Here is a 72,089-nt window from a genome sequence, read left to right on the forward strand (position 1 = left end):
CACATCTTTAATGTTTTTTTTAATTTCATTTAACACAAGCAGATTTTCTCATGCATAATTAAGAATATTGCCATTTCTACAACGCTGTATTCTAAATTATTTCACTATATTTTCCCATTAAATATCACAAATGAAATAAAATACAATATTTGTACTATTTCTATTTAATTTCCCCAAGCACAACTGGTCACAGCCATCTTGGATGTGAAATCTTTTCTACCTGGTCGATTTTCTATACCGGAAGCTGCGCGGTCAGAGGTCAACGTCCAGGAGTAACCTGCTCGCGTATCGTCACATCACCCCACTCTCTGCTGTTTAAGCGTCTGATGGGCTGTGTGACCTCACCATGATGTGATTTTTCTCATCATCACTGGAAACAGAGATGTTTGGGTTACAACATTAATTTATCAATCTCTTGGCCCTGTACTTTTTTTCCAGGATTACGCTTCGGTTCATCTCCACCGGTGAGTTGCTAGCCTAACCTAGATGTTTATCTGAGATTATGTTTCACAAGTAAGTGCCCTCCCTGTCCACAGTCGCCTTCAGCTGATTCCCACCACGCTGCAGTACCAGTACACCTCCAGTGCTGTCAGCAGTACTGTATTAGCTCAAATGCTCGGGCGTTATAATTGTATTAGCTACTGCCGGTAAGCTAGCTAACACCTACGTTATTAGCATCTGCACCTCAGCTTATCTGTGGCTGCTGCTGAGGTAGGAAGTTAGCTTTGCTGTGACAGGTAACGTAAATTAACGCTAGCCGACTTAAAACATTAACATTAGCGTACATGAACCCTACCTAGACAGCAGTTCACCGGCTGTGCCGTTAAATAAAATATGTCCGAGTCAGGCGTTTCGGTTAGCAAGCTAAATGCAGCTACCGTTTTGTGATGCTGCCCTGGCTCACGTTAGCAGTGTGTCTGGCTGCAGTGCTCGGCTTGTTTTTCTGGTCCCGCAAGCAGCTACAGATAGCAGGTAAGGCGTGCCCAGACGTTACCTGTCAGTCTGCTCGGGCCACTTGCACGAGCAGGTGGCAAAACATTTTTCGTTATAAAGGAGCAGGAGTGGTGTTGATTAACAGTGTGTAGGACACTGCAGAAGGAGAAGAGGGTAGGTAATGCTAGTGTGCTCTGTAAAATGCTCTGCAGCTCGATCAGTACATTGGCTAATTGGTGTTGATTGCGTTGGCTTTTAATTGGAAGGCCATTCCTGACAAGACTCACTGCATCTCACATGCAGGCAGGACTTCTGATTGCTGTTCAGCTAATTGCTGATTGATTTATACAAGTTTTTATAGCGTGCATCTGCTCTTTTCACACAGGTAGTGCTGTGTCATGGGATTGCACAAGGGCTGAAACAATGCTTCAAATGTTTCTGGCTGTGCGGATACTAGCAACAGTACAACTAGGATTGCATGCAAATGGCATTATTTAATTCTTCCTAAAATCTGATATATGTAGTGTAACTGTTTCGGTATGTTCAGTGATGGTTACCTCTTCTGAACTAATGAACTGATGCTGAGTCCAAATGTTGCAATATCAGCAGCTTTGTCAAGATACATGTGTTTATGCAACCCACTTTTGCAATAAGACAAACAGCGTCGCATACCAGCCAAGGCAATCTTGTGTCACACTGTTCCCTGATATGTGGACTGTCTGTATCTCCTTTATAACCGTCGTTGCCACTGCTGTGTGTCTTGCCAGTATTTGCAGCCTGCTCGTGTCGCCCGGCCATGGCACAGCAGGACGGTGCTGCCAAGAAGAACCCAGCTGTTGCGGCGTTGCACTCTCACTTCATCGTGGGATCAGTATCGGAGGAGAACTCTGAGGATGAAATCCAAGGGAAGCCTGACATGCAGCTGGAGGAAAAGGAGACGCGATCCTTGTCGCCATCCTCCGGTAGCTCAGACAGCACCTATGAAATGGGATTTGACAGCATCGATGGCCCTATGCAAAATCTAAGGTTAGAATTCAAACCTGGTCTCTATCACCTCTAGTCTCTCGAGTTTTTACCGACTATTGTGATTGTGATACCAGCTATGGAATCGGATCAGGTCTTTCTGTGATTATTTATTACGGTATTCTAACGCATGCAAATAGGGAACCTACAACGTGCTGTGTTTATGAGACTAGTCTATTTCAGCTGGCCTGTGGTCTAAAAATGAATATGCTCTTTTCAGTCCTTTTTTAACACGTGGAAAAAAAAAAAAAGGGGGATTTCTCTAGCTGCACACTGGTGAAGGGCTTCTCTGTGTCCTGAGTGTGTGAGGTGGGCCTGCAAAGTGCAAAGACTTCAAAATGCTGGTTTGGAAAAGTTGGAGAACACATGGAAATTCCCAAGAGAAAAGAGCTATTCAGTACCAACTTTGTTTAAAGCTTTGTTTAAAGTCTTTCACTGGACCTCTCATTTCGCCGTTACGTTCACTGTCACGTTAATTTACATTTACCTCCGAAGCTTTTCAGGAGACTTGTGTTTGACATTCAAATGAGATTCTGATGTAGGCAATTAGCCTCAGGATATCTTCCCTATAACTGCGCACTTCTTTCTTTCCAGTTGTCCTAAGGGGGCTAGAAACTACTTTGAAACATGTTTCTTATGTTTATCTATGCATATCCCTGGACCAATGATGTAGATGGTGCTCTGACTAACTTTTTGCGCTAGTCAGGAAAGTGACATTTAGTTCTGCGACTTTAGAACCTCATTATCTACTGTACATAAGACACTGGGCTTTCCTGAATCCTGCTAATTGCGTTGTCCAGCCTAGCATTGTGTGATCAGTTTCACAAGGACAAAGACATGATGAGAGAAGCGGGGGTTTAACTGAAAGAAACTGAGACTGTGGTTTTAAAACTGGACGCTCTGGATGGGGGTGTCTGGTCTGCCTCCTCCACCCACAAAACCGCCTCTCTCATAGGACAGAGCAAAGTCTTGCAGCTCCACAGCTGGCTTGAAAACTAATTTGCCTTGGGCTGGTACCCCTACAGTGATGCAATAATGCAGTATCAGGCCACAGAAAGCCAGCCAGCCGAAGGAGTTCAGGCACTGCCACACCTTCCAGCTGTATTACCCACCCCCCCAGTATGGTACCTCTTGGGGTGGAGCTTGATTCAGAAAGCTGTTGTCCTGTTGGAGTCACTTGCTCAAACATGTTTAAATGTTTGAGGACTGTAAAGTGTCCTGTACTGGTATGCACAATACGTTCTGCTGTCAGAGTTTAAACTGTAAGTAGACAGTTTTCTATTTAAAGATGTCAGCACTGACTCTTTTACTGTTGCTGTTCTTAGACCTAATCTCAAATCATTAACATCATTTGTCTTTCTAAGTTTTCAGGTTTTCATTTTTATTTGTCAAAGATAACAGTCGCCACCAAGCCATAAAGTTTAAGATAAGAGACAGTAGTCAAATCCTCTGCTCCTTACACCGGTTGGCGTCCGGTGCTGAATAACCACCTATTACCCAAATCTTTCCAAAATTAGAGGTGTTACAAAAGACCATTACATTTGTTATGTATGTATGTGTTAAAACAGGCCAAGCATGTCAGGGCTGCACCTGGTGAAGCAAGGCCGAGATCGCCGGCGGATTGATCTCCAGAGGGACTTCACTGTGGCATCTCCTGCTGAATTTGTCACCCGCTTTGGTGGCAACAAAGTTATCGAGAAGGTGATGACTTTTATTAAGCCCGTTCTTGAAAAGATACAAAAAGTGCTACCAGCAGATTAAATCATTCCATATTTAGGAATGAATCTCCATGCGATCTCTTTATTAATGACAACAAGCCAATGCTGTGATTAAAAAAAGTTCTAAAACAAAACAAATAGTTTGTTTTGTGCATCACGCAGCCCTGAAATGCAGTCACTATTGCAGTATGACGTCATCATGCATATAGACGCAGTACTGTCTGTGACACAATCACATAATTTTGACTTATGTGAGCAAATCATCATTGAAAACTCAACTATTCTGCTTCCTCAGGTGCTTATTGCCAACAATGGCATCGCAGCGGTCAAATGCATGCGCTCCATCCGCCGTTGGGCCTATGAGATGTTTCGGAATGAAAGGGCAATCCGCTTTGTGGTAATGGTGACCCCAGAGGACCTGAAGGCCAATGCAGGTGAGCTTTTAGCGAATATCTGAACATGTAAAATGCCCAAGTAAGTGTCCCAACTGTAGTTATGGTGAAACGACTTAGCTAAAGCCCCCAAAGCTGACATGGAATTACTGGACAGTTTGTAGTGATGGATATTGTAGATGTGGCTGCAGTAAGATAGCTTGGATGGAACAAATAGTTTTTTTTCTGTGGTTCTGTCTTTCACAGAGTACATCAAAATGGCAGATCATTACGTGCCTGTGCCAGGAGGGACTAATAACAACAACTACGCTAATGTTGAGCTCATTCTGGACATTGCTAAACGCATACCTGTTCAGGTACCAGCGCACACTCCACAGATTTATAGTTTTACCACATTAAGGAATACTTTTCTGATTGTCTGACTACCTGTTGTCTCTCTCCATTGTCCCTTACAGGCTGTGTGGGCCGGGTGGGGGCATGCCTCAGAGAACCCCAAACTCCCAGAGCTTCTTCATAAGAATAGCATTGCTTTCATGGGTAAGAGAAGCTCCTTACTTTATCTACCATTTTGTTGACTTTAAATGACCTTCACATTATCAGTTTACTCAACTTTTTTTTTTTTTTTGCTCCTCACTTCTTCCTTAGGTCCCCCAAGTCAGGCTATGTGGGCTCTAGGAGACAAGATTGCTTCATCTATCGTGGCTCAGACAGCTGGCATTCCCACCCTGCCCTGGAGTGGCGCAGGTAGGTCACAGTTTATATCAGGTCCAATGCTGGTCTTCCGTTTAGGCTGTTTATGATTAAAAAAATAAAACGTTTTCTTTATTATCAAAAAACAGTGAATGATTCTTTTATTTCCCCCAAATTGAAACCTCATGCAATAGGTGTTTGTTTTGTTTGATATTTCTCCAAATGTCTGGTATTTCAAGTCAAATTCCTGAGATTTCAGAAGAGGAAATTACTAACATCACACAATGCTTTCATAGAAATGAGATATGCTGAATGTGTGATGCTTTTCTTTCTCAGGCCTGACAGTCGAATGGACAGAGAACAACCAAAAGAAGAGAATCATCAACGTTCCGACCGACACGTATGAGCTTGGCTGCATCCAGGATGTAGAGGATGGCCTGAACGTAAGCATGCCATCTAACTGACGGCTCATAATGCCAAATGAGTGCAGCGTATTCTATTGTACAGTGTGCGTACGTGCTGGAAAGCTCTCTGTCCCTCTTGCCAGGCTGCAGAAAAGATCGGCTACCCTGTAATGGTTAAGGCCTCAGAGGGAGGTGGAGGAAAAGGCATCCGTAAAGTCAACTGTGCTGATGATTTCTCTAACCTATTCAGACAGGTAAGCGGAAACTCAGACTAAATGCAGTATTGAATTTGAAAAGTCATGCAGGACTGAATACATTGTAGAATGTGGTATCGTTATGTATTATTAGAGATCCCGATGGCAGGGAGAGTGGATTCAACGTTGGGTGTGGTTATGAACATTTAGAATATTCTTTTTTGTGCATTTGTTGATTGCAAGGATTTACTTTCTCTGTGGTTCTTCAGGTCCAGGCAGAAGTTCCAGGATCGCCCATTTTCGTCATGCAGCTAGCCAAGCATGCCCGCCATTTGGAGGTCCAGATCTTGGCTGATCAATACGGCAACGCCATTTCCCTGTTTGGCAGAGACTGCTCTGTGCAGAGACGCCACCAGAAAATTATAGAGGAGGCTCCTGCCACCATCGCCACCTCGGATGTGTTTGAGGATATGGAAAGGGTATAACCCATTTAGCGTTGTTTGTATCAGCACATAGCTGATAAATAGAGAATAAAATCAACTACGTGAATTGAAAATGAATTGAACACATTTGAACTTTGATATGAATAGGATTGTTTTCTCTCCTCAGTGTGCAGTGAAGCTGGCTAAGATGGTGGGCTACGTAAGTGCAGGGACAGTGGAGTACCTCTACAGCCAGGATGGCAGCTTCTACTTCCTGGAGCTCAACCCTCGCCTGCAGGTGGAACACCCCTGCACTGAGATGGTGGCTGATGTCAACTTGCCTGCCGCCCAACTGCAGGTCAGTCTGGCCCTGACACGGCTGCAGCGTTCGAAAGAGCACACTCCGTTACATTACAATACAATGCGTTTGAGTCCGTGGCTGTCCTGTGGCAGACAGTTAGCACGCTTCACCGCTTAGCACTAGTCGGGCCCCCTATCTCCATGGCAACCGACTGCAAAAGAAGGAGGCAACATGCTGAAACGGTGTTGTATAACCAGTGGTTGTAGCAGCACTCGGTCACGTGGTCCGTTCTGCAGTGTTTAGGATTGTGTGTAAATAGGTCAGTGGCAGACAAGCTGAAGGGCAGGGCTGCAGGGGAAAAGCTTTGTAGTCAAGCTGATTGGGTGTTGCAGTGGGAGTGACACACTGTCTGGCACAGAGATGAGACGCATCTCCTTCTGTGGCAACAACAGGATCCACTGTCTCTCTGCAAGATTGGTTGTTTAGAAAACTGGAAACATCACGTTAATAACTGTCAGATAAGCAAGCTGAAGAAAACTTGCAAGGTTATTCACTGATGCATTCATTCAGTCCTGAATGGTTAAATGAGGCGTTAACAGTGTTTGATCTGGTGTGAGCCTGTTTCTTATAGTGACATTTTTATCATGTTTTATGTGGATGTCCAAATAGACAACAAAGGAAAACTGAGGCATAGGCTTCTAGACAGATAATACCTAGCTTACAGAGCTAAAGGCTAGTAAAAACTGTGTAATAAGTTAGCAATTAGCATATACTCAAGGTGCGCAACATATGAGTGACAGTCCCTGTAACAGACACCCCTCAACAAGCATTTGTTGGAAGAAGGGATAAAAGAAAATGGCTGTTGAACTGCACAGACTATTACTATACAAAACAAGCTGATGACTGATGTTAGCTCTGAATCACATCATATGAAAAAATACACTTGTGGCTGAATACAAACACTAACAGTGTGTAACATGAACATGAGAGTGTTTGACTCACATTTTTATGGGTGCACATGCTAAAAGAAATGTACATTGGATGTCACTGCGATCGAGGTAGCGTTAGGTATTATCTGCATGACTCACTCACTGCTGTGTTTACAGGTATACACAGCGTTTGTGACAATAATTCAGTTTCTGTTGACGTTGGAGGGCAGTTTGAGCAAAGGCACCACCAGCAGCTATTTGCTCTCAGCAGCTTAGCTTCTGGATGGTTCGCCCCCCCCCCCCGGCCAAAACCTTTTGCATGGCTAATGGAGCCGCAGCCTAGGCCTTTCTCTGCTGGATTTTTTTTTTTGCCACATATTCTGGCTTGAATAGATGTGACTGAATATCCACAGCAGCCAAAACACTGTTAAATGAATCCTCGTCCATTACATCCTCTGCACTCATGTTTTGGGATGCCACTTTCGCTGTTGGAAACGTAGCTCGTAAGCAACACAGCCATAGAGAACAAGGAAGTTTTGCTCTAAGAGTGGCATCTACCGCACCCCCTTGCTACCCAGACTAGAAATCCAAGATGACATAGCTCGTAGTTCTTCCGGGACATCAAATATGCCAAATGATGGCACTGGTGACCTGGAAGAACGAGAGATTTGAAGTTTTCTCAGCCAGTGTAGCAAGCACTGAGGTATGTCTGTCTTCAGTTGACTGCATTTACCAACTACACTGATTGGACATCCACATGTTATTTGTACGTCAGCTCTAGAGCACAAATTTGTGTTGTACTAACAGCGCTGTGTCCTGTCAGATTGCCATGGGTATTCCTCTACAAAGGATCAAAGACATCAGGATGCTTTACGGGGTCCAGCCGTGGGGAGACTCTCCCATTGACTTTGAGGGTCTTTCGACTGCCCCCTCCCCACGGGGCCACGTCATTGCAGCACGAATCACCAGTGAAAACCCTGATGAGGTAAGCCACACTCTCATAGCTAAAGATTACATCAAGTCTGTGGGTTCTGTTGTGGTTCTGTTCCTGTTAAAATGTTCACTCTTTAATTCTGTTGTACCATAAATAAATTGTTGGCCATCGTTGTTACTAAATGTTAACCTCTAATAGTCAAATTAGCTGTTTTTGGTTTTGGTTCAGTTTGTGAAGAAGAAATGTGGTGTGAATGCAGGGTTTCAAGCCAAGCTCCGGAACAGTGCAAGAGCTAAATTTCCGCAGCAATAAGAATGTGTGGGGATACTTCAGCGTGGCAGCGGCTGGAGGGCTGCATGAGTTTGCTGACTCCCAGTTTGGACACTGTTTCTCTTGGGGAGAGAATCGGGAAGAAGCCATCTCGTGAGTACACACACACCCTTTCTAAAAACCTCCCGTGTTAGACAGCTCACTCAGGAGACATTTATTTATTGATAATGTTAATATATATTTACAGTATTTTTGTCAGTCATTGACATATTTTATTTTGTCTTAATCTTCTTTTCTAGCAACATGGTTGTTGCTCTGAAGGAGTTGTCTATCAGGGGAGACTTCAGGACCACAGTGGAATACCTCATTAAGCTGCTGGAGACTGAAAGCTTTCAGCACAACAGCATCGACACCGGCTGGCTGGACAGGCTTATCTCGGAGAAGATGCAGGTATGCAGAGATGCTGCAGCTGTGGCCGCTGGATGCTCTTTGAGAAAATAAGAAAAGATATGTTTGACATAGTGACCCATATTATAATGCCAGTGCTGAAACCACACTCCAAGGCAGTGAGGGTTATCCTCCTCCTAGTTTCAATTTAAGCTTGCATGTTCGATATTTTCACGGATGAGACGTACTGTAAAGTGTATGTTGTGTGCAGGCGGAGCGTCCCGATACAATGCTGGGAATTGTGAGCGGGGCCCTTCACGTGGCAGATGTCAATCTGAGGAACAGTGTGTCCAACTTTCTACATTCTCTGGAAAGGTAAAAAAATATGGCATGTTGCAGTAATCAATTTTAAGCAGTAAAACACTCAGGGGAATAAAACAAATTGATATTCTCTGTGCTGGCGACCAGGGGCCAGGTGCTGCCTGCACACACACTGCTCAACACTGTGGATGTGGAGCTGATCTATGAAGGAACTAAGTATGTCCTGACAGTGACACGCCAGTCTCCCAACTCCTACGTGGTCATCATGACCAACTCCTCTGCTGAGGTGGACGTCCATCGGCTCAGTGATGGAGGTCTTCTGCTGTCTTACGATGGAAGCAGCTACACTACCTACATGAAGGAAGAGGTGGACAGGTAAAAGGAAACACAGCCTCAGAATGAATCAGTAGAATGAAAGTGAATTAAAAGATAATGAAATGGCACATTTTTGTTTTGTTATTTCATTGCCAAGGAATATCTTCACTCTGGTTCTGTTAAAACGAATTATATATTTGTTTTTGTCCCCCACAGGTATCGCATCACGATTGGGAACAAGACTTGTGTTTTCGAAAAGGAGAATGATCCTTCGCTGCTGCGGTCGCCTTCAGCAGGAAAACTGATCCAGTACACAGTCGAGGATGGCGGGCATGTGTTCTCTGGCCAGTGCTACGCTGAAATAGAGGTACAGTGTGTTAGGGCTTGTGTGTATGCTGTCCACAAGAAAGATGGAATTGCTTCAACTTCACTTCATTGTTGTCTGATGAGTTGTATAAATGTGGACCCTGTACTTGTTGATTCTAGGTGATGAAGATGGTAATGACTCTCACGGCTGCAGAGTCTGGTTGTATTCACTACGTGAAGAGGGCCGGAGCGGCACTGGAGCCTGGCTGCGTCATTGCCAAGCTGCAGCTGGACGACCCGAGCAGAGTGCAGCAGGTACTGCGGGCGCTGTATGCCAAGATTTTTATGCCTGCTACAAAATTGCCCATCATATGTTATATCTCGTTGTTTGTTTGTTCAAAATATCAGTTTAGCCATCTAATTGATAGGCTCAGTAACTGGCTTACAAAATTTCAGGGCTGCATTTTCAAATACAAGAGATGCACTCTGCTTTCTCACTCTATAAGCGTATTTCTAAGTTATTTGAATGTGTGGATATTTGTTTATGACACTTTATAAAGTCAAAACATTAATGAGGCAGGGAAGTGGGGCCGCCAGCAAAGATGATTTCTGAACAAAGCTATGTCAGGAGGTGGGGAGGCAGACTTAATAGTGGAGGAAGGAGCCCACTTCTAGGAAATGTGTCACTACTGGTTAGGTAACAATGCCCGAAGGGGAACAAAGAGTAAACTACATATTTTAGACTGCTTTGTTAGACAAACATTCAGGGTAAGTGCAGAAGTCTTCAGGCTATCATCTGTCATTCATTTATCAACAGGCCTAACCCTAGCCTGCTAGACCACACTATGCTAATGTGACACATCAGCACACGCACAGCAGTGTTGTAAAATGTGTATGATAAGTATTTGTTTTTGTCTCATAGGCAGAGCTCTACACGGGAGACCTGCCTTCTATCCAGGCAGTAGCTTTGAGAGGGGAGAAGCTACACAGAGTCTTCCACAACACGCTTGATCATCTTGTGCACATAATGAATGGCTACTGTCTTCCCGAGCCCTTCTTTAGTACTAAAGTAAGAATTCATGCTCCCCTTGGTGCGAACCAACAGCGGCTCCTCCAGCTGTGAACAGTGCTTAAATACATGCCTCCTTGTGTCTGCCTTAGCTGAAAGAGTGGGTGGAAAGGTTGATGAAAACAATGCGTGATCCCTCTTTGCCACTGCTGGAGCTTCAAGACATCATGACCAGTGTGTCCGGTCGCATCCCCCCTGCCGTGGAGAAGGCCATCAAGAAGGAGATGGCTCAGTATGCCAGCAACATCACCTCTGTGCTCTGCCAGTTTCCCAGCCAGCAGGTGTCCCACTCACACATGCACGTGCCATGCTAACCACGCACACAAAATTCCTCCTTAATGTACCTCATCACTAACAGTATAACTCCTGTTAAGCGCCTTGCTGTTACTCTTTCTTTGCCAGCAACAATAAGGTTACATTTCTACGGTAACCCTACTTCTCTGAGAATGGAGTGATTAGTTATGTATAGATGTATAGCATGTCTTAATGCCACAGTGGATGATCTGTAGAACAGTAAAAGCCTGTTAAAATAAATAGATGGTAGTGTTTTCATAAGATCAAAGTTTTTCTCGTTACATTTTGCAGTGGGATTTTTCATTTTAGTGTCCAGTTGCACTCCAATTTTCAGGTCGGCTAGAGAATTACTGTGTCCACCTCCTCTTGACTTTTTATGCACTGTTTTGTGCAAACAAATGATTTCAAAATATATATCTGAGTAATCACATATCTGTCTAAGTAAAATGGTAAGCAGACGCAGGACAGTATCTATTTGTTATGAATCAGTCCCTCAGGAGACAGACTTTTTTTTTGTTATTACAATTTGCTGGATTATTTAAACAACACACTGAATTCAGAGTGTTCTATTTACTACACTAGACTTGCATATAAAAAGGTCAGTGCGCTCATGAGAGGAAGTGAAAGGTCGTTATAACATGCTTCTTCATGATATTTGCCATAACATTGCCACAAATGTCACACTCACTCTGGATATAACGGGAGCAAGCTAACTGAGGGGTCATCGGTATCAGTGGGATTAAATGCTCTTGAGTATCGACTACTGTTGGGATTAAATGCTTATATCGTTTATCTCTCTTGTTTCCAGATTGCAAACATCTTGGACAGCCATGCTGCCACTCTTAACAAGAAGTCAGAGAGAGAAGTCTTCTTTATGAACACACAAAGCATCGTTCAGCTGGTGCAGAAGTGAGTCCGAAGCTGTGCAGTCTGTACTGTAATGTGCTGCATGACGCCATCTTATTCTTAACACTGAGACTGACTGGCTGATTTTCCAAGTCACTCCATCTCCTGTTCCACAAATTGTTTGTGTCAGACCAGAATGTTTTTGTCTCCCAACAGGTATCGCAGTGCCATCCGAGGTCACATGAAGGCAGTGGTGATGGACTTGCTCAGACAGTACCTGAAAGTAGAGATCCAGTTTCAGAATGGTGAGAAACAGCAGCAGGGTTTCAAGGGTTTATATGCAAAAGTAGTGTGAAACTGTTTTTCAGAAGAATCGCAGTTACTCATTCTGTTCACTTGGTGGAGCTCTTTCCTAGTGAACACCTCAGCGTCAGTGACTCTGCAGTCCCCTGTGCAGTATTAACCAAAGCTCTCCTGTGCTTGATTTGTTAACAGGACACTATGACAAGTGTGTGTTTGCGCTGCGCGAGGAAAACAAAGGCGACATGGCCAATGTGCTCAACTACATCTTCTCCCATGCTCAAGTCACCAAGAAGAACCTGCTGGTCACTATGCTGATTGTAAGTGTCCGTGTTTGAAAGCCTTGCTTCATGCCTGATAGAAATAAACTTCCCTTAGAAGACATCTCCTGTTTATGGGATATTGACTCCTTTATTATAACCATATTAATATACCAGTTCAGTAACACAAAGGTCTAATTTATTAGATTTCATTGAGGCACTTCTGCTTATTATTATTGTCTACTCATGTAAATATATGTATGAACTGTTAATGTGTGATATGACCATAAGCAATTCATTACTAATTCCTCTTCTAAGATTGTGTTGAGATTAATTTACTCATGGCTCAGTGAGGTAATGAAATCACTGATCAATATAATTGCTGAAAATCAAAATGTAAATGTGTTAAACTTAAGCATTAGTGGGAAAAGTGCATTATTTTTTCAACCAAAGTGTTATATGATATCTAGCTGGGGATCTTATGTATGCATGTATGTGTCTGTGTTTAGGACCAGCTGTGTGGCCGTGATCCCACACTGACAGATGAACTGATGGCCATCTTGACTGAACTCACCCAGCTCAGCAAGACGACCAATGCCAAGGTGGCGCTGCGTGCGCGACAGGTCAGACGTGGACTCTTTTTGCTGATCTATTTGTTTTAGGTTCCACTGAAAATACTTTATTCAATATTCATTGCGTTTAAGGGGCAAAGTCATCTATTGCTAATAGTTTAAAAAAAAAAAAAAGCAAGCAATCCATTTCAAAATAAGGGGAGAGCACACTGACGGAGAAGAAGTACCCTGCATGGCAAAAATGTATTGTTAGAAGTGAGGATGTATAATAAATGTGCCTGTTTAAAGTCAAAACCTGAAAAATAGGAATTCCTCTGAAGTGGTTCAAGCTGCTTTATGTAGGTTTTTCATGTAACTGTAGTGTTTTCATAACAAAGTGGAGTTATTTAAGATTAGAATGTCTCATCCCCACATGTTCACAAGCAGTTTTGCCCCATTTACTGACATCAAATTTTGGGGTTGACTATGGGGTTATAGATAAGTCCAGGTAATGTCAAATCTATAAAAAATGTAGAAAGGCTGCCTGAGAGCACAGAGATGCATCGGTTAGATTTTTCACACTGGACCAAAGTTTTTATCATAGACTGTATCTTGCTATTATCAATGAACTAAGGTGAGAATTCCACCACCAGGTGTCGCAATTTACTCATTTTGCATTGGTAAAAACACATGAAACAATAGACATGGACACTGTCACAAACTGTAAAGAGAGAAATGTGCTTTCACTCATCATTTAATGGTAAATAAATGAGTCATAAGTAAAGGACTTTGATTCATCCTCTTTACGCAGGTGCTGATAGCCTCCCACCTCCCCTCTTACGAGCTGCGACACAACCAGGTGGAGTCCATCTTCCTCTCTGCCATCGATATGTACGGACACCAATTCTGCATTGAGAACCTGCAGGTAGGCAGTTGCAGTTGTGGCTTTATCTAATCCTCTAAGAAAAGGAGAAAGCGCTCAAGATGATGCTAATTATCTGTTGTTGTTTTTTTTTTTTCTAGAAACTGATCCTTTCAGAAACGTCCATCTTTGATGTCCTGCCGAACTTCTTCTACCACAGTAATCAGGTAGTCAGGATGGCTGCCCTCGAGGTGAGAGGAGTAACGAGCTCAATCCACAAATCTGGTTGACTTGACTTGATTTCACCGAATGTTAAAATGCGAGAGATTCACTCATCAAACACATTTTTTCCGTGGCTTTATCTCCAATAACCGCAGGTGTACGTTCGCAGAGCATACATTGCATATGAGCTCAACAGCGTTCAGCATCGACAACTGAAGGACAACACGTGTATAGTAGAGTTCCAGTTCATGCTTCCCACCTCGCACCCAAACAGGTACTATGAACGCCCCAAAATGCCCGCAACACTCACGTGCTGTGCATCATCTTTCCTGCTCTCCCCTTAAATGGCACCGTGGACAAGAATCAGTATTTGTGATAAGGATGGATATTTAATTTTCCGTTTGGTGGCAGTGATGCTGGCGAGTTGGCAGCACCAGTATATATTTGGTCACATTTTAATTTTAATTTTGTGCACATCTTAGCGGCAGCACCTGCAACTATCTTTTTGTTGTTCCTACTCACTGCCTTCTCACTCAGAATTACCAGCATCATATGATGGCTCTATTTTTGTATCGTCCTTTGCCTCACAGACCACTGCAGCATTCATTTTCATTTATTCATTTATTCAATTCAACCGGAGTTTACTTTGCATTCTTACGTCATCCACGGTGCCACAGTTCCCCCCCACCCCCCCACCTTCCCAGCTGTGTGTCATTGTTCATATCTGTTCTCCATGTAAATGCTCCTCATGTGCAAAAGAAGGTATTTGACAAGACTGAAAATACTTTTCTTGGTTTGTCAGAAGTGTGTGAGTAGTGCCAAGAGCAAATACGCGGCCTCGCAGCCTCAAGAGTCTCATTGTCAAGTCGCCCCTCCTTGTAAGTCCTGGAGAAATGCTGGGGCGCTCTCATGCCATCCAAAACCTTAAAACCGGAGAGAAACCACAGACAAACACGGGAGTCGTCTTGTACATGCTCAGCATTTGAAAAAGCTTGAAACAGACAGAGGACTGTGGCATTCCTGTTGCACTTGTGTTCTGCATCCTACCTATGTGATTGTGTCCTGTTTGTCTGTCTGTATGTGTGTGTATGTTTTGGTGTATTTGCTTGCCGCTTCGCAACAGTAGTGTTTTCTTTTGCTGTGTTGGGTTCGGCTTGTTTATGTCATTAGTCGTTCGTTGGATGCCATCAAACACACATTTTAGTGCATGCTTGTGATTTGATGTGTCTGAATTAACCTGAATGTTTAGCTCACCACTGTGAACTAAAGACAGCATGGGAGTGTGAAATGATTCTGAGTACGCCTCAGGACAAGGAGGCCTTAACGTGATGATGCATGTTGTAAAGGGAGCAGTCGGGAAGTAAAATGTGTGTTTATGGCTAGAATGTTACTTTCAACTTACTTTATCCTGCATTTTCACATTTCTAGCATCCATTTAGATATCGATCAATGCAAAATAAATTATGTTAGAGTGCACACACATACACACACATTGCTACACCATGACTGTCTTCCTCTCCTGATGCCTGCCACTAACTACTTGGTAATCGATGTTGTTTGATTGCAGAGGGAACATCCCCACTCTAAACAGGTATTGTAAACATTCTCTTTATTGCATAGACTACCAGACACTAGCTAGCTGCATGGTCAAATCATTAATCCATGTTATAAATACGATTAATCTAACGATAATGTCAACAGACTGTTAATTTGGTCGTGTAACTATTTGAAATTTCTCAAAATGGATGCAACTGGAGTTTAGTCTGATTAAGAAACCCAATGTTTCTTCAGTTTTACTGACAACAGCATGGCTCTTAGCATTCAGCCTCTGTGTCAAACATTTTTCTAGTCTGTGCGTGTGTGAGTTTGTGTCTTTGTGAAAGAGCGTTATATTCCCGACTATTGTGTGTCCATGCATCCGTGTTTTTGAGATATGGAATAACATGGGGGATGTAATGCGGTGTCAAATAATTACATGTTGGGGAAATGTTGTACACCAGTGCAAATCTCCTGAACGGAAACCTGTGACTGTCCTGCCAGGAAAATGTCGACTCCAATACTGGACACGGACACTAAATTACAAGACCTTAAAGCACAAGATAATAAATCTAAGGATGATAATGCAGAGGAGACAAAAGCCTCAGTTTTGGAATCTGTGGACAGGTTTGACACACAAAACCTCTCGCGTGCTTTCAGTGGGTGTAACCTCTGGGACAGCATCTTACAATCAACGGACTAACACCCAACAGCATCAACCACGGAAATTTAAAGGGTCTTTCTGGTGGTTTCCTCGTTCCTGTGAAAGGAAAATCTTCTTTGGTTTTAATTTGACTAACGTGCTCTGTCAAAAATCCCTCACATACTGTATAGCTCCTTTCACTGTGTTACTAGTTGCTTTTATAATTGGAACCTCATTCAGTTTATACTTTGGAGTCCCGTACAAGTAACACCTAAGATTTGCAGTTCTCTTCATACGTTTTATTATATCGCAGTAACCCAAACTACAGAAAAAACTGAGGGCTCAAAACTGTACTGAGGTTCTTAAAGGTGGATTGGGGTCAGCTTCGGAGTCATTCTAGTGATCTGTGAGATTCCCATCTTAACTGCGGTCTGTCGTTATGCCAGGATGTCGTTCTCATCCAACCTGAACCACTACGGCATGGTGCATGTTGCTAGCGTCAGTGACGTTCTGCTCGACACATCTTTTACACCACCTTGTCAGCGCATGGGAGCCATGGTCGCTTTCCGCTCCTTCCAGGAGTTCACCAGGTCAGTCAGTGCATAAAGTAGTTCTCAACTTCACTCTGTTTCATTAGTAAGTGAAGGTGATATTGCCAGCATGAGAAATTGGAATTTCCGATTATTTTTTTCCCCCTCCTCTACAGGAACATAACAGACGTGTTGAGCTGCTTCTCTGACTCTCCTCCCCCGAGTCCAACCTTCCCAGAGGGAGGTAATCCTGTCCTGTATGGCGAAGAGGACAATAAGGTGACCAGAACAGATTTCTGGTAGTCAGAGGCTGGTGGTGGAACCTGCATGGCTATGTGCCATAGAATGAAGTGTTAATAATATTTGCTTTGTCGTCCAGAGTGTGCAGGATGAGCCTATCCACATCCTGAATGTGGCTATAAAGACAGACAGCGACATCGATGACGATGGCCTGGCAGCCATGTTCCGAGAGTTCACCCACTCAAAGGTGGGGAGCGGTCTACAACGAGGCCTTTGCTTCTCTTGATTTCAGTGGAGAGAGTCAAACATTTGAAATGGCTCTTTTGACATGACATTTTTTTTGTATTTTTCCCATTCCAGAAATCTTTGCTGTTTGAACATGGCATCCGTAGGCTGACTTTCCTTGTGGCTCAGAAGGTGAGGACCTTTTGGTAATATTTACAAATTCAACTACCAGTCTCCACAATCTGCTGCCCTGCTTGTCACCAATTTAGCACTTGTAAATAGCATGTATCAAAATTTTACAAATGAACTGTACTGCGTCTTTCTCTTCATGACTACTAATACTTAATCAGTGGTTTAATAGGGAATTGTTGTTTATAGGGACATTATTGTAATTGTAATAATTTGCATTTGAAATTTAGCTTCTCATCCTGTTTGTGTTTGTATCTCTTTCTGCATGCCCCGCTTTTTCTGCATTTATGATGACAGGATTTCAGGAAGCAAGTCAACTGTGAGGTAGACCAAAGGTTTCATGTAAGTAGAGGAAGACAAAGGAAATGAGGACAGATGTCCCTTTGATTTATTGGACGAGTATTGATGCATTCGGTTAAGAACAGTACAAACACACCCTACCAAGGAGGTGCACATTAGATGTCCAGTCAGTCAGTTCCAACATCTGTTTTAAAATACTGTAGACAATCCACAGGAGGTTCATTAATGAGATCAAAAGACAGCGTGCTAATAGTCCCACATGAAATTCATCCAGCAGTGACTGCTTGATCTCTGCATTACAAACCTTGGGGTCCTGCAATTCCTTGATTTCAAGAGGAAGCATATTCAACTCTGTTGCATCTGTGTAAATAAAGGCAACCCAACCCGCCATTGTTCTGAATCAATAAAGGTTGTGGTTAGCCGCAGTTTGTTTTTTTTTTGAGCTACAGTTTAAAGACATAGTCAAAGCCCCAGAACCTCATTGCTTTGATTTTGTCACTTTTGAACACGTAAGTAGGAATTGAACCCCCAATCATGGCTGTTTTGTCCACACAGGGCCGCATTTATCTTGCCAGGTTTTGACCCATTATCAACAGACCACCTTCTAGTATTCAGATGATGACCATAATGACAGAGCATTTCTCAAAATCTAGTCCGGCTCTTAATCCCTGTTATTTTGCCTCTGCTGTCATTTTGACAATAGGCATTGATTTTGCTTTTGATGGCACCACAGTCTGAGAGCTAATCACACTAACTGGTGTCACCGCCACCGTGCCGCCGCTACACAGAGGGGTTTTCTAGTAGTCCACACCAAAATGTGTGCTCACACTAAAATGTATTTTTCTCAGTACACTTTATTGCGGAGGATGAATATGATGTGTAGTTAGTGTTAAATCACTGCTGTGGAGGTGTGCACACTGTTGCAGCTCTCTCGTTATTGCGTCGGCTGTGAGCCGATGAGAGCACCTCCAGTCGATCTGGCATTGTTTTGGCAAGTGGGACACTTCATCTGATAATGTCAAACAGGGCTACCAGGCATTATTCAGACGATCAAATGCGTCTGAAAAAAAAGAAAATGTTTTATTCATTAGCATAGTGAGTGGTGCTACAGCCTATTACCATTATTATGTGAGCTTGCTGTCTCAGTGAATACACGGTGATTCCCTGATGTATAAATCACAGCAGCAAAGGAGCAAAATACATGTAGAACAAGGTCCTGATCATCACTGCATAATACTCCATACTTAGGGGTAGCAATTTAAGCAAAACCCAGAATAGCTTATTGTGAGCTGCTGTGATTAGGTTTATGTATGGTGTGTGTCTTGCTGATTTGCAATACTTAACATTGCTGTGCTTACAACCATATTTTTTATTACGGTGGAATTGTTGATTTCTTTTTGTTCTTTTTATCTGTCTCTCTCACTATCCTCCACACAGAGAGAATTCCCCAAATTTTTCACATTCCGTGCCAGAGACAAGGTTTGTATCTACATATTACAAACTATATGTCAAATGATCACTTTTACTCTAAACTCTTCTTTCCTGGTGGTCAAATTGGTGTTTGCTCATGTACAAATGGCCACGTCCTTTGAAGGGATGAAGGGATATATGCATACGCCCGATGTACATGCATCAGATTGTCGTGACATTGAAAATGAAACCACCAAAATAAAACGTACGCAAAACATTCTTTGGCTGAGAGACCATTGAAAACCATGTCGTGGTTGTCAGAATCTTCTTTTAACTCCTTTGGTAGTGCTGAATTCCACTCTATCACAATCAGTGATGTCTCTTCCTCTCCGTCACCCCTCATAGTTTCACTACAATAACGCCACCAAAACTCATTAAAGTAATGAACTCTTTAATTATGTCTCCCATTTAAGAGAAATGACACCCATTAGCAGCTTTGTGAGATCAAGATTGCCCATGATTTAATTTATTTAATACAGTGTGTGGCTCACAGGCATCTTTCTACTCTTATATCAACTCATTGCTCCTGAAATTGCCAATTTGAACTACTTCTGTTAATGGACGAGATGATGGCAGGGAAGCCAAACTTGTAAAGAGAAAGTTCTTGAAGAAGGACACGCTCATATTAAAAAAATTCTGCAGAGCAGGGATTCTGTTTGTGATAGTTACCTGCTTGTTTCTTAACAGTTTGAGGAAGACAGGATCTATCGACATTTGGAGCCGGCATTAGCTTTTCAGTTGGAGCTCAACCGCATGCGCAATTTTGCCCTGACTGCCATCCCATGCGCAAACCACAAGATGCACCTGTACCTGGGTGCCGCCCGTGTGGAGGTGGGCACAGAGGTCACGGACTACCGCTTCTTTGTGCGCGCCATTATCCGCCACTCTGATCTGGTCACAAAGGTGAGACAACAGAGGAACCTTTGCACTCCTTTTTATTTTAAAGTTGTTTTTAGAGGTTTTGGATTCTCCAACAAATGTGATCATACCTACCTACCTTTTCTGTTCTTTCATTAGGAGGCCTCTTTTGAATACCTACACAATGAGGCCGAGCGTCTGCTGCTTGAAGCCATGGATGAGCTGGAGGTGGCTTTCAACAACACTACTGTACGAACTGACTGCAACCATATCTTCCTCAATTTTGTCCCCACAGTCATCATGGACCCATCAAAGGTTTGTGAAATCACAAACACACACACACACTCACATACAATAACCATCAGACCACAGCTGATATTGTCATAAATAAGTTTGCTTCTTACTAATCATTCTCAATCATTCAACATCAGATTGAGGAGTCTGTGCGCTCCATGGTGATGCGTTACGGCAGCCGTCTGTGGAAGCTGCGTGTCCTGCAGGCTGAACTGAAAATCAACATCCGCCTGACTCCGACAGGGAAGCAAATCCCCATCCGGCTCTTCCTCACCAATGAATCAGGCTACTACCTGGACATCAGCCTGTACAAGGAGGTCACTGATTCCCGAACGGGACAGGTGGGGCCCAAAGACCGACAGGTGGGGCACTCACACATCTTCCATTTCATCTGCTTATTTATTGTCCGCTCATTGTCAAAGGGCCTCAGCTCCATCCTGGAAACATCCGCTCCCAGAATGCAATTTACCAGGTTCTTTTGTAAAGTAGCAAATAGAGTTTGTCATTTTTATACAATAAAAAGACTGGTTTTAAGATTTATTGAGCTGGATAGAGATCCAGTATGGTGTCATGCCCTTTGCCTGGTGGACAATTCTTTCAGTAATTTCCTTTCTCCTCGCAGCTGATCAGGTAAGTTACACATCCAGCCATCCATCCAAGCATCCATCCATCATCTCATCTATCCATGATAATAAGCAAATGTTGAATAATTGTAGGCTTACATGTAGAAATGAAGTATAAAGTACCCATTACCTGGTACACATTTCTCATGTTATTCTCCTCATTGATTTCCTGTCTGTTTTTGATTTTGTTGTTAATAAGTTCCATTGAAGTGAATATGAGAAGTGTTGAATTTGGTTTCTATATAAAGACTCTTAACGCCGTCGAGAAAACATTTATGAAATGACTGAACTTGGGTTTACAGGGTTTGTACAAATGCTTAATTTTAATAGTTATGTTTTTAAGGTTTAAGAGTCTTTTGATATTTTAAATGATCTCTGATAAAGGCATTCTGTTAAGTTAACTTTTCTCAGTTGCATTTTATAGTAACACCTTAGATGTGACGATGAAGGAAATTGGATGGAATGGAAAATTTTTATTTGGGTACCTTGCATGTGTTTGAATTTGAATCTTGAAAAGCTTTTCTAAGAACAAGCCGAAGTCTAGCTGCAAGATAATGTGGGTGTCGGTGTGGAGTGGAATATTATTGGAATAATATTGTTGTACGTTGTTGATATATAAGGTGTTGTGGGCCTAATTCAACAAAAGATATGTTATGGGAAGTGCCTACATAAAACATACCTGCACTTACAACATTGTCACAAATGAATGCGTTTACCTCTTCCTGCACATTGTTCCTCAGCATCTCCCTTACGCTTCTGTGTGAAGGCATTGTTACATCATATACTTTATACTGGTCACTGCTGTAGCAATGAGTATGATGGATGCTAATAATCATTATCATCATCATCACTCTCAGAATCATGATATTTGCCATGGTTGATAAAGAAGTCACTATTTCTGTTGGGTAATATCTGTCAATCTAAGGTGACTCTTTCTGTCCTTCTTTGTTCAGATCATGTTCCAAGCATATGGAGACAAGCAGGGTCCGTTGCATGGCATGCTCATCAACACCCCCTATGTCACAAAGGACCTGCTGCAGTCTAAGCGCTTCCAGGCGCAGACTCTGGGCACCACCTATGTCTATGACTTCCCAGAAATGTTCAGACAGGTACAACGCAAAAGCTAATAACTCGCATTGTTCTTGACCACTGTTCCTGACTGATGCTTAGACACACCGACTGGCCAAGTTATGTTGATGGAATAACTTTATTCTGAGTACATGATTTCTTTTTCCAGGCTCTGAAAAAGCTGTGGCACTCCAGCCAGGCCTATGCCCACTTACCCAAATGCCCTCTTCCTTCTGAGCTGCTCACCTTCACAGAGCTGGTTCTTGACGCCCAAGGTCAGCTGGTGCAGATGAACAGACTGCCTGGGGGCAACGAGGTCAGACATTGAAAAAAATTTAAAATAATACCCATTTACTTTGACGTCACTTTTTTCTTTTTCCATCCACCTTCTCTTTCCAAATGTGCAGTTTCCATTTCACGCTGTAGGTGTCTCTGTGTTTCTTTAGCTGTGTTCTTGAGTGCTTGTCACATGCTTTATTGTTGTTTGACAAAGCTTGTGTATTATGTACAATGTATTATTGAAAGTACTTTGAGAAATAATACCAATATCTGGTAATTTTATTCATACCAAGGATCAGGACATATGAAACTTGATCGCTCGATCTCATTAACAGCTACACCATTTTAAACATCCTCAAAATAATAAACATCAGTATTTGCACTATATTTATGAAACCGTGTTTAAGTGCCTCTCCTTTCTGTCTATCCAGATTGGTATGGTTGCCTGGCGGATGACCCTGCGCACGCCGGAATATCCAGCAGGGCGCGAGATCATCGTCATAAGCAATGACATCACACACAAGATAGGCTCATTTGGGCCCCAGGAGGACGTCCTGTTCATGCGAGCCTCGGAGATGTCACGGGAGAGCGGCATCCCACGAATCTACATCGCAGCCAACAGTGGCGCCCGCATCGGGCTGGCAGAGGAAATCAGGCACATGTTCCACGTTGCCTGGCAGGACCCAGCTGACCCCTATAAGGTCAGGCAGCAAAGACTCATAACGTCACATAACATTGTATTTGTGGGTGTTTGTGAATCATTTTTAAATTTTCTTTCCCAAAATTCAGTCAGTCAATATTTCAAAAACACAAATATCCTAGAAATGAATATTTCTTGGCTTTATTTATTTGTATATAACATACATATTGGTGTATATCTTTTATAATTTAATCTATTTCTGAAACTTTCTTGTCCTACTTTTCGTTTTTTTCTCGTTCTTCCCTTTTTTCATTTCTTTTCTTGCCTTTCAACAGATTGGATGTTTTGTTTTCTTCATGTGTATCATTGTCCCTCATAACTAAATAGTCATCACTATATTCCCCTGCAGGGTTTCAAGTATCTCTACCTAACACCTCAGGATTACAAGAAAGTTTCAGCCCTGAACTCTGTGCATTGCGAACATGTGGAGGATGAAGGAGAATCCAGGTACGTCTTTTTATTCGGTATTGCCACTCGTTCCTTTGTGTCTTTTGAATCCGCAAGATGCTGTAGCATCATTCGAGTACGCGTGACTCCGGTTTATAAGCCTGTGTGATTACAACAGAAGTAACAATGGAAGGGAAAGCTACTGAAGGGTCATGTGTGGCTTTGAGTGAATGTATGTGTTGTCATGCAGGTACAAGATCACAGACATCATAGGAAAAGATGAAGGGCTGGGTGTGGAGAATCTGAAAGGGTCTGGAATGATCGCTGGAGAATCCTCTCTGGCGTATGAGGAGATCATCACCATGAACCTGGTAAGACTGAAGTGGACACAATTGTGTACAGAAAACCTCTTTAGCCTTGAGCTGTACACTTGTGTGGCCTTTGAAGACTTACTCTATACAAGGAATTGATTAGCTTGCATCCAGTTACCTAACACGTATTTGAGGCTTTAACATGATTGTCTCGTCTTATAGGTCACATGCAGAGCCATAGGGATTGGCGCCTATCTGGTGAGGCTTGGACAGAGAACCATTCAAGTAGACAACTCTCACATCATCCTTACTGGAGCTGGAGCACTCAATAAGGTAAAATCTACAATGTACACTTGATGCATATGTCAGTACAACACAATGGCAGCTTTGAAGTGTTATGTGTTTTAAATTTAAAATGTGATAGACACCCACACCTCTCTAAGAAAATTAGAATAGTGTACTATGATTTTTGGTGCTTTTCCAACCCCGCGATGGGGCCTCCGTCTGCCTCGTTCTGTTCCACTAGAATTCCCTCTCCGATCCCAGCCACAGGCCTGCCTGCCACTCATAGTGGAATAATTGAAAGCGAACCATGAAGTTGTATTTGCATAGAAATAGAGTGACATGCCGGAGGCTGCAGTGCAGGACACCCATATCATTTGTTTTTAATCAAAAGGAAAAGTTTTGCTGAGGCAGATTGTTTTCTGCATGCACTTGATTGGTGTGTGGATGCCTTTGCGTGTGTGTGTGTGTGTGTGTGTGCGTCTGCACGCCTGCACGCTTCACTACCTCCTCTTGTCTTGCTTTCCATTCTCTGTCCTTGTCAGTGCAGTAAGATGACTCCATTTCAAATTAGACGACAGATCGCAACATGACAAATCATGCAAATGGCTCAATGATGGCATACCTATTTGCTGGGAGCTCATTTGTTTTTAGATGGCCCCACTGTTTAGCTCTATTTGTGGGAGAAGACCCACGGTAATGGTTACTGACAAGTGTCAACAATGTGCAGGTGATGTATTGCAACATATCCTTTGTTTACAATCAATTCTGTTTATTTTAGAATAAACTGATTTCACTAGCTACACGGGCAAGAAATGGAGTTTTTTTTCCTGCTCGTTTATCATGTGGGTTCTTAGCTATTAACTGAAACTTAATGGAGAGCAGGAGGCTGCCACCCAGAGATCATCATTTCATTAGCTGCTGGAAAGCTCTCATATTTTCATGGGGAGTGGATAGTAACTACTAGCATAAATACCCCAGTGAGCTGTTACCTCCAGTTTGCCTCTCATTTTCTTCCTCCCAGCCATCTCCCTCTGTTCCTCCTCCTATATCCCCTCCTCTTCTCTCTGCTGTGGAATCTTAATGAAGCCCGCGATGGCCGGAGGCACAGAGGTTTTGTGTATGTCAAGGTGACTGCAATGTTTCTTGGGGCCGCAGGCTTTCCTGACAGCTTTAGGAGAGTGCCCTAGATTTGTGGCCAGATACATAACCATTAATGGTAATAAAGAAAGTAAATGATGGCTGAAAAGGTGAGAGCTGAGGGTAGGGATTGAGCTCCTCTCTGATTTTTATGGAACCGTGTCAGGGCCCTGCCACCTGTTCTGGGCTGCTTATGAAAATAGGGTGGGCTGGGAGCGAGGTTTTATGGCTTCAGGTCGGCATAGGGGCAGTTTTGAAGGTATAAGAAGTTTGATGGCTTCCATTTCGCCCCTATACAACAGGCTCTGTCGCAACTGATAGATTCAGGGATTCAGAACACACATGATAAGAATTGTTTATTTTGGATGACAACGGGCACGTGTTAATTCACCCCGTCTGTTAGAAAATCCTCAGGAAGAATGGCAGGTGCTCCCACCCACCTGTGACCGCTGTGGTGGAGAGATTTCTGGCCGCTGATCACCTTTATTGACGAGGCAGTGGGGCCATGTCCCCGCTCGGCCGTGCCTGTGTGCGATCCCATTGATCCATAGCTCCCCACACCAGAAGCCTGTTGACAACACCTACTGTTGTTGGCCAAGCTTGCACAACATGAACAGTGGATTAACTCTGTAGCCTCCTTTGGATGCTGGCGAGAAGAGGGTTTTAAAGGGTTAATCCAGACTAAATTAAATTGGGCAGAAAACTACTGTTCAAGTTTTTTTTAAGCAGGTTTCAAGTACACATAGCTCTGAGTGATGTGCCCTCAAAAGCTCTGTTTACTTCCACAGAATCAAATGTCAGACAGTCTTGGACTCAAAGGAAAAATAATATCTTTACCGTCCTTTTTTATTCCCCTGATGTAAAATTCACACCTTCGTCTTTTTCCATCTCCAGGTGCTGGGCAGAGAAGTGTACACATCGAACAACCAGCTGGGTGGAATCCAAATCATGCACAACAATGGTGTGACCCACTCTACTGTTTGTGATGACTTTGAGGGGGTTTTCACACTGCTGCAGTGGCTCTCCTACATGCCCATGGTAAAGTTTAGCTCCTGTTGTGAATGGGATGCTGCATCCTGTATTTTTGTGATAAGTGAACGTATCCAAATGTTGTTGTTTTTTCTGTCAGTGTACATCTAGTCCGGTGCCCATCCTCAATGCCAAGGATCCCATAGATCGTCCAGTGGAGTTTGTGCCTACAAAGGCTCCCTATGATCCTCGCTGGATGTTAGCAGGACGTCCCAGCCAGAGTGAGTGAAACTGGCCAGAGGAATCTTTTGCAATTTCATGTTTTTGAAAGAGACTTATTTTGAGAACACATTGTGATTGTATCATAGTTGTTGCCAGTAAAGTACAGAATCGTGTAGATGATTGTTTTAGCGCTACTTCACTGAATTTGCAATTGCTAATTTTTAGCCTTACATTCATACATTCTGCCCTACAGCCATTCTCTGCTCTAATAAGGAGACAATGGGATGGCTGCATCAAATAGAAGTTGCCTTGCTTTAAATAGCATCCTGGTTGTATTTATTTATGCCCTTCCTCTACTAATCATTTTCATCCAAAAGAACTTTTCAGAAGCTATATATATTTGAAAATATAAAATAAAAGATCATTTTTAGCTTGAAATCGTCTCGGTTAAAGGTTAAAAAAAAAAAATCAGTACTGAAGAGAGATTATTACAAAACTAAGAGAGGAGCAGTTAAAACTAACATCATGTAGCTAAGGGCAATATTAAGATAGCTGCAAAATGGATCCAGTGTGTTTTACACTGCAGGTCAGGACTGAGCAAGTTCCACATCAGTGTAATTACAAGCTTGGGACAGCAAAGTGATGGGGGGGACCGTGCGGAAAGTCAGTCAACAGATCTGGTAGTGATGAGCAGCCAGGCTTAATTGAATGGCAACCTCGTAGGCTGGGCATGTTTCTCAGGGTGTGCAGGCTGAAAAAGAGCTGAGTAAGCCTCCTTAAACAGTCATCCATCATGGTTGCTGCCAAGATTAAAGATTCTGAGGAAAAACATACACAGCCATTGACTGCATGGGTAGTAAAACCAGGGTTTTTTGAAAACCCAATGGAAAGAGACAATATTTACAGAAAATGGGTTCAGTTGCATTTCCAGTTTGTGATAATTAACCTCTGTATAAATATCCTCTCTGTGTATACAGCTCCAAAGGGTTCCTGGCAGAGTGGCTTCTTCGACCATGGCTCCTTCATGGAGATCATGCAGCCTTGGGCCCAGAGTGTGGTGGTAGGCAGAGCCAGGTAAGTGTCCCAACAGAACAGCAAACCGCAGACGGCACGCTGCCTATAAAGAATTTGTTTGCACCATAAAAGTTGTCGAGGTGTTTTGTAGATGTCAGAGCTGAGTGGCCTCTCTCCACAGACTGGGTGGAATACCTACTGGGGTGGTTGCCGTGGAAACCAGGTCGGTGGAGCTGTCGGTCCCTGCCGATCCTGCCAATTTGGACTCTGAGGCGAAGGTAAGGGCTCGCTCAATTGCACACAGTTGACTTTTACAGACATGTCAGGCACCGATGCTGATTCTGTGTTTTGTATATTTAGATCATCCAGCAGGCAGGACAGGTGTGGTTCCCAGATTCTGCCTTCAAAACAGCCCAGGCCATCAAGGACTTGAACAGAGAGGGCTTACCTCTTATGGTGTTTGCCAACTGGAGGGGCTTTTCTGGTGGAATGAAAGGTACTTCTGCTCCCGCTGTGGTAACCAGCCGGTCTGGTTTTGAGCCTGTACAGTCTCTCATATGAAATTCTCCTTCTTAGATATGTATGACCAGGTGTTGAAGTTTGGGGCCTACATTGTGGACGGGCTGAGGGAGTACAAGCAGCCGGTACTGGTGTATATCCCGCCGCAGGCTGAGCTGAGGGGAGGATCCTGGGTGGTTATAGATCCCACAATCAACCCTCGTCACATGGAGATGTACGCTGACAAGGACAGCCGGTGAGTTGAACTGAAATAGACAGATTGAGTGTCCCTTTATCGACCCGCCTTTGCTCACTTGAATCACTCTCGTCTCCAGAGGTGGAGTGTTGGAGCCTGAGGGAACCGTGGAGATCAAGTTTAGGAGGAAGGACCTGGTGAAGACCATGAGAAGAGTAGATCCGGTCTACATGGGCTTGGCTGAAAGATTGGGTGAATCCTCCACTTCAATTCTAATTATAGCTCTTTACAGGTGTCTTTGTCCCCCTCGGCCTCATTTTATTAAGGGGCAATACATCATGTGGGAGCATGTGTGCTTTCGCTGTCGTTCTTTATTTGGTCTTGATTGTATCATCTTCTCTGCGCTCCCCCGGGAGACGTGTCAATCACAGCCTGCTCAGATCATTCACCGGCTCCCCTGTCTCTGCTGCACAGACTATCGATTTTCCTCCAGGCTCAGAGCAACAGTGGTCCGATGCAGTATGGGCTCGGCGCTTTTGGTGAACTGGTGGAATGGAGGGTTACTGGGGAGGGTTATAGAGCTTACAGATTGGAATTGACAGAAATCAGTCTTTGGTGACAGCTGCCAAGGGTTTGGGGGAGCTCTGAAACAAAATGCTGCTAGCAAGAGTTAATTCACAGCTGCATGCTAATGGGAATATAAAGGAAGGCCAACTATAGGACCAACGCTCAGTCCTTGGTACACTATATTTCCTGCACCTACTAGCATCTTGTTCTTATACTGAGCTTTTAATCAAAACCAGCCTGTTTTTGGCAAATAGTTTTGACAGCAGTGTTTTATAGTATTGTTCTGAAACTCCAACAGGAACCCCAGAGCTGAGTCCCCCTGATCGTAAAGAGCTGGAGACCAAGCTGAAGGAGCGCGAGGAGTTTCTCCTGCCCATCTACCACCAGGTAGCTGTGCAGTTTGCAGACCTCCACGACACCCCGGGTCGCATGCAAGAGAAGGGCGTAATAACGGTGAGAACTTTTTTTTTTTTAATGCTTTCTTGTGCGCGTACATGGCTACAGTGTGAGTGTGCGGTATGTGAATAACCTGAAAAGCCCACAGGGGAGTATCAGTCTAGCTGCCGCTGCACCTGCCTAGTGAATAATGTTTGGTCTCACCAGGCTGTGAGAGTCGTCCTCATAATTATCTTCTGATGACCCTGGTCAATCACCTCAGAAACCACAGAGCAGCCTCAGGCAGGCCCCATCTCATTCTGTGCCTTCCCACTTCCATCTCTCACACACAAGCATACACACACACACTCTTGCTCACATGACCAGAAGGGTCTTTGGCAGATGGATGGCACTCAGGGTATTTTCTACACACAGTATGAACTAAAAAGACTTACTAACCTTCCTCATCTGCATGTTCTACACAAGTACATCAGTCTAATCTGTAATGGGAGGTTATAAGATGACATCCTCAGATCCCTACTTAATTAGCAGAACACGTTTCTGTAATTAGTTATTCATATATACCTAAACCTATATATATGTGCACATGTAATCATAATATGTAAAACTTATAAAAGCCCCTAATGACGGTATCTGCATTTACATTACTATTCCGTTTCACTATCTCAGGATATCCTTGAATGGCAAACGTCCCGTCACTTCTTTTACTGGCGTCTGCGCCGCCTGCTGCTGGAGGAGACTGTGAAGAGGAAGATCCAAGCGGCCAACGGCGAGCTGACAGACGGTCAGATCCAGGCAATGCTGCGCCGCTGGTTTGTGGAGGCAGAGGGGGCTGTCAAGGTACGTACATACTTAGTGTGACTTTGTTCTCTAGTCTCTCACATATTCAGCGACCTCTCACTGTTGCAGTGATTCAAAAGTTTTGAAAAACCTATTTCATTGATTATTTTATACCGTCGTTGACTGCTGACTCCTCACTCCTAACCAGCCAATCGGGGCCGCAAGTCATCAACAACTGCTTTAGTCTGACATCACAGAGCAAAAGGCCAGGCTGAGAACAGGCCTTACTTAGTCTGCAGGTCACATTTTGGCCTCTGTCGTGACATCCACAGAAAAGTTTGGTCCGGTCTTGAACTGTAGCATCTGCAGATTAATTCCGTACCAGATGTATTATGATCTACCGAAGTTAAGCACAATAAGACATGAATAAATACTCATTTCTGTTTCTACAGTTACAGTATACAACAAGTTTAAGACTCCTTGTGTATACAGCTTGAGTCTACAATTACAAACCCACCACAAGGACCAGAGGCCCTGATTAAGTCTGTTTTGCACCAAAACAGAAGAAGTGATAAAGTACCAGACTTTTTGCCCGTTTATTTTTAGAGTTCAGTATCTTCTCGTATCCAAAGTCATCATACCCAGTCTTTTGTGATGAATGATTGAGAGAGCCATTTATATAATGGCGATGATCCATCAAAGACCTACTCTGATCTTAAGTCTGAGGTTTACTTCTTTACGGTGTAGAAACTCAAATAAACACCTCCTCAGCCCCTGGAAATGATTACAGAGGCTGTGTCTTTTCATCCCTAAACGCCTATTTCATCTCCACAAGGTGCACCAGATAAAGAAGTAGTAAGCATTCCTATTAAATGTTCGTGATTAAATACAGATGGACCGATAACTGGTAGTTAATGAAAATAAACATTCCTCAGAGATACATAAATGCCGTTCCTTCCGGCCCAGTCTCAGGCTCAGCGGACCAGCCGCGGGGGTGACAGGAGCCGGCCCAGCGTTTGAGATCTCCTAAGATGTGGCCCTCTTGTTAGCTAATATATTATCCCAATCAGGGCTAGCTGTCTTAAGCCACAATTAATCACAGCCCTGGCACGTGCAGATAGGAGAGCAACACGCTGTTTCTTAATTAAAAGCAAACAGATTAAAAATGATTAATAAGGGCATTAAATGTTCTTGTGGACCTCAAGCAGGACTGTTCATAAAAAAAGGCAAGAGCCCATTAAAGCCCTCAGCCCCCAAATCTTTGCTAAGCCCTCCAGCGTGGCTTTGTTTGGGATCAGAGATGCCAGCACTCATGAATACTAATTTTTCTATCGGTCCAGTCAACAAGACATCAGGCCCCCACTTTGTGCCTGTCCATCTCTTGTGTTGTTGTTATTTATTTGTTGATTCGTGATGTTTTATATATTTTGTGTGTGTGTAATATGGTGTGTAAAACCTGGGATCTTTTTTTTTTTCCCATTTTCAATTGCATTTGGTCACAATCACACATTAAAAAGTGTGATTTCTAGGCTTTATTTATCCACAAGTGTGGAAGTGTGGATTCATCCTCTCTCCCTTTGCACCCCCTCATTATGCAGGCCTATCTGTGGGATAACAATGAAGAGGTGGTGGGGTGGCTAGAGAGGCAACTAGCCGAAGAGGAGGGCGCGAGGTCTGTCATCGACGAGAACATCAAGTACATCCGCCGAGATCACATCCTCAAGCAGATACGCAGGTGATCATTCGAAACAATGCAGGTTCAGCGTGGCGAAGAGTTTTGCACCGCAGCAATTTTCACCCACCACTACCCCCATCCACCCGCCTAACAAACGCACATGAAATCCAGCTTTCCTTGCATGACGATCGTGTCGTTTTCCTTTTTATTTCCAGCCTTGTTCAAGCCAATCCAGAGGTTGCCATGGATTCAATCGTGCACATGACCCAGCACATCTCACCCACTCAGAGAACCGAGGTGGTCCGGATCCTGTCCACTATGGAGACGTCGGCCTCCTCCTAGATGGGGGAGCCTTGCAGCGTCTCCTCCCTGCCTGGCTGAAGCACAGCTCAGGCCACAACCACAGCCTTAAGGAGCCTGGCTCAGCCGCACATGCTCCTGGCTGAGACCTGGTCTGAAACTGAGGCTGGAGGAGCCAATGTGAGGGCCCCTGGCAACTGCCAGGTTACTGATGAGTCGTTGGCTATGATTCTCACTAAGCAAGAGTTCAGATGACTGACATCAATTATAACATTTTGTAAATTGTCTTACATGTATGTTAGTGTTTAGATAAATCTGTGTATTTTGTATGCAAGTGCAATTGAAAAATGACTTGAGAAATAGCTGTGACTAATGTGTAATAACGGGTTTGGAGGTTACGCAGGTGACCCGAGTGGATGCTGATAATCAGTGGCCTCCATTCTTTTTGGAGTGTTCACAACAATACATTTAGAATGTTGTCATATTAAAACGTACCTTGGTTTGTGACATATGCTTGTCAAGATTTGCAAGTGTTTTGATGACCAACTCAACAATGACAACACATTGCTGGGGGCATTAGCAGGAAAGGGGGTTTTACCCTCCTAAGTAGGGAGCACTTAGTTACTGAACAAAGACGGGGAACACTATAACAGATTTAGACAGGAGAGCCCAGCAGGGAGCAGGGACAAGGTCCCTTTTAGACCCCGACTGTTTCACAGTTACCCTGCAGTGAGCAATGGGCAGCTCGCCTCACAACAAAACCACAGCTGTCCCTTCTGTTCTCACTCGCACAGGACACACATGCTGCTTAGATGCACTTTACTGCTTACTCTTCCCTCACTTTGCACCCAGAATCAAACCTGCGCAGTTACATCTAGCATACAAACACACACGCACAAGGTGATATCAGTCGTAATACACGCAGAGATGTTAACAGTGTGAATGTGAATTGATAATGGTACTACACACAGAGTGGATAATAGCATGTTTATTTGGAAAAATGGTCTTTTCTCCCTTGGGTTACTTTTTTTTTTTTTCGACGACTATTGTGTTCTCTCCTAAAGGTAATCATTTAAAGTTGAGGGGTTTTTATTATTATTTTTTTTTAACAAAATAAATATTTTTGAATTTATAACATTTAGATAGCTAAATCATTCAATGTTTGTGAAAGAACAAAGGCTGCTGTTCACTGGACTTTCATGTTACAGGTCAGATATGGTCTGTTGTCACTGGTCAACGTCTGATTTTAACTGTAATCCACATAATCCGTTCTATTTAAAGTTTGCATATGAAATGTTACTTATTTTTAAATGTCATTTTTGAAAACAATGTTGGACAATGTGTGACTTCAGTTTGCTACCAACAGGGAAATTGTGGAAACTGTATCATGGAAGCGTTTTTTGTTTTTTTTCTTCAACAGATAGAGTACATAGTAAAAACAGCACCATAATGTGGACCTCAGTCCTGCTGATACTTGTGTCATGTGCTCTGCAGAAAATACAATGTTAGCAATGTGAAATGGCTTCATGGTCCGTGCTGTGCCTTTTCTGTGCCTGTACTGACATGTAGTCCAGTTGCTTTATAAGTAACTGGTTGTTTCCTATACAAGAATGGAGAAACGTTTACAGTGATGAGCTCTAACTGTGTCTGCAAATTTAATAAAGCTTACCCCACTTACTTTAAAAGTGTGTTTGTGCAAAAACTTTCAAAATCTCTATTTTTGCCACATTAAAAAAGTAAGAAGAGAATCTCTACAAACCTCAAGTTTCCAAGAATTTGCATTAATTTAATTTGTCACTTATTTTTATATATTGATGATCCCCTGGACAGATAACAACATCACTGGAAGCCTCATTAATTTCAGCAGTCAGAACAAAGTCTATTACTCTGGAGAGACATTTTCTGATTACTCGAAAATGATAGTCTTCCTATTCCTCAATCCACAGATGATTAAAGTGGCATTTTCTTCCTGGCTTTTAAACTTCAACAGTATTAAGGAGGATGAAGCAGATCAAACAAATATTGAGGGATCTATCTCATCCCCTTTTTTTTTTTTTTATTGTGTCTCATTCTTTCATATCATCCCCTTGGCTCTGTCAACTCTTTTACCATCCTACCAACAAATATGTAAGACAAATTGAGTTGCATGCACCCAATACCCACCACAATTATAGGAGGCCCAATAAGAAAATGAGTCATTTGGCGGTATAATTGGAAATGTGCCTTGCTTGGTCTCTCTGGTCTCCCAGAGGATTTTGCTCATTTGTGGTGGCATGCTAGGCTGGCTAATTCTTTTAATCACAGACAAACTGCAGAATCAGGTTCTTTCTCAACCGCTGGAGTGGAGGGAACAGGAGTGGTGTGGCCAAAGTTGCAGGAAACTGTTTGAAGTTGTCCTTTCTCTATCAACAGTGTGGATCAGAGGTGTTGATTTATAATAAAACACATTTAGCTAACGTTAACCATCTTGAAAGGCCTTATCTTCTCATCGTTCGCCAAAAAAAAAAAATGCCCACGTTTTAAGTTACAATAAAGAGACCAAGCTGATGTGTATAGAATTTAGATTCTTTTTACTCTCTGGTTGACAAGCCCCAGTGACTGCTGGTTTCAGGCAGAACTGTGACAAAAACTGAGGCGGGAACAGCAAGAAATATTAATGGGGGAAAAGGGAGAAAATCAGTGTCTGTGATGAGATTGAAATGGAGGCATTAAGATAGCGCAGAGGGGAGACTCAATCATGCATCTGAGGCAACCATAATTCCACATTCATGCGTCTCAATGACTTGACAGCACTTGAGAGACAATGCCTGTGACCCAGTTGCAGGATTCCAATTAGCAGGGTGTATGCAACAGTTGAGATGAAAAGGGAACAGGGTCTTTACAGAGCCCCAGGGTTGTCTGATTACTGCCTGAAAACAAGAGTCTCTTCCTCCTGACAAAGAGTAGACGGACCCAGAGGGAGCGCCAGGCCCCAGCTGTTCTCGTTCTCTCCAGGCTGAGGATTCTGAAGAGCTCATCTCATCTCCGCCTGCCTGCCTGCCTTTTTACATTTCAGCCATATTGGAAAGTGTATAGCAGGCCGGCCTCACTAAGGCACTTTTGATTTGTGTCTTGTGACAATTGTTGGTAGATTCTTCCGTCTTGACTTCTGGGCCATAAGCCTGCATCTGTTCCCTCCAGGCAACCTCACATACATGCCTGCCTCCAAAATATTTAAAACGTCTAAGTGAAGAAAAACTGAAAATATACCCAGTTTTTAAAAAAAGTATTATTATCATACTTACACACTACAGTATTGTATACTATACTAATAGCATACAAAGTATCTTAAATGTATTAAGTATATTTTCCCAGTGTATTAGTGTACTTGTATACTTCTTACCTGTTATACTTACTATACCTCTTGTGAGATTATGTTAAAGTAGCAAATATAATTCAACAGTGTACTTGTACTGAAAATGTGCTGAAACTTTTCCAGAAATGTAATAAAGCTTGTACTAAGGTAAAATGCATTTTTGTTAACTAATTTAACTTATTTGTTAATCATTTAATTAGTATTTAACTTAAACTGTATTTTAAAGTGTTTAAAGTTCTGTCTGTACTATGTAATATTGATTACATTTGCATTCATCTTAGATGCATCTTGGTATACTTTGTGAAAGCGTGTATTTTGTACAGATGTACAGTTGAACTCTTTTATCATAAATGAAGTCGTTGTAAGAACTGATACATACAGACATTTATGCTAATTCATTTATCTGGCCAGTGAAAAACATTTGATTTTCAACCAAGATGTACACAAAAATGCATTTCCAGTGCCTGTGCATCACCAGCAACTTACTTCACATGGTAAGGCAAAAGGGAATAAGCAGTCCATTTCTATTAAATCTAGAATCCAGAACATTGCTGCCATATAGTTTAATCAAACAGTAAATGAGTCCCAGTCTAGCTGGGTTTAAGCTGAACCTCTGATGGGACTTTAAAGACTGTTGTGGCACTAGTGGCTTTGTTTGCTTATAGTTTTATCATGATTCTGAATGGGATTTCCAGATGCATTTCGAGGCTTTGATGATTTATAACGTTTGATGGACTTAAATAATGAAGTGCAAACTGAATTTCTGAAAAGCAATTTCCATCTATAGATCAAAAATTAGAATAAATGATGTATTGTATCTGTAATGTAGGGAGGCCAGCCCTGCAGAGTTGGAGTCAGGCATGGAATCTCTCCAGGGGCGGGAAGGCAGCCTGTCAGCCAGCTGCATGAGAGGCTTAATCTTCAATCTGTGTTTGAAACGTCCCACAAGGGTCAAAGATTACAGCACCCTGTGATCATCACCACATAATGCATACATTCTCATTCTGTCAGAGCTCAGTAAACATTGGCTGACTAACTGAACGTCCCCAAACCACAGAGAGGAGGGATAATTCACAAGCACACAAACCTGCTGCAGACAGAAATGGAAGACAGCATCAGAACCAGACAGAGGACTTGTATATGTTACTTATAGATAAGTTATTTGTTTAATAATAAACAGATCCAACAGCTCCCCCATCAAATGTATCTTTTTCCATCTTCAGGAAGAAATCAATATCACGCTGTCGCTGAATAACCAAACAGTAGGTGGTATTTATCCTGTAGGTTTGTCACTCATATGGCTGGAACATAAGAGAAACATAACAGAGCCGACATGAACTATAATATGCAAAAAGCTTCCTATAGCTGTGCATTGCAGACCAGGTGAAGTTGCTCCCTGTGCCGTGCATCCACGCCTCCCTCCCTCCCTCCCTCCCTCCCTCCCTCCGTCCCACCTCCCCCATCCCGACATTAACATTCATGGAGCCACTGGAGTGTGGCGAGCCGCGTACAGCGAGCCAACGACGAGATGCAGGGATGAAGGAGGAGAGGGAGGATGGAGGATGGAGCCCCCTCCCTTATATAGGGCTGCTGTAAGAAGGGGAGGGGTGAGGTGTGGTGGTGAAGGTTGCCCAGTATGGGATTGTGGGAAAGGTCAGCAGTCAAGGTGCTGCGTCTTTGGCCATATATCACAATTATTACTATAGGTCACTGACTGGTATGGAAATTATGGGAGCAGTGATGGGTCCACATGGTCCACTGGAGGACTGGGCAAGGCCGGGACAGCAAGAGGTCACTGTCCACTGTTGCTGGATCTCAGTAATAGTATTTTTAAAGGAGTGGTGAGAACTCGTGCACTATCATGGTGCAAAGTTCTATGTCTCTCCCCATGTAGCACATGCACAGAATAATCATTATGAGTTGGGTAGTATGCACAGACTTGCTGACTAAAAGAGTTAAGCTGAATGCAAACATCAGGCCAGCAGTGGTGCATTTTGAGAGGTGCGCCACATTAAAATGCATGCATTACAAGCATATCAGTGGAGCGTGGAGAGCCAACTCCCTATGGAAATGTTGGTTTACTGCTCCTCACAGGGCCCGTGGACGGGTTTATTTGTGACCAGCGTCCTCGGGGCTCTGAAGGACAAAAGCAGCCAGCCAGGGACACCACTGTGCTTGACAGCGTAGCACATAGTAGTGTGATGTCTGACAGTGATAGTTTCCAACATTTACATCAAACTGATAAAGATGTTTTACACATTCTCAATAAGCCGCTCTTCCCTCAGAGGGATGGTGGAGCGAGTAAAAACCCGGGAAGAAAAAGAGAGAAAGAGGCAACTTTATCTGGATGCTGCTACACCACGCTGGATCAAAATAAGATGTATTTATCGCGGTGGCTGAGGGAAAGGACCACAGGAGTACAAAGCAAAGGAGGTGTGGATTCGGCAGATATAACGGCCCCCTCCACCCTGGTCATCCACCCCATTACACACACATATGCACACATACATTTTGCAGAGCAGAGCTTTTTTCATACTTGAACATTACACGCTTGATTGCAAATGAGAGAAGCAGCAACCTTATGTGTCATGTCTTTGTCTCAGCGTTCCTATTAACTACACTTATAACACACAAAGTGATATGAGGGGTTTCAGCGTGGAAAATGTGTAGCATTCATACCTTGATTTGTGTTTTGGATCCTATTTGTTTTTCCACGTGAAGCACTTTGTGGCAACACGTAGATACAATAACTGAACACGAATTGTAAATGCACGATATTGTCATCATTCACTCTAAAAATTAACAGCAAGTGAAACACTGATTAAAATCTTAACGAGCATATCTGCCCGGGCTTTTGTGAGTGAATGACTTGTCAGCATCTATAACATGCTGAAATCTTCTCAGCACTTGGCCTCACAGATTAAGCGCTGCAGGAAAAGAAAGTAGGTGGGGAACACTCACGATTCTGTCCCCTCTTCAACTTTAATCAAAAGTACACTGACGTGCTGCAGCCCCCTCCTTCTCTTTCATAATAATGGGCCGCTAAAAATTCAGGAGGCAGGCTCCACATCAATCACTCGCCAGATTTGAGTCCAATGCAATAAATATGTAAATGAGGAGAAGCCAATGTCTCGTAGCTTTGAGATCAGCGCAAGGAGAAAAAAAATGGAAAAACTGTATTAATTGCCTATGGCCAGAGGAATCCTATTACTGTGGGCATTGATTATAAAATTGTATGTGTGAATGATTTTCATGCAGAAAGTGGACTACCAAGCCTAGAGCAAAAAGTGAAGAAAGAGTCAAATTAGTGAATTGGGCCAGATTGTACAAGTGACTCAAAGGAAACAGCAATGACAAAAGAGGCCAAATCTAAGATCAAATAAGATTTAGATTAGAAAATGAAAGGATTTCTATCTCAAATTACAATAAAGTACTATCCTGGCATGACATTTGACATATTGTGATATTTAGCTGTTTTTACTTACATTCAAGATTGACTTTTCTCAGATTTTAGATCTTCCTTTTCTCAGTTTTTGTGTGTTCAAGCATAGGGGGAACTGGGGAGAACGAGGCACAAGGATATCATTCTTTTTTCATCCAATTGCAAAGTCCATTAGTGCGGCGCCCTAATGGAGTCTCTTCTGTAAGACAGCTGACATTTTTCCACACCACATCATGACGGAGGAGTGACAAAAAAGGTCATAAAAAGTCTAAAGAGGTTTTATGTATCGTGCTCACTGTTCCAAACAGACTGCCAACAAAAAAGATTTTTTTTTTTTTTTCTTTTGGTAAATGATCCAATAACAAAGAGTGTAACTGCAGGGGTAGCTGCCAGCCAGCTCAAGTGTCGGGCCTAGTAGTCAGACAGTCACTGGGGTAGTCAGCTGATTAGCACTCAGCTGGCTGAATTTGATCTTTATCAGTCACTTTTGTTGGACTTAAAATTCTTGTTTGCGTGTAAAATATGTACAAAATTCAAAATGTACAAAATACAAAATATGCTAAATATGAACATATTTTTGGAAACAGTTACATTAGTTCTGCAACTATGTACAAGTCAGAAGACAAATAACCGTTGTTGTGCACGGTTTGTCCAACAGTCACCATAATTACTGTCAGCTAGGTTAACATTGATTTGCTGGCCTCCTGTTTGACTTGTAAATCTCTCTAATAATCATGGCTTTTTGTGCAGGTAAACAGGGATTAGTTTGATTAACAGCACGTCATGATCTCCAAACCTTTACACTTTGTAGACTTTAGACACTTTAATTAACAGAATATCACACAGTTAAAAACAGGAATCATATTTTTTTTTATTTATGAGGATATCTTATTCTTGTTAAATCTAAATAAATTCTAATTATTAAATTATTTCCATTTAATCTAGCTATAGCTGTTTGTCTTCAGCATCCATTGATATTATTTGAATAATATATTTGATATTATGGCATGTTATATTTTTCAATATAGTTCTAAGACACTGACACATCTAATGTAATTTTCATTAGTGAAAGTAAATAAAACGGCTGACAACAGAAAAAACAATATATATATAATGAATAGAGTTTCATTCAATTACCACCAAAATGATGTGGGAACAGGAACACTGTTTAGAACGCCTCCACATGCTGGGTTTATTACGACCAGGGTTGATTGAACATTTGTAATGTAAAGTCAAGATTAGCTGTGAAGCTTAGTGTAAGATGTTATCTGGCTAATTTAGATGTTTACAGTACGTTAAACTCCAGACACCAAACGCCTTTGAGTTGGGACTGTTCATTTGTTCTTACCTGGCTTACAATAACCAGTAGAAAAAGAACCTTGGAGAAAATCTTGACCATGACTGCTACTCTTGTCACAGTCCCTTTGTCACTCTGACTTGTTATTGCATTATATATGGGAGTAAAGAATGAAATCCTGCTGATTCCCACAGGACATATAAAGGATCAGCATCAAAACAACTACAACTACAGCCCCCATGAGTCTTTGACAAGCTCATGAGAGCTCTAGTTGTTTTATAACACACTTATCATATGGCTTATATTTTTTTTTAGAAATAAAAGGTAAAATAACAAAGAGCAGCTCCACACTAATGTAGCTTAGGGAGAGAGAACGTCTCCATTGTTGTACTAATAATCCACTTTTGAGGAATGTTGAGGAAATGCACTGTGAAATACAAAATGGATGAATAGGTGCCTCAAGCTTTCCTCCTTTAGCAGCTGGCCCTAAAAAGGCCACATTTATCTTTCAACACCAAGGTGAACTTATTTCCAATACTCAGAAATACAGAATATTTTTGCAGCTTTGTCCTTTAATTAGACCTCTTATGTATGTTTAGTGTTAACTCTGGTATTTTTAAACCCGGGCCATATTTTTACATATTTTGGTTTTGAAATGGCTGATATACAAAGTTTTGGAATTGGCCCAGTAGATTACCTCAGCTGGAAGCCAAGAGTGTTGGTGAATGAGCTACAATGGCTTTAACGTATTCCTTCAGAGCAATTTCACCCAATCAAAGTACTGAAAGTGTTTCACAGCACAGAACTCAGGAGTGGCTGGTCTGCTGCTGTCTCAGTGAGTTAGTCTGTTTGTGTTATTGTGTGTTACACAAATATAGTGCTGGATCTGAACTAACTCTTTAAAACACACAATAACATGAACAAACTAACAGATGGAGGCAGCAGTAGGCCAGCAACCACCGTGTAAAATTGCTGTTTTTGGCAATGGAGTCTGGTGGCTTTGGACGTAGTGATAAAACGGTTATTTCTGATTGAACAAAAAGGTCTATCTCTGTAGGGATCCCCGTCTGTAATGTTATTTGACACTTTGAATAACAATCTGGGTCTTTTAGCGGCCGTGATTTGATCTGCCACAATTGCCCCAAGGGATGACATTACAGTCATTGTAGCTCATTTGCAGACCCTTCTTGGCTGCCGGCTGAGGTGATCTACCAGACCGATTCCTAAAGTCTTTGCACCTACCACTCATTTCAAATCCAAAATATGCAAAAGTAGGGCCCAGATTTTTAGAATACCACAGTTATCCGTTAAGGCGGTGTTGACGCTTCCAGCCAAGTGTGCTTTGGGGTATCTAGGCGTCATTGGATGTCAAATCCAAACTGGACCGTATAAACATCCTTGTGGAAACCTATGGGAGGATATACAGGTCCACATGCTTGTTTTCCTGCAGTTTATGGCTTGTGACCCTCCTTGTCTCCCCTGCCCCTCCCCCCCCTGCCAAACAGCTCCACAGATCTGCTCCTTCGGGCTCCTGCTTCACCGCTCAGTGGCTCGATATCCAGCGTTCGTCCTATCCTCCTTTGTGCTGCTCTCACTTCCTCCTGACTCTAAAATATCCACCCTATCTCCAGCTTCCTCTTCACTACTTCCAGACATGCCTCATAGTGTGACTTAACATTTCAGACAAGCTCAGTATTTGCATATCTAAACGCCTCCCTCCCTCCCTCAAGTGGACAATTCCCAGATAGATTAGAACGTCCTTTGCATGATATAAACACATGCACACAGACACACACCCATACAGTATATTATATGCACTGATAACTTTCCAATTACTCAATTTGTCTCCGAAATGCCTCATGTGCTTGTAGATTTGCTTTATTTTTGTTTGCTCTTAGTGTTTGAAGAACATTACCGGCAACTCATTTGGATGAGTTAGGAGGGGAAAGAAGGGCCGTGACTGCCATCTGTAAATGACATTTGGGTCTAAACTTCAGTGATGTCATCATGTGTTATTCCCTCACAACACTAAGCAGACACTTTATAAACTCAGCCGCTCACTAACATTTGCAAAGTGATCGGAAAAGAATGCTGACCAATTGCTCCTGGATTTCAGAGTTTATTGACTGCGGGCTAGCTGACACTGTCAGTAACGCCACTACGAGCAGCTCCGGTTTTGTTGACTGTGCTGCAGCAGACAGATAGCTAGCTCTTCTGAAAGAGAGCCTGCAAACCTCTCTTTAAAATCTCATTTAAAAGTGCCAAATCTCCTTGTCCAGATATTTGCAACATTATAGTTTATCATTCATTTAACATACTTAGTAAAACATTTTAACTGTTTCAGTTGTGTTTAGCAGCTCACAACACAGGGAGAGTTGAACAAAGTCAACCCAGAAACAGCATCTTAAAGTTAAATTCAACCAGCTACAGTCAACCAAATCCAATATCAAGTAGTTATCAAAATAATATGTTGTTCTTTCACAATTCAAGCTGCCCTTGATGCACACATTTCTGTGTGTTTGACTTTTGTCTTGTTCAGGTTGATTCTATTATTTTTGATAATTATTGTCTGTTTTTGACTTTTTTTTTAAATCTCATATCTGTTTTTCCTCGGTGTCTGCAGTGTACAGCACCTTGTGACTCTGGTTTCGCTTTATGAATAAAATCTACTTACTTACTTATTTACAGTAAATAAAGCAAATAAAGTAAATTATAGTTACAATCAATGCAAGATATATATATAAGTGAGTTTAGTATAATATTTAGTGAATATATTTGTAATTTTATTTAGATAGCTATGTAAACCCATTTGAAGATACTGCCAACGGTACTGCCATCAGGTACAAAAACTGCTGCCCAATAACAAAATCATTTTGGCCAAATTTAAAAAAAATAGACAGAAAAAAGAATCACAAAAGAAGATGAAGTGTGCCTGCACAAAAATCTGTCCATTAAACACTTACAAAATCAAGAATCACTCATGCTTAAAGGAGCAAGGACTATTTTTTCTTCCCACTTTGATTGATGATCAGTATGTTTTATTATACAGTGAATGGTCGTAAACATGGTCTCTTAAAATTAATTGGAACAATAAAAAAAAAAAACATTGTTGCTGTTGGCAGTGTATGAGACTATCAATGATAAAAAATATGACATTTTGATCCATAAAGGCAAAAATCTGCTAACTGAGCTACAAGTTTGAAGTCCAAAAAACACAAAAAAACAATGCTGTGGCTCACAACTAAAGGTGCAGGATTTTGCTGTGCATTCATTTGGTAACCATCTATTGTTTTCTGTTTTTTTAATGAGGACATCATACAAACTAGCACAGTGAGTGACCACATGAATAAAACAGCTACAAAAGTTTGGTTTGTTTGCATTCAATGTCCATCTCAGTCAGGAGGTTTCATACAGTGCTGATGTTCAAACCCCTGAACACTGGAGCTTTAAGTAAACAGTTGACTGCTCTTTACAGTTAGTCCATTATTCCATATATACCGTTAGACTCGTGTCATGTTAAAAGTCAAATCATTTTCTGTCACATATAAAATTTTCAGATTCATAAAGATATCCTTTTGAAGGCAAACATGTGTTGGCAAGAAAATGATCGAAAGAAAAAGCCTGACGAATCAAAATAAAGAAAAAAAAAAATGTTTCCACAGTCCTGAGAGAGGTTTTTGGTCAGATGTACATCACAATCATAACCTGCTAGTAAATGATAAAGTCATGAGCTCATGGATGGAGGGTGCTGCTGATCAGGGTGTAAAAAACACTGATGTTCTCATGCACCTTCACATTTACATTTCATGGACAATTATGTCAAATATGTGGCAGAGGGGGTTTTGTAAACACTAAAAAAACACTTTCTGCAGCCTGTAGAAGTGTTTGTTTATTGCTTGATCAATGAGGCCCAGCATTGTGCACATGTTAATGAGTCAAATTCACATGGACTATTGAAAACAACCTATCAACTGGCTAGTCAATAAACAATTATACCCACATACAAATATAGAGATTTATAAATAGTTGAATAGAGCTTAACAGAAATACAAGCAAGCCAATAAATAAATAAATAGCTAAATAAATAATCCAATAATTATATAAATAAATGTACATTTAAAATACGAACAATAATAATGATAATGATCATAAATAAAAACCATAAATAAATTAATTTGCCTTCAAAATCAAGTGTGCCGTGTAGTTGGGTGTCAGCTGGGTTACCAGACAGTGCCTTCGCTCATTTCTGAGGAGGGTTGTGACAGCTGGTTGGTGTATCCGTTATCACTGAGAGACACAGTGGTGAAGGGAGTGCCGGGGCCACACATCTCACTTGAGATGTTGTGCATATTGGGCTCTGGGCTGGGTGAGTCCGCGGGATGATGAGATACTGTGTCAGAGAAACACTGCACCTCTCCAGGACAGTGGTGCCCTGGGTGGTGGTGGTGGTCTATGGCTCCTAACGGGGTGCCAGCGGGGATGGAGGAGGGCACAAAGCCCAAATCTGCTGGAGTCTGAGCATGGGAAGATGGTGGGCCTTGGTAGTACTCATAATTTCCTCCTGAGCCATAGTATTCTCCAGGATAATCTGCATTCATGTAAACATCTGGATTAATGCAAAGAATTTAAAGAGAAAAAAAAGAAAGGTTCTTTTTTTTTTACTAATATTTTTGCTCTTGAGATTTTACCACAAATCAGCAGACCCACAAACATCTACATCTACATCTAAAAAAAAAAAAAGCTCACCTCCATAATAAGAGAAGTGTCCAAGCTCCTCTGGCTCCAGTCTCTCTCCCAGAGCTCTCATCCTCCTCTGGCCGCGGAAGAACACGTGTCTCCGGCTGCTCAGAGTGCTCAGCTGCTTCATGCGCCTCTCTTTGGACCTCCGGTTTTGGAACCAAACCTTTAGGACAAAATGAGGAAAGAAAGCTATTTTTTTTTTTTTTTTTTTTTTTTACACGATGAGCAACATGGGTGACACAAGCAGGAGAGCAGAGCTGATACACTAAAAGAAATGACTCATGCCTCATGCCAGGGCTTTTGTAGTATCTTTTACCCTTTTGCGTAAAAATGTATTATATATTTCGTTAACTTTACGATCGAAATGAGAGGAACTGTCTGTTAATTAAGTAAAATATTAGGCTACTGTGTATTTCTGTTATATGACTTCCACAAGAATGATGAAGGTCAAAAAATAGTCTATGAATAGGCTGTTTGGAGGTTTTGATTTAGGATTTTATAAATGCGTAAAAAAGCAAATGTTGGGCGAGTGAACTGATGACCATTTACTCACTTCATCGAGGGAGCTTTTAAAAAAAATGGCCATGGACTTCCGCGCTAAGTGAATCCCGCTTTTAAAGGTTTTAGGAGCGCGATGGGAGTAAAGATTATAAGGGAGGAAAAAAAAAAGGTTTGGAAACCCTTTCCGAAGAAAAAGGGGGAAAAATCAGCAGAGCATTACGGACAAAGCCCCTGAGGGGCGTCTGCAAAACGCGCTGGCCAAAAATGCCAAAGAGCCCTCAGCCATAATTGTGTTTGTGTGTGTGTGTGTGTGTGTGCGTGTGCAAAAGATTTTTGGTAGCATATAATCTGACTTTATTCGTGTTAATCAATGAGGCACCCAGTAACCTGTGTGACTGACCGCCCTTCCACATTTGGATAGGACTGACGTGTCCGATAATGGATGTAAAGTGATCACACGGTGCTCTTTTTTTTTTTTTTTTTTTTCCTTCTACGTTTTTTCTGCCTCTTACCTGGATGACTCTCATGCTGAGGCCGGTCTCCCTCGACAGCTGCTCCCTGATGTGTCTGGTGGGTTTCGGCGTGGCCGTGAACGCCGCTTTCAGGGTCTCCAGCTGCTTGGCTTTTATGGTGGTCCGAGGCCCGCGGCGCTTCCCGACGGCGCTCTGCTCGTCGTTCTCGTTGCTGCACGCGTCTTTATCGGATAAATGTCCCGTTTCGGAGTCCTTCCCGTCGTCCTGCGGGTCCTGGGAGTCCGGAGAAAGACTTGGGTCGCTGCATGTCGTGACTGTCATGAAAATTAAAATATATTAGCACATATTTAATAATGATAATATGTACAGGATCTCACCCGTACCCCTCTTAGAGAACTGGCTGTACATTTATTATTATTATTATTATTATTATTATTATTATTATTATTATTATTAATAATAATAATAATAATAATATAGTCTTTCTCCCCTTTAAAAAAAATGTCAAACACAGTATAAATGTAACGTCTGAATGGTTTGATTTACGTGGATTCACCTGACAGGACGATTGTGTCTTTCCCATTGTTGTTCTGATAGTCTTCTTTACAGACAAACTTGAATTCGTCCAGGATGTACAGCTCCTCTCCGGTAGACAGCTGTTTGTTGCACATCACGCAGGTGAAGCAGTTCAGGTGAAACACTTTGCTCTTGGCCCTGCGGACAAGATCACTGGGTAAGATCCCCTGGGCGCAACCGTCACACTTGGTCCCAAATCTCCTGTTCAAGGGGGGGAGAGCAACAGTCAGGGGACAGCTTCAGTATACAGATGTGGTATTATATTATATTTTTCTGTTTTTGTTGTTGTTGTTGTTGTTGTAAGACTTAGCATCAATTTAGTTGGGTGCATTGCTGATGGAGTTACACCACTGGACACTGTTTACTGTACTTTAATTTGAATGACTTCGACCATTTGAAGGCAGCTATACACAAGTCATATCTAATAATATCCATAGCCTAAAATAAAGTCAAATGTAATTGCATAGGATATTAAAAGATATACTATATAAGTATACTACAATTGTACAATTTAATATGAGTCCATAATTCCATCAAATCAATCACACATAGGTATACAATTATGAAACTATAGAGCAAAAAAAAAAAAAGAGAAAAAAAAAAGCCTCTTGTCTTCTGGTCTGTGACATCATGTTGTTTTTACAACGAATTCTTTAGGATGAAGGTCTTTTTTTTTCAGATTTATAATCTATTTGAATGAAAAATACAACCAAAACAAAACCAAACCAAACAACCAATCAAAAAAATAAAAAAGATTACTATTACAGCTACAGTGTAAACACAGAGGTGTCCACTGACCTGTTCCAGTAGTTTTAGCATGTTGGAGCAGGGCCCATCAGGGCTTTGTCACTTACCTTTGATTCAACATAACTTCCTTTTTATTTACTCAAAAAAGATTACATCTGGCAGCAGCTGTTTATTTCCTCCCCCTTAATAAAATGAAAGCACAAACACCGGGGATGCTCACCTAAAGAAGTCATTCTTACAGTACAGTCTCCCCTCTCGTGAGAAACACTTCTCTGTCAAAGTGCATTTGCATTCGCAGCACTGGACACATTTGATGTGCCACGGTCTGTCCAAAACTTTGAGCAAGAACCTGTCGAGAATGGGCTTCTCGCAGCTGGCGCACTGAAGCATCGTCTGGAGTTATTCCCCAGCCCGGTGTGAGGGAGGTCTTGCTTCTGTTTCTTCTGGCTCCAACGTCACCTCGGCGTTGACTTCCTTTTGGGTACGATCCAGGAAATCCAAACGTATCCAAATGAATCTGAATAATTACATCACCATCCGCGAGAACAAATGCAGCCCTTCTGTTCCACGGGACGACAATCCACGTGTGGCCGACACCTCCGAACGACAGGTGGACTGTCGAAAGCGCAGCATTTCTAAAAGTGATAACAATTACAAAAAAAATAGACTGGAGATCATAGCGGGCCCGTGAAGATGTTCCGAAGTGTGCGATTTTATAGGTAAGAAAAAAAAAATGAGCCTGTCCTTTAGGGGCTGTTACATCAACTCACTGCTGCACGGTATATCCTGAGTGGTGTCTAAAGTAGAGGAAAATAACGAGGAAATGCTATCAGCGCGCTCAGCCGTGTCATTTGTGTCCCATTTCCCCTCTGATGAGCTCTCAGGCTGAGAGAAGCGCCGTAATGAGCGCCCCTCTTAAAGCTCAGCCTATTGCCTATTAAGAAGCCCGTGACGTCAGCTGCAGGAATAACCTATGAGCAGCCTTTACATTTCCCTCCACCACGTCTGCCTCAGTGTGCTGGGCAGAAAAGTAAGATACCATGGCTGTAGAATAAATAAAATATAATAAAAAATACAGCAGAGGAACATTACACAACTAGCACAACAACTAAATGCATAAATAAAATAAGTTAAAAAAAAATACAATAAAATAACATAGAATAAAATAGAATAAAATAAAGTGAAATAATATGAAATAAAATAAGAAGTCAAACCAGTTCCAAAATATAAAATTAAGTATAGAGACTCTCATAAACTAGTTACACTTTTAATCAAAAGTTAATGAAGAACCCAATTAAAGGAGAAAGATGCTATTAACGCGAGAACTCCTAATAAAAATGGGACATTAATGCTCCTGTTGAAGCAGATTTTAGCTAAAGGGAAGTTGGCAGCCTGAGGAGCTGCTGAGAGCTATTTAGTCTGAGAAACTGTAGGGAGAATAAGAAATAAGAAATAAAAAAATAGGAATAAGTGCACCGTGTGCCGAGGTTTACATCATAATAATAACCTTTTCTTCCCCTCAGCCAGCCTCTCTCTCTCAAGGATAGCCTGTGAGGGCCGATGATGATATTATATGAATAAATTATTTCTTTTAGAAAAAGGTCTGGGCTGTGGGAGAATAAGACTGCATCAGTGGCAGATGACAAATGATCAGTAGGCCTGTCCCTGCTGTATGAGGAGAGGACAGATGAACACAAGCTTTTCACACAGATTAATGTTGTGCACCAGCATTATTCCTCATTTCGTTCGAAAGGACAAGGATCACTAATGGTTATAATCTGTGGCGATAGGCTGTCCCCTCTAGATGTTATCGCACCGTGTTGGCGCACTGGGGAAGGAGATAGCGCATTTCACCCACACAGGCTGCAGCCCTGCCAGTCCCTGATAGCCCTGCTCCCGGCTGTAGGCTATGAAGATGTGCGTCAGATTTCTTTGCTGTATATTTTTGGCAGGTTGAGCTCATACATGCACGTCTGTAATTAGTTGTTTTGTTTGACAGCTGCTTTTTTTTTTTTTTTTTTTTGGATGAAAACGAATGGATTCAATAAACAGAGTGCAGTACAGTACAGTTCTTTTCTGGTGGTTGCATGTCAAGTCTTTACTTTTATTCTTTTTCCTTTTTAAAATTTTTTGTTTTTTAACTTTTGAAACAGTCACTCTGCTAGCTCTAACATTTAACCAAAATCAACCAATCAATTAAGCCTAAATATGGAAGGAGGACAGAGAGTTTTCTTTTCCTATCTTTTCTTTTTGAGTCATTAAACCTTCTCAGTCCTAAACATACCTAAACATTTCTCCATGGTGGTTTTTTAGTTCCCAAAATCGTTGTATTGTAACAAGCACACTGAATACAGTGAAAGATCCAAGTACACAGTTTTTTTCTTTAATAATCTAGATTCGTACAGATCTTCAGATCTTTTTCTGGCACAAATTACTGTGTAAAATCTTAATTACCATCTAAAGTAGTAGTTTTGTTTGACAGAGGATACATTAAGCACCATGGACAGCACCTCAACGCTCACTGCTCACGAGAGCATCAACAGAAAAGAAGGTAATCAATGAAAAGAGAACGTGCAAAGCATTTAAAGTTAAGTTGAATATTTTCTATTGTTTGCTGGCCCAATTGCCAAACGTGTGTCATCCTGCTACTGTAAATCTAGTTAAGAGCTTTCATGCTTTCACACACAACTGTGCTGAATGCAAAGGAAAACCAATCACAGCGGCTCTGGACCGCAGTGGAACATTAATCGAAATGATTAATTATTTTTTCTTGATGTATTCTTTCTTTTTGCCATTGGAAAATGTGCCAGGATGAGTGCAGCAGGTATTCAACCACAGAAGAATAAATGACATCAGACGTAAAAGAGGTCCAGCAATAAATGTTAGACTACCAATAATAATTAGAATAAATATTTAAGACTTTGTTTTTTACCTGCACACTTTGAATATAATCTCATGTTTGCAGTGTGTGACTATGAAAAGACCGGAGAGGAAAGTAAGGATCTCTTTGGTATCCTAAACCTGAGCTGCGTGGATGCGTGTCTCCCTCTGGGTCTGTATTTCTCTGCTGGAGGTGTTGATCAGAGGCCCAGCCCAGTGAGCTGGCCCCATGCACCACTCCAACACACAAGAGGTCTCTGTGCAGCTCTGGAATCTGGCAGGGTGCACACTGTTTGTTTTGGAATGAAAAAAGCATGTCATTAGTGTTTGTTAATTGCAGCTAATTGGCCCTAACGAGATGAACAGGCCACCCACTGGGACCATTCATACAAATAATTTGTAGAAAACAAAATTAATTACTAGATGCTAATTAAAGTCAATTACAGCTGATTAGGCTGTGGTGGAATGGGAAAGTTATGGAGAGGAGGAAAATACCTGGCAGCGCACGGTATGACATGACAAATACATCTGGCAGCTCAGAGAGCTCCCTGCTGTGAAACAGGGAGGCCTTTACCTATTCAGCCCCTATGTGCTGAATGCAGCTTAACAGAAGTCTCCATTGTTTCATCTCATACAAGGAAAGTGCCTAAAGTCTGGGATCATTTTTCAAATTAAAGATACAAACAGACCCTAGATTTACTACTAGATTTACATATGAGTTGGCATCATTTGGTGAAACATTAGATGCATTCAGCTCGGCCTGAGTCACTATCTCTAAGACTCGGCTGAAGTATGTTGAGCTTAAAAAAAGGTCATGGGGGCTCTATGGTTTGCCTCTTAAGTGGCAGGTGTCAAAGAAGGACATGTCACCAGTTTAGAGTTTTGGTAATTGTATTTTTCTTAATTGGTTTAATTTCAGTGGATTTACTGAACAGGATTATGCAAATTAAATCACACACTTCACTGTGTCCACATTGAGGTATATCATCCAGAGGATCCTTAGTTGTCTTGTGTTTGAACACAAGTCAGCAACAGAAGAACACCACAGAAAGAGGATCTGTCACACCACCCCGAAACATGGATGAGCAGGTCTGATCTAGTTGCACTGCATTTTTTGTCTGTTTGTCAGAACATTTATTCATCTTTAAAATAGCTCTTGTTTGTGTTTTAAGTGAAATGTCTCATTACTATTAGGTCATTTTTAGAAATGTCCTTTATTTCACTTAAATGGACAAAAATCTATGTAGACTGCAGACAGACATCTGTACCGTTTGGTAGAGGCACACAATGAAAAAAACATGTTCAGTTCTTAGATCCAAAGAAACTTAAAAAAAAACATTAATTATGACATAATAATTAATCCAGTCACTTAAATTGTGCAATACTGAGAGACATTTCTAATATTTAGTTCACCCTCATTGATATATTAGAAACACTTCAGGATAATTCAACAGCATCACAAACTGAAACTGTTCCAACAAAAACTGAACCTCATTAACCCTCATGAAGAGAAGGGTTTTTTGTATCAGACTGGACTAGTTCATGTCTACCTACACAAACTGCTTCCTGAGTAATGGCTGGTAAAGCCCTCATACCCGTAACTGGTGTTAAGCACAGTTTAATATCCATTTGTGGCTGAGGAACAAACCACCTGCACCTTTTCTGCTCTGAGCCAAATGACCTCTTGCCTTCATATTTTTTTTTTTCTTGGAGCTGAGAAGTGGAACAGCTTGCTGTGACATTTGCTGTTCTCAGCATAGCACTGCAACACAGAGCTCCTGTCTTTGAACAGCCTGTGCTTGACTGAATAAGTATGATACAGGTAACGCAGAGAAACGCAAAGGGAGATGCAGAGGTGCTTTCATACAGTCTGGGCTTGAAGGAAGTCACGTTTTATCATGGGTTATTATGGCACCAAAAAGTGAATATGGTGGTTAAGTTTCGAGGTAAGGAAACGTACACTAAAGCAGGGAAACCCATTGCTGAGAGCCACAGAGTGAAGATGAATCCATATTGACCACCTCTACACTGACCTGCCCAATCATATGAGGGATTTGCCTCACTCACACACACACACACGTCTTCCTCAGTCTAACACCTATACATTGATAATACAGGTGCTTTTCGCTGGCACTGTCATCATTATTCGAGTACCAATAGTGGAATAGAGAGACTGGGGATGATTATTCCAAACTATATCCTATAGCCTTCCAGTGAGTAGTCTATATTAAGTAAAAACCCCCTTGTGTATAATTAAACAACTATTGTGGAAATAAATCAAGAAATCAATCTCGCTGATCACAGGTCTTTCCTGTTAATATACAACCCCCCCCCTCAAAAATCGTTCTCAATTAGTCAAAGCTGTACTGAGATGGTCATTTTATGCACAATACTTGAGCTGGTGAAATGATAGTGTAAAGTGCTTGCATGAGTGAGGGAGAGGGTGCGAGGAAGAGGAGACACACAGAAGGGGAAACCTACTCCATTTTTGGGGGGACAGAGGGTGATCTGCCTGAGGGGCCGTTCAGTGAGAGGGCCCAGGGGACAGAGTGCCCACGGCCAGGGTGATGATGGTGATTGATGCAGCCACAATTCAGACACCCCAGACGCCGCAGCAAATTAAAAGGCTATTTTGTGAAGTTGTAAAGGAGCAGAATGGCAAAGGGGAGCGATGAGCCCCCCCCCTACCCCCCCTACACACAGAGGCACACTCACCTCCTCTGCTCTGTCACACCATCAGCTTCTGTTTGGTTTCCTTGGTGTCATCAGTCCCTCAGGGAGCACAGCTATTACAAGCCTTTCACTCTCACTCAAACTGGATACACCGCTGATGCTGCTTGTGCACATATGGGAGCGTGTGGAAGGAGGGTAAATATGGATCCGTGCACAAGGGAAAGACAGTAAGGCTATCTCTGAGTCAGATTAAAGTCAACAAGCAAATATTGATGAAGCATCCGCGGGGAACTTGGCATGAATATTTTGTAAGTTCTCAGCTGACAGGAGTGAAAACAAGAGTGCCTCCTCCATCTTCTCTGCATTAGTTCCTTATCTGTCCATGATTTACAAATCATTTATCCTCAATTTGAATTTAATTGACCTGGCTGACCTGAGGATGCACCCGCTGCTGGGCGTGTGTCCTGCCTGGGAGGGATGTGTGTGGTCAGAGGAGATAGAGAGACAGGCTGTGTCAGGCTATAGGCAGAGCAGCCTTCGGGGAGGACGACTCACATGCCAGAGGTCAAACCGGTGTCAAGTGGGGAGTGAGGCCAGCTGAGCTGCATTGGCCCACGCATTGTGCTCATCAACGCAGCTGCTGTCAGCTACCGGGAGTGTTTGCAAGGGGAGGCACAACGGGCCGGGGGTGGGGGGGCGCAGGCTGCGCTCAGAGAAAGGAGCGTGCTTGTGTGTGAGTTTGGGGGAAGTGGAGGGGCAGAGGATGGGGCATATGGTCCTTCTACTGAAGGAAAAGGGCTCTTTTCCGCGCAGCACATGCTAAGTCTCTCACAAGCAGGTCACCTGCCTCACACTTTGAGGCTGCTCTGAGGAAACGTTTGAAATCATTCTGAATGTGGTCAGCTGTTCTTTTTTTTCCACCTAAAAGTTCTGATGTGCAGGATAATCAGCAACTACTATGCATCTTTGACACTGAAAGTGCAAATTTGTAATAAAACTAATGACAAAAAGAAGGAAAAAAAAAAACTAAAAATGAAACAACTCTCAACAGAGACAGCAAATATTTTAATCTTTTTTTCTCCTGTAAGTAAGAATGAAAGTTTTCAGTATTCATGAAAGTCAACAACTATGCATGAGTTCAATATTCTACAAAATTCAAATAATAATAATAATAATATTAATAATAATAATAATGCGATAATACAATGATAAAAGGACGATGAATTACGAGAAAGAAAAACAAACAAAAATGACATTGTTAATCGAATTTAAAAGCTACAATATATCAGTTGCCACTGTTTGCTATCTTGTCATTATTATCTCCTATCTGGAGTGCAGAGGCTTGATTCTAAGACCTAGCAGCCCCGGGTGAGGTATAATCAGCCCTGCTGCAGTAGGGTCACGACTCTTGCGGGAATGGTTTGACTGGTCCATAGCAGCTTATCACTTGCTCCCACTCTGCCCAGCCCGTCCACTGAATACTGACAGCAAGGAGGGGGGGAGCTCACTGTATGAATCGATCTGCGCTCACACAGATATGTCCCGCTAAGAGGTCACCAAGGCTTGGTGATATGTACACTGGCGAGTCAGTAGGAAAATATTAGCCAAACAGCTTAACAGAGGCAGTGAGAGGAACACAGGGACTGCATGCATGAAAGGATGGATGCGTGCATGTGTCAGACATCCCAGTCTGCTTCCCCTGGCATCTGTCAGTCTCTGATCTCTGAGTTGTATGCAAGCAGGGGAGTCATAGATGCTGCATTAGAATAAGAGTGGACTACAGGAGTGCCGCAGACAGACTGTGTCCTGATGCTGCCGCCCACCCTTGTCTTTTCAGCTGGGCCTTCTCATACTCACCCTTTCATTCCAGCAGCTCTTTGGGACTGGGCTCGTCCCAATGCACTAAACAGATGGGCGTCTCACAAAGGGCCGTGCTTCTTGGCAAGCTGGTGTCTTACATGGCTGATTACACCTAAATACCAAACCCAGAATTGATACAGTGGCTCATGGTCACGTTGTGCAGTGGGGTTACAGGGCAGACAGAAAAAAAACAAAAGATGATGTGGGTTGAGACATGTTTGTAAATTCATAAACACCGCTACTGCTATCTTAGAGAAAGAAAGGATTTAGGAGCTGCTGGAAGTTGCAGAGAAGAATACAGCATGTGTTCTACGTCAGAAATTCATATTTCACTTGCTTAATTATTAACTTAAAAACGTATGTTATCGACACAAAAAAGAAAAGATCTAGTGCATCTGAGATATTAAGTTTAAACTAAGACCTTCACGTCTTCAGGCCCACACTGTACAGCGCTGGTAACAGAGCGTACACTGGCTGAATACAGGTAAAATGACATGTTAGGTGGTTTTAGTAAGAAAGACAAACACATACAGATTGACCAGAAAAGAAAAAAACATAACAAACTTCATAATTTCATTCAGAGGCAGGATAAATCCAACTAAACTCAAGCACCAGGGCTGTTTCTTATGCGAGCCCCTAATCAAATCTTCAGTCACTCAATCATAACACAACTGTGTGCTGAAGTATACCTGCCGCATTACTGTATGGCTTGAATAACATTCCACACATTGTGAATCAACATCTTACTAATTATTAAACTGTTCATTTTGAATATATCTGTCGGTCTATTATAAAGTTATTTGTTATTAAATTCATGTACTGGGTAAAGGCACGGACATACAGCGTACATGCAGTGTTTTTTTTATTCCCAAATCCAGTGTTTCCTTTCTTTATTTTATCCTCATTCTCCATAATAGGAGTGTTTTTACTGTGTGTGTGTGTGTGCATCCACACATCCATTCTCATCGGAGTCTGTATGTGCGCACAGAAGATAGAGAGGAACACAGAGACGGGAGTGAGTACATGCCTGTAGCCAGACTATCCACATTTTCAATCAACATGAAAAAAAAAAAAAAACAAACCAACAAACTGGGCTTCTTATCAGCAGCTGTGTCCTTTCCTTCCTCTCAGACTGCCCTCCCATCCCTGTCTGGCCTCCCAGATATGCTAATCACTATGTAAGAATATCCTGTTGGATAATTACCATACATTACCCTATGCTCATCTCCGGATTAATTCTTCATGTGCATAATCGCATTTGGGCTTCTTTTCCAGCCCAGTGTTAAAGGTGAAACATGGGTAAATACAATTTATATCGGTGGAACATTATAGTATGGAATGTGTTGGCAGCTCTTACCTCCAGGACATTGTCTGCAGACTGAGATGGCTGAATGAAGAGGATTATCTCCTCAGACATAAACTGTCCAGGCTGCTGGATCTTAGAGAGTTGTAATACCGCCACCAGAGGCTGTTTTCAGTGGTGGATATCCTAGTATTATCCTTTGTTATTTGATGGTTTTACACTCATTTGTATATTCATGTTTTTGTATTGATCTCTTACAGTGAAAGTGTCAACACATAATGCCTAATTATGGCACGAATTAAGCTTTTTTGTTCATTTTGCTGTCTGTTTCAGCAGTAGAAATTCACACATTTGAATTGCCTTGTTTTTTTTTTGCAAGAGCTTTTTCCAAGGTAGAGCTATCAAACAACCGAAAACATGCAGCCTAAAAACCAAAACTCCTTTAATCTTTGTTAAGTATGATAATATTCTAACTTTTGAAGAAGCAACACATTTGCATTAACGGATCCTGAATTCTTCCTTTTAATAAACAGAATGAGCTTTTACATGGAAGGACTGATGCTGAAATTCAGTGTCATCTGAGTGTGGCATCGCAGCCGTTCAAAAAAGGCCTGATCTGATTATCTTGAAGTATCAGGACGAAGTTGTTTAGATCATTATAGAACACTAAAGTTTGATTATCTTTCTGTTTTCCTGTGAAAACGAAATGTGGCGCTCATAACGTGTCTGCTTCGTTAGACTGATCAATGCATTCTCGTCACACGATGCTACAACTGGAACCATCCCTGTATTGATAGCCCCTCCCCTATTCTTATATCTCATTTGAATATATTGAGTGAGCCATCTGTAAGCCATTTATCTACATCAAAAAGCCGTTAGAATTGCCCTCTCCTCCCCCTGGCCCTGCCTCCAGCCCCCGTCCACACATACAAATCAACACATGCTTGCATATGTTGCTGCATGCGAGCAAACACTCGCAGACAGAACGCATGCAGAGATGATATGTCCGACATGCTTCAAAAGCCTTGATGTATATCTTATCGCCATGCTTTCACATCCATGATTAGTTTTTTTTTTTTATCTCAAATGTTTTACCACTCAAATGTTTCAGTTCCGCAACAGGGTCTGTAGATGACTGCCTGACATTCACCATTCTCCGTGGACATAGCAAGCTGTTTTAATATGATCCTCCTGACAACTGATGCCTATGTCTCTGTCTGCAGACCTTTCAACAAAGCCCTGCTGTGGCGGTCGCACGCGTGACCCTTGCGAACGAAACATAAAAGAACTATTACAAGAGTAATGACCAAATTTAACACTTTTCCTCAGCACACCTGGGTTCCAGACAAGGACCGTATATTTCCTCTGACAGTCCCAACATCTCTGCAGAGCGCAGCCAACCAGAACCTAACTGGCAGGGTCAATATCCCTGGAGAGAGAGAGAAAGAGAGAGAGAGGGAAAGAGAGAGAGAGAGAGAGAGAGAGAGAGAGAGAGAGTACTTTAAAGATGGAGTGTATTTGTGTGTTCTCATTTGTGGCTTCATAAAGGCCCAGAGGGCAGAGAGGAGAACAACTAACGGAGCTTTCTTTTAATTCTTACAACTCTGGAAGCAGCAGAATGAAAGTATGTTCTGTACAAGAGGTTTTATTAGAAATTCATCAGGTAAAATGGATGGTTACCTCGTGCTTACATTTTCAATGCTTTTGGCAAATGACGTCCAGAAAGCCGGATCTTTGTAGATCTTTGCACATAAAAACGCATTGTTCAGTGTTAACACGCATAAAGTCAGAGCGGGAGAGTTTAATTTCAAAACCTTTCTAATTCAGGCGAAAAGAGCTGGATAATTGTCTGCTGATGTGAGCGAGCAGCAGTTGCTTTAGCAGCCAGCAGGGCCTGAGGCAGAGCCAGAAGTCTTCGTTCAGCCCCTTCATTGCTAATGTCCTAATCTGTTTTCTCCCAGCACGCCCCAGGGCTTTACACAGAATTATGGCCACAAAATAGTCTTCTCTTCAAATTAGTTAATTGGTCACACAAAAGGGAGGGGCAGGGATGTTTAAATAGACATTTCAAACTCCTTTCATTATAATATTAAAGACGTAATGCATTCTTATGTGCTACACTTATTTACACCTTATAACTGTGTCTATTTATTGTGAAACATGATCTGACTTGACAAAGTCATCTGTAGTTATTTGAGGGAAACAGAGATACAAAGAGAGTATAAAACCTGAAATCAACCGAGATCATAACATGTATCTGATTTTTTACATCAGCCGAATGCACTTTGTAAATCTGAATTGATATGCTTCATAATATATTATGTATGATACATTCTTCACGTGGCATTTGGTCACCCTCTGGGCTGCCAGAGTCAGAGGGGTGGTGGGTGCTGAGAGTCGGGGAGCACGGAGAGAAAAGTGCAAATGGATTGACACAGTAGAGGAGCCGATCACAGCTGAGCGTCTGCCAAACCCAACGTTTCATGCCTCTTGACTGAGACATATGCTCATAACAAAACACATCTCAAACATGGCTCTGGCACCCTCGCTGCTCTTTAGTTAAGCCTCCTACAGTCTTCTGGCTCCGTCCACCCTCCCCCATTTCCAGTCTTTATGTTAAGCTTAGCTAACCAGCTGCTGGCCCCAGCAATACATTTACCTTATAGATATGAGAGTGGTATTCTCCTCATCCAATGCTTGGCAAAAAAAAAAAAAAAAGAAATAAGCAAATTTCCACCCATGTCTAATTATTCCTTTAACTCTTGAGGATGACATAGAATCTAAGGAGAGAACTTGTCTGGATAATTCACAAAACCAACAACCAGGCCACCTGACACAAATTCAATATTCAAATATGCATTGCTGTCATGTAAAAATCATTGATCTCCAAAACGTTAACTTTTCATGAGCTCATAAAAACAGCTCTGTTTCCAATTGGTTTTTAGATTGTTCATTTAGCTTAACAAGTGGGAGATTTTTTCCCAGCACAGATCCTAGAGTTTATCTGAAAAATTTTAAATCACTCAACATTTCCAGATACAAGGTTTTTCTTTAGCCAGCAAATACATGATCACATATCGCACTGACTTAATCAGAAGCTGTATCTGACACAAAATCACAGCACCCCCACTGTTCCATTTCCATGCCAACTAATTGTCTAAACAGCCTCGTCAATGCAGATGCTTCATTTGTCATGTCAATAAAGCTATTTGCAAGGAATTGATCAGTCGCAACCTCCGGGGTTCCCGCAAGTGGAGAGTGAGAATTAAAAGAGAGAATCGCTGATTCTTCAGACCTGACCCCAGATAATATCACAGGACCTGCGATCAGCCCTTCCCAGTGGCCTTGCTGCTGCACACCTATTGGCTCCTCTCCCTGGAGATAAAAGAAACCGTGACACTGTACTCTCCCACCCGGAGTTGTCAGAGATCAGCAATCAAAACCCTGGGGAGGAGGAAGGGTCTCTGTAGAGAAACCGGCCTCTGAATATTGCAGGGCTGATAGCAGGGTCGATCGAATAGACCATTTTCTGTTCCCGCTCAAGAATGAGGTAGACGTTTAAACAGATCACCCAGAATGCTTTTGGGCATCCCTACCTTGGAAAGGAAGACGTATCTGTCAGGTGAACAAAGCTACCTGTTTTGTTTTTTTTAAAAAGAAGAGGTAAAATCAATGGCTATCTCCAGTTAGTGGAGACACAATCAATTCTGTGTGGGTCTTATCCTCTCAATGGAGAACAGAATAACAGAATATGGTCATTTCAGGGTCACAGCAGACTTTGGGAGATGGCCTTTGGTTGAGGTGTTTGTGTCAGATCCTGAGTTTTGTGTTGTCTATTGATTTCTTTTATCCTCGTCTTGTCTCCAAGAAGCCGGGCTCCTTCACAGAGAGACCACTTCATGGCTGCTTAACTTTCTGTCTTTGCCTGCTGCATTCTCCTACTTTTGTCAGCCTTACTCCGAACAGTGCCCCCGAATATTCCAAAACTGGTAATTTGAAGAACGCATTAATCTAAAAGAATACTGCCTTCACCATTTTGGGAACATAATAAGGATACTATCACCGAACTGACTGTTTTCACATTATCACTTTAATAATAATAATAACATAATAAAATCTTACAATTTTCAACTTCTTTCTCATGTAGTAGAAATAATGCTAAGCATAATGCTAAGCGATGCTACATATAAAAACATAAAGATATGAATGAATGAATTAATGAATATGTTTCTTTTTTAAAAGTTAAAATATGAGTTATAAAACAGGATTATTATACTTTGAGCTGCACGTTTGTATTGCAAAAGTTGTACAGTGCATTAATGGGAATGTTAATAAGGATTTTATCCTACAGTGTCTCTCCCTATCAGAGAGGAATAATCTTTGATAGAAATATCAATAGTGGGCAGAGTAAAAAAGCATTCTAAAGCTATGGATAATAATAATTATTATTATAATAATGAGAAGAACATTAAAAACACCATCAGGACAGGATCAGTCATTATAGACAGCAAGACGTTGTAGGAAGAAAATACAAATATATAAATGATGCATGGTAAGAGATTAACGTTAGAATAAACAATGAACGTCATGATTATCCCAAAGCGTAGATCTCTCCTCACCACCACCACCACCACCACAGAAAAAACAAACATATTCATCTTGTGGAGTTTGTATGATATAAGATTTCCATTTTAATTTCTAATAATCCCCTAAAATAATTCTTAATTCTATTTCTCACCCAGAGGATTAGGCTTCTTTATTCCACTGCATCTGTTGTGCGCCTCCTGTGATGTGGTACACCTCTTCCTGCCTGCAATCAAAAACTGTTCCTGCCCATCATTCAATTTCTTTCTTTTTGAACCCCAGATAATCCATGATTGGCACGGTATGATCCTCCGAAGTGCTACATCATGTGAACAAAGCTTCAAAAAGATTGCCTTTGTATAGATTAGTCTTCTTCTTCATGTAAATTGAATCTTTGTTGCAGTGCATTCAGTAAAACAATTGGTTGGATTCTATTGATGTTGGTCACAGCCAAATTTCCCTGGGTGGTGCAAATACATTGACAGGCAATGCATCATATCACGCAGGGCTTTGCATCAGACAGGTTGCTGTCTCGTGACCCTTGCCTGCACATCAAAGACCACTGGCTTCTCTGAGATGTGCGACTACCACTGGTCTAGAGTCAGATACGACTGATGTGTGCACCACAGCTGAAAAGTAATTTGAAGGAAAAATCTATTTTGTACCTGTGGCAGACAACAATAACCAAGGGATGAACTGATCAGCCTCTTATCACTTTCATGTACTCTAAATTATAGACATTTCTCCATGCACAAAGACAATGCACTCCAACCACCAGATGGTCTTTACCATCCATTTCTGTGGGTTTTATTGTATCAGTGTTTACATCAGCTACCAGGTAGAGAGCTTAAGAACACCCACCCACTGTCATAATGTACTCAGCACTTACATGTTTATTTCACATTTAAGTATTTCTAACAAGGGGTCTTAGTGTTAAGGGCAGTGAAAAAGGTATATATATATATATATATATACTTCCTACTCACAGTCACTGTTTACATCATGTAGTGTCGCCTCTCTAATTGCTCATTTTACGATTGCTCCAAGACTTCCAAATGTACAGGTTGTTTTCTCAAGTGGTGGTAAGCATCGACTTCAAGTGGAGGATAAATCAACCTGCAGATGATGTAGAGCATTAATGAGCGGAGGGACTTCATGTAGGAAGATGGAAAATGAGAACTGGGACCATCTGTCAGTACTTGTGATGAATGGAAATGGACCTCTCTTCTCCATCCTCGGCGCTCTAGTATTCTCCACCACCTTGGATGACATTTCTGGGCTCAGTCATGTTTTGCACATTTGAGGCAAATTACTCCATCAGACATTGCTAGCACCTGTCTGTCAGACAAAGGGAAAGGCTGATGTCTCACAGACAGTTGAGTGACAAGGACAAAGCTCGGGGAGAAAACCAACCAGAAGCAGTGGTGTGAAAGAAGAGGAGAGAGGAAAAGTCAGGGACTCCTTTGAAGATGAATCCCCCAGGGTGAAGCAGCATCAGTCAATCTGGGGCTAATTCATGTCAGAGCGTGTATGCTATCTCCTTGTGAAACCAGCAAATTCAAGTAGAAATGCTATTGGTTGCACAAATGGACTGATGAAGTATAACACCAGTGAGGACAGCAGGAAAAGATGCCAGTGTTCTGTCTTTGATTGATAGTCCTCTGATCATGGACCAAATTCGTGTCATCTTTCTAACTTCCTCCTTTACTTTAATTTTAAAAAAGCAAAAGTAAATTTTTACCTAATATTCACTACAGGCATCTTATATTCACTTCTATTCAAAAAGAATAATGAACAATTCACATTAGTGTGTGTATTTGAGATCTATGAGGATTTATGGAAAAATAGTTATTACGAATGTGGCTACACATTCAGAAAAAGTTTAAAATATTATGTGAATTGTATCAATATTTCCTCGGCAAACTTTATTCGGTATTAGCAAAAAGCCAACGGGATTATTCCATCAGCAGCGGAAATAATGAGTGTCTCATATTCAGAAGAAAAGCATTTTGTCCTTGATGGATTATGCAGCTCGGTCCTGCAGGAAATCATTTGCTCTCACTGATGATATGCTTGCATGAGATAGATCTATAATGTAATAAAACATCTGCATAAAAACATGTACAGGCTCCGTTTTCTTTATTAGTTCTTTAGCTTTAGCTTTTCAGGCGTATTAGTCCAGTGCTGTATGGCTTCTTCATTAAAGACAAACTCAACCAGTTTTATAGATCCGATTCTGTTTACAGGTTTTACTGTAACTATTAAAGTAGGCGTTTAATTGTCCAGTTGATCGTTTTCTTTTTTAAATGTCCATCGTGAAACCAATAGTGTCAGAGCAATACTCTTTCAGTTACTGAGTGAATGATCATGGAGGACACACATTAAGTGTTTATACATCTTATATCTGTATGTGAAATGTAAACAAAAACTCTAATATTCAAGGTAGAATGGATTTGGTGAGATTTTATTTTACTTGAATAATTCAGCTGAAGTTGAATCTTCCAAAATGACATCATAACAATACAAGTATCAAGTCTGAGTTGCATCCTTTGTGAAAATGTTTTATGTTTGCTTCATATTTTCACTCCCACAATAAAATAGAGACACTCGAGACATTCTTAGACAGAACTTGTTGGAGCTGACAATGTTAGTTCTCCACCTAGCAGTTCAAAACACATTATTTTCTGGTTTTAAACCGTCATCACGGCCTCAGTGGACGATACAATAATGTATACAAACAAATAAACCAGTCACTACTTTATCAGATTATTTAATTGCAGCAAGTAGCATAATGGAGATTGCATTTATGTCAAAAGTCAGTGATCAATATCACGATTGTCTGAAACTGTATCGAATCAAATGTCTCTTTTTTTAATATCTTCTATTTTTCTATGAGAAATATTGAAAACAAATATAGAGGATTAAATATGACAGGCATAGTTAGAAAGAAGTTGCCGAGGTGCAGTGGGGTGTCCGTCAGAGGCAGGTGAGAATGTAGAACAGATGGTGAGGTAGGGGCTCTGTGTCGAGTGCATTATGTGCCCTCAGGCCTGGGGAAGAAATGTCTAAATTAATATGATTTGTCCACTTTTGATATTCAAGAGGATTACACCTTATGTTCAAACACGGACTTGTGAATAGCCGCGGATGAAAAGTGACACAGAGCAGAATAGAATTAGCGGCTCCTGAAGGACTTCTTCATTCATTGTTAACTTCTTGCCTAATCCTTATTAGGATGTACAGGTCTGAGGGAGCTGGTTGCGGCCATGGGGACATGTGCCCCTTTTGTGTGTCGGATGGTTAATCATGCTGTCATGGCAGGGGGAGGGGAAGCAAATGGGAAAAGAGTGAAGGATCAAGAAAGTGCATAAAGGCCCCCTGCTCTTTATGGGCGTTGCCCAGTCTGGCTGAGCTCTGATCCTCCTCTATGGCGTTAAGTATGAGGTGCAGAGCACATCAGGCACTGGCTCCCTGCATGTGCACATGAGGTTAATCACATATGTGTTCACACACACAAATCTGTAAATTAGGGCCTGCTTAGGATAAACAGCATGAGCTATTGGAAGATCAGCAAAACTGACATAATCTATGACTGATTTCTTTCATCAAAACCATTTCCAACCTTTGATTACAGAACAGATTGTGCTGCTTCGACTGCTTCACATAGTGAATAATTTTGAAAGAATTTGAAAAATAATCTATTAAAGAAGAGATTTTAAAACAAAAAATATAAGGACAGTCCTAATTAATTAATTCTAATTAATTAATTTTAAAATATTTTTTTTACTCTCTGTCTCAATCTTACTGTTATCCACACACAATTGTGTGTGTGTGTGTGTGTGTGTGTGTGTGTGTGTGTGTGTCTACACTCTCAAGAAAAGCCTCCTGCCCCCACCACTGATTTCTCTGACCTGCTTCTTGGCCTCTCAGCAGGGATCAACGCCATGGCAACACAGTGTGGTAGTCCACTTCATTTAATGTTCAGGCTACAAGTGACTTATATCAACTAATCATTTTGTTGTATGACATTATTAGCATTGTAATAATAGCTCCATGCCAAACCATCAGCAGAGCTCAGCTGAATCAGTATGTAGTGGATGCTTGGAGTATTTTGACTGAATTACTGAATGCTCTTGTGTGCAGCCCACTGAAGACGCTGTGTACCCACCCTCTGTCCGGCCTGGAGCGTCTGTCAGTCCATCAGCACCTCTGATGAAAGGAAGCTTTACTTCACATACACAGACCTTTATCTCATTAATGTTGGAGGATAACATCGATGCAAGACGCATACTAACACTGAGTGCTTTTGTAATTTATATTGAAAGAGAAATAAAAGAGAGAATTATCTATTTCTATTAGATATTCTATTTCTATTCTATTGGAAATGACTCAATATAGACATTTTGAAGAAAAGAAAAGACTGAGCAATGTGCCGTTTGCAATTTCAATTGAGTCATCACAAGGTTGGAAATAAAGCAATGATTCCCTTCCTAAAATCCAGTGACGTTGATTCATACTTTTCATCTGTCCTTTGCAAAAGTAGTAGGTTTACATAAAAAAACAACTACCAAACAAACAAAAAACCCTGTTTTAGTAAGTCCAGTCAAACCTGGACAAGATTTACATTGAGAAGATTGTTTTACAACTATTCACCATTGCCATTAAGATTAGTGGAAGATGGGGAAAAATATAAACAAAGGAGAGTATGATTCCCATCAAATATGAAAATTGCTTTCCGGAGAATAAAAAAAAATGCCGAAAAGAAATTTCAAGAGCAGTCTTTTTCCAGTGCTAATGCTTTTAATCTCAAGCATATCCTACACATTCCATGGAGCAATGTGAGTAGCTTGAACTACTCATGCAAATGAAGCTCATACAATCCAAAACTGGAGTCGAGTAGAACTCGACACATGAATGCTACATGTAGCATGAGGGGAAAGGTGGTCTTGGATCATCCAAAATAAGCTCTTGTGTGTTCAAGTATTTCTCGCTACTGTAAATCATGTAGTTCTATTTTCAGACACGTGATGGACAGAACAGGAACTCAGCTCTCTGCTCAATGCCACTGTCAATGTTACTGTTGGACTCTATTAGATTGTTTGTTTGCTTACATTTCTTGTTTATTTCAATGAACTCTGTAAAGCACTGTGAGACAACTCTGTTGTGATATTGGGCTATACAAATAAATTGAATTGAATTGAATTGAATTGAATGCCAAGACCCTTCCATTCTGTGTGATTGACCATGAATACATGGAGTCTGGTTGCAGTCGGATGGAATGTGACAGTGTCCATGTTGCTGTAGAGATCGCAAGAAGAAAAGTCCCTGTCTACAATACAGATGGTTACCACACACTCAAGAGCGTGGCAAGAAGAAATTAGCCGTACAATGTTCATAAGCTGGGCCACAAGGACTTCCTTAAATCAAGTCATTTTCATGTCAGATAATCAAAAGCTGAGTGAGCCTAGGATGGAAAGAGGAAATGTCGTTCATGGGCATCGAGCTGTTTCATGATGTAAAAGAGGACCTCAAGACACTTTATCTCAAGTATGGGCTGTCTGACCAATTGTTTAGAAAGTTGCAGGTGGCGCAGCGAGCAGCCAGAGGAAACCGCTGTGTCAAAACACCAGAGGAGATGCACACGTCCTCCAAGAATCAGTGCGCAGAAAAACCTAGACTTTTTTGTCACTGTGCATAAAAGGAAGCATCCCACAGAGTTATGAGGGGTTTTATAGCTCTCTGAGTGTGTGAAATGAGTGAGAACACGAGGGTCCCCGGACACATCAATAAATGACAAGGGTACTCTAAAAATGTGTTAAAAGAAGGTTGAGAAAGTCGTTGACGCTCTGGACACTCTGGATTCATATGACTGCAACTCAGTGACTCAGCAGAATGGATGAACAAGCTTGCTCCTGGATGGACAGGTCCATTTGTGGTCCAGCAAAGGATGAGCAGAGACGGATGCCCAGCTGTAACCCATGGGATCACTGATCCAAGGAATGCACGTTCACAGACATCGATTGTTCACCATAACAGACTAAAAGCCTATCAAAGGACTTTGCCTGCTACTGTCAACGCCGTCTGATGGGGGCTCATCAGTGACATCAGCCCTTTCTCTCTCACCCCGTCAGGAGGCCTGCCTTTTGGCCCATCTCCTGCCTGACAGAGCTCCTGTCAGTACTCTCCCTCCCTCTGCTCATCCCGTCAGTCTTCCTCCTTCGCCCTCTTCAACTGATGGACTTCCCACGTCCCCTCAGGAGCCCCTGCGAGTCAGGTCCCGTTGTGGACTCCTGGGTAACCATGCAAGTACAGAGACTTTGTCACTGAAGGTGTTTTGTTTGAACTTGCAGCAAGGTGAAACTGTAACCTTTGTTACTGTGCACATTACAGTTACATTATTTTGTTCTAATTACTTAAGTTTACTATACTTAAATTCATGCATATTTCAGTAGGAATAATTCCACAGCATTATTATGGACTTGGGAAAAATATGTTTATTTCATTATTATTTAAGACACTAACTATTATTTTATTTATATATTCATATGTGTTGAATTTAAGTTGCCCTTCATATCTTCACCTGAGTGAAAGACATAGATACACATTGGGTGTCACATATTTGTGTCTTGTCAGGTGAATAAGAGAGGTGGCCCGATTAAGAGTCATTTCTTTAGTCTGTGTCACGTTGGCTTTGCCACTGCCCTGCCCCTTTAGGAGACTAGCACGATGTTCAGAGGTAATTCAGTCCAATGGGAGAAGTGAACGGAAGCACATTTGACACCTTCTCCACATGGTTATTTTTGGTTACTCTATAAAGCTGCCGTTGTCCAAAGCTAGTTAGCATGTAAGCTGACAACAACAGCAGGCTGACAGTAATTTCTAGATAGTCTATCAACCTAGCGTTGACCAACAACTATACTCTATACAGCTATACTAAGACCTATACTGAGAACTTTTTGAATAAAATGAAAATACGAAATAGCCGTTGCTCATTACAGCTTGTAATTAGTTGTGCTGATAGATTATTAATGCGCTGCACAAGCCTGTATCTATTGACTCCACCCACACAACCTTCTCAACCAGGCGATCACATCCACCTGGTAGACAGGAAGTGTGTATTTCATACCACTGGCGCAGCTTATAATGTATCATCACATTATCATTTACAGAGTTATGATCTATTACAGTATTTACAGAAATATGTCAGGACATTTTCACAACAAAAAATGAATCTAATAAAGAATAAGAATATACATTCACAACTATGCATTAGCACCTGAGCATATTTATGTAACTGTTATGTATCCCGCCCTGGATGCAGCACAGTCCAAAGACTGGAGAACCTGTCTTTATACAGCGCTGTGCATCATGCGCTCCCTTCTCAGATAAGGTAACAGGAATGTTATATGCTGTTCGTATTCCTCTGGGTGTGCACCTTCCCCCACCCCTCAACCCCCCGCACTCCCAAACACCAGCATGCTTCCCTCTAATGCCACAGCGCACCCGTCTGACCTCAGCATGCTCACAGAGACACTGTGGCAATACTATCATGTAAATGAAGTAAGGCTCATTTTAAGGGCCTTTGGGAGATCACTGGTTTATCAGAAACATGTCTGCCAGAGCAGCTCAGTATTGTCCATTCACACCACTGCACACAGAGTGAGTGGAAGTCATATTCACAGCCCAAAGGTCAACATACATAAAAGGCAATTCAGGCTGTTGTTGTTGTCTACTTTCTTTTATTCTGTAATAATGACAGGAGGACATAATTTACATATCAAATCCTTCATATGTTTATTCTGTTTTAAAGAACAATTTCGGAATTCCCATCTCATATTCTCCTGTGCTCATTTGACATTTCCCACCCACAAAGCCAAAACTGAACATGCCACTAGTGTTGGAATCTACAGTTCATATGAGTAGTATTACAAAGGAAACCAAATAGATTTAGAAGAAAAAAAAAATTAGATCTATGAAATTGAATCCATTTCAATATCAGCGCCATCGTAATATACCAAACAGTGCATGACATTGACAGCAATGCACCCTCTTGGTTATTCTTACGCCTGCAGAGCTTCCCATCAAAATGTAATTAAATTATGAACTGATACACATCGTGCTCCTCACGCTTGTTTGTTTATCCATTATTAGAGGAGAGAGCCTCCATCCCGTGAATAAGAAACAGGGCTGATTCGAGTGCTATATGATCCACACATGGGTAGACAAATGAATTGAAACCATTGTTTCATAAAATGGGGTGCCAATTCCAGTCATGGCTGGAAATGCCAAAATAATAAGAAATATAGTGCGTGGTTTGCACAGTACAGGTTGTGTATCAGTGTACCTATAGCCAGCCAGCAGTGACAAATTGTTGACATAGATAGAACTGAAGTGATTAGTAAAGGGAATTTACTAAATGAAAAATGACACAGCAGCTGCTTTGCTTGACTTCATTTCAGGTTTTTTTTTCAGTTCAGTGCTAAAGAATCTTTCCTCAAGTTAAAATACACAAAAAATAACAAACTCAGACCCTTTTCAGACAAGTGACAAAGATTCTAACCCTTAAGTCGCTTTAGAAATGACTTTTGAGGCTGTTGACATAATTCTTACAACAATCTATTTTCCTTTTTCTGCCTTCTCTTCACCCGGTTGTCTGCTTTTGTCAGGAGTGAAACGTTCGTCCTACTTTTGGTTTACACACACAAAATGGAGGCGCGTTACGCTCTAAGGGTGAAATTTAACGCTGTTGAGTGACAATTTAGCCACCACCGTTCTCCAACAACTAATACAAGTTATAATGTTGTCGTTCCCATTTAATATACTGTGTGTCTAAAAAAATAAATGGCATAATTGTAGTTGTTAGAGCAAATTATGACACTTCTCTGTAAACGTTCTTCAAACTGCCATTTGCTTTGAGGAGGCTGTCTGTGCACTGTAAAACAGCACAGAGAGCAGGTGGAGAGGCAACAGGCTTTTTCCACCACAATCTGCAGTAATAACCCTCCCATTTACTGACCCCTCCCATCTCCCATTCTTCTTCTGATTGAAGTACTTCTGCAGTTTCAGCACTTAGTTGGTCCACTTACCTTCCTATCTGTATAAGGCACATTATTTGTGTTTAAACTTTGCAGCACAGTGTTATAAGTGTGTTTCAACCACCTGACAACTCTTATTCTGAAATAATCAAAAGTCATTATATTTTGATGATTTACTCCATACTAAGGTCACTAAGGTAACGTGTAAAATTTACCAAGGTGCTTAGAACTACTTTGCACTGCATTTCATTCTTGTTGTTATTATATTGTATATATTGTATTGTTATTCTAGTAAAAGTTGGTAATAGTAAATGGTAATAGTTCCAAACTTTTGAATTGTAAGAATTAATAATTCAAGAAAAGATCTGACATTGTGGGAAATACGCCAAGAGTAGATAAGAAGATTGAAATGACTTTCATGTCTGTAAGTGATGTCAAATATGAACTAACTTAGCTTAGCATAAGGACTGGAAACAATGGGAAACAGCTGTCCAAAGGCTCGAAAATTCACCCACTAGCATCTGTAAAGCTTACAAAATAACATGTATGTCATTAGTGTAATTCATATAAAATGACGAAATTTTATGAGGGTTTAATAGCTGCTAGGCAACCAGCTGAGACTCCAGGAAGTTACTGCTCCTACTAGTCCAGTGCATAACCCCCCTGAAAACGTTAATACATGTTTTTTACACTTTTTAAAATTCTAATTAGCAAGCTTTACAGGTATGGATACTGCTGGCAGAGTTCAGTCTCTGTGCCAAGTGAAGTTAGCCTGCTCCCAGCTGCAGCTGCATATTTGACATACAGACAGGAGAGTGGTATCTGAGAATTTCCCAAAATGTTGAATTTTTCCTTTAAACAATCCACAATGTGGACATGTTCTGAGCACATATAACATACAAAATCATAGAACGGATCTATGCTGTTAAACCTATCCTTAATTAACAGTAAGAGCTCTTCATTTAAAGAGGCCTCCATTTTCATGGTCACTCCTCTCAGATATAGTACAATTACAACAATTACACAAGAAAAGTGGTGCTCTGTCCTCAGTGAGGGAAAGTGTGTCATGTCACCCTCTGGCTGATTACCGGCTCCACTTCACAGTACAACCATAATGAGAGTGGAGCGCGGGGCTCGCCGAGGTTATGAACTCTAGCCAGACTTCTGGTGCACTGGTATTCATTACTCTGTCGATATTCTCTGATGTGATAATGATCCACTCATGTCTGCCATGGAAACCCCTCTTCTTAATCATCACATAAAATGAATGCACCTGTAAATATTGAGGAACATTTTCTTCCTGTGATAACACAGTGTTTTTGTCTTCATTAGACTTCTTGTGAGACTTCTCTTGACAAAATATGTTACATTATCTGTGAACTTTGCGCATAGAGGATTTCAGGCAGTGAGATAAAAGCATTGATTTTCATTTTTTTTTTTGACCCCTCGTACTACTCATGACTTCCATTCATTATCATTCAAATACGACACACGACACAGCTGACAAAATTTCGTGCTCATGCACTCAAGCAGCATAGTAGCTTAGTGAGAGTGTGACAGCTGGCATTGAAACATGGGTTTAAAGGACAGGTGTCAGCCTTATTATAACAGAGGTAAAATAACACTTTAAGTCATGTTCTACAGTATATATATATATATATATATATATATATATATACACCTCGTACATGTAGCCTATACCTCATACATTATATAACAAATACAACTTAAGTTGCTGCAAGTGCTCATGATGCTATATAATGTCTGACAAACCTTTACAGGATTGTTTTATTTGAAGAACACAATCCACAATTCTAAAACATTTGTTGTTATTTTGTCACTAATTAATTAATTACTGTATACTGCCAGTACTGCCAGTATTGGAGAATCAAATATCCTCAGGTCTCTGAAATAGGATTGCGTGCTTGTTTAAGAAAACACATCATGCTAGTCACCTTTCCTTGTCATGTCCCTACTATAGCAGTGACACTGCAGTCATCATGATGTATTCCCTGCGACACTGATACCGTCCAACAACAAGGATCTAGTTGCCCAGAAGATCCACTCTCCCATCCTAATAGTGTTCACAGCAAGAAATCTAATAGCGCTACTAATCATCGAGCAAAAGAGAGCCTTTTTATCCTAATTATCTTATCTTGAAAAGAACTATGGCAGCTGGAGGAATGTGGAGATCTGGCCTGTAAAACCAAAGGCCAAAAAGCCACTTTCAGTGAAGCATCATGGGAGATTCTAATGTTTTATCATTAGGGAAATACAGTCCATTATCAAAAGTGTAGAACACTGCAATTAACCCTCCAATCATTTATTTTGGCTCTATCTGTATGGGCCTCACACAGTACTTAATCCCCATATACATAGTTAAGCCTGGTCATCATTAACCCGGCTTGTCAGGAATCTAATCTGGCTCATCTTCTCCAATTCTTTACAGTCGTTTCTCCTACCAAGCTATGGTTTATCATCAGTTCAATTAATCTTTTGATTCAAATAGTTATGCCAAGCAGCGTGATCATGAACCTACAGTCTATCCATGTCTCCATGAAACCATCCATCTGTTGTCTATACCAGATCCAGTGCAGTGCTGTGAGGGGCTTAGCACAGCTCACTGGGTGAGGGGTGTTCAGCTAATAATTGTAGAAATAGAAGATCAAGTTAATGTCACATTCTTCCTTTTTTACTTTATAATGTTGTCTCCCATAAATTCAAATGGTCAAAAACAAGCAGCCACCTAGCATTGTGAAGGATTTCACCTAAATCCTGCAATGCTAATGGAGATAATCAAACTATTAGAAATAAAATCAAGTATAAAAGCTGGTAGTAGATGTCATTATGTCTACATATAAATGACAATGTATTTTAAATGAGTTTAGTATCAATAATACAGTAATACAATGTGTGTGAAAAGGTTACTGCAAAAGGAAGAGACAATTGCAGCAAGGCAGAAAAGATTTGCATAGACAGCGAATTACT

The 72,089-nt window shown here is 41.5% G+C and overlaps 2 protein-coding genes across 2 annotated transcripts; one reads left to right on the plus strand and one right to left on the minus strand.

The window, feature by feature from the left end:
- Window positions 1-327: 327 nt before the first annotated feature.
- Window positions 328-33,301, plus strand: acaca (acetyl-CoA carboxylase alpha). The gene is made up of 54 exons (XM_070843941.1): window positions 328-464; window positions 1,701-1,959; window positions 3,525-3,657; window positions 3,970-4,108; window positions 4,313-4,422; window positions 4,522-4,603; window positions 4,712-4,810; window positions 5,093-5,199; window positions 5,304-5,414; window positions 5,624-5,833; window positions 5,964-6,134; window positions 7,830-7,991; window positions 8,200-8,363; window positions 8,510-8,660; window positions 8,869-8,972; window positions 9,066-9,293; window positions 9,450-9,600; window positions 9,720-9,854; window positions 10,462-10,608; window positions 10,701-10,889; window positions 11,711-11,811; window positions 11,965-12,053; window positions 12,244-12,368; window positions 12,818-12,931; window positions 13,671-13,784; window positions 13,883-13,972; window positions 14,099-14,217; window positions 15,511-15,534; window positions 16,569-16,712; window positions 16,829-16,931; window positions 17,032-17,139; window positions 17,253-17,309; window positions 17,604-17,648; window positions 19,044-19,085; window positions 19,764-19,979; window positions 20,094-20,249; window positions 20,366-20,590; window positions 21,805-21,960; window positions 22,089-22,235; window positions 22,630-22,899; window positions 23,248-23,345; window positions 23,536-23,656; window positions 23,819-23,929; window positions 25,913-26,056; window positions 26,148-26,268; window positions 27,187-27,283; window positions 27,405-27,501; window positions 27,584-27,719; window positions 27,800-27,977; window positions 28,057-28,169; window positions 28,783-28,937; window positions 29,550-29,720; window positions 31,259-31,395; window positions 31,551-33,301. Exons 2-54 carry the CDS (start codon window positions 1,730-1,732, stop codon window positions 31,675-31,677), a joined length of 7,074 nt encoding a protein of 2,357 aa, XP_070700042.1. The 5' UTR covers window positions 328-464; window positions 1,701-1,729; the 3' UTR covers window positions 31,678-33,301.
- A 10,648-nt stretch (window positions 33,302-43,949) lies between these two features.
- LOC139213327 (LIM/homeobox protein Lhx1-like) lies at window positions 43,950-47,156 on the minus strand. Its single transcript, XM_070844004.1, has 5 exons — window positions 46,987-47,156; window positions 46,000-46,220; window positions 45,483-45,757; window positions 44,476-44,632; window positions 43,950-44,317 (listed from the first exon to the last, which is right to left on the minus strand). Exons 1-5 carry the CDS (start codon window positions 47,154-47,156, stop codon window positions 43,950-43,952), a joined length of 1,191 nt encoding a protein of 396 aa, XP_070700105.1.
- Window positions 47,157-72,089: the final 24,933 nt, after the last annotated feature.

The sequence above is a fragment of the Pempheris klunzingeri genome, chromosome 14 (assembly GCF_042242105.1).
Source record: "Pempheris klunzingeri isolate RE-2024b chromosome 14, fPemKlu1.hap1, whole genome shotgun sequence".
In the NCBI taxonomy this organism is placed as follows: Eukaryota; Metazoa; Chordata; class Actinopteri; order Acropomatiformes; family Pempheridae; genus Pempheris; species Pempheris klunzingeri.

Coding starts and splice junctions, on each gene's coding strand:
- acaca (XM_070843941.1), top strand. CDS start 1,730: ATGGCACAGCAGGACGGTGCTGCCAAGAAGAACCCAGCTGTTGCGGCG. Junction 4,109..4,312: donor GGACCTGAAGGCCAATGCAG/GTGAGCTTTTAG, acceptor TGTCTTTCACAG/AGTACATCAAAATGGCAGAT. Junction 27,978..28,056: donor TACGCTGACAAGGACAGCCG/GTGAGTTGAACT, acceptor TCTCGTCTCCAG/AGGTGGAGTGTTGGAGCCTG.
- LOC139213327 (XM_070844004.1), bottom strand. CDS start 47,156: ATGCTTCAGTGCGCCAGCTGCGAGAAGCCCATTCTCGACAGGTTCTTG. Junction 46,221..46,986: donor TGTAAGAATGACTTCTTTAG/GTGAGCATCCCC, acceptor CCCCTTGAACAG/GAGATTTGGGACCAAGTGTG. Junction 44,633..45,482: donor TCAGCATGAGAGTCATCCAG/GTAAGAGGCAGA, acceptor TTTGTCCTAAAG/GTTTGGTTCCAAAACCGGAG.